This window comes from Piliocolobus tephrosceles, chromosome 1 (genome assembly GCF_002776525.5).
Source record: "Piliocolobus tephrosceles isolate RC106 chromosome 1, ASM277652v3, whole genome shotgun sequence".
In the NCBI taxonomy this organism is placed as follows: domain Eukaryota; kingdom Metazoa; phylum Chordata; class Mammalia; order Primates; family Cercopithecidae; genus Piliocolobus; species Piliocolobus tephrosceles.
The window spans coordinates 19,633,534-19,705,622 of NC_045434.1; the positions used below are offsets into that span (position 1 = coordinate 19,633,534).

Sequence of the window (72,089 nt, forward strand, 5' to 3'; positions counted from 1 at the left end):
CTTGTGCTTCCTGGAGTAGGTTACCTATACTCTGCGTGCCTCCATTTCTTCAGCAAAAATAGGAGTAATAACAGTACTTGTCTCTTAGACACTCATTTCTAGTAACTGTCCTGCCTTCACCAAATGCTATTATATAGCACTGCATGTTTCAATCAGTCAATAACTTCTATTGCTTCCAACAACTCAAAATATCTTGTTTTAATCTGTCATCGTTGGTTCTCTCTAACTGATCCCCTTGCCTGGTTACTAGAATCTACCTTTGTATCTATGTTACATGAACTGACACTTTGGCTCTGTTCTTTGGTTTTGGAGATTGTGATTAAAATAGGGATGCCAGATAGAATACAGAACTTTAAAATCTAAATAAAGACAGGTAATATATAGAGAAAATACAAAGTAAAAACCTTTGAACTTCAGACAGACAACCAATAATTTTTTAGTATACCTATATCCCAAATATTGCATGGCAACCCTAGATTGGAGGGCACCTCTCGAGTCACCCTCAAGTTCAGGATTCAGCACCTCTCAGCTCATCCCATGCCACGTTCTCACCCTTCCCTAGAGCAGCCCTGGGTCTTGAGTACAAATTCAACAACTCAGTTCTTCTTGGAGGGATGTTTAAGTAATTACTGCCCCTGGGAAGAAAGTGATCACTTCCCCTCGCTTGAGCCTTGACATAGATCTACAACACCACGATATCTATGCTAAGGCTCAAGTGAGGGGAAATGATCACAATACCATAGATATCCTGGTTCTCAATATTGGATGTGTAGTAATAGCAGAATAAACTGTATGAAAGCCAGTGGCGCGATTCAGATTTAATGGTCACCTTTTGCTCTCTGAGGATCTATCAGAATAGCATCTTTGATGTCCTGAGGGAGAAGCTTCCTCTCCCATCTCTGGTCCAAAATATGGGCTCTGTTTGCTTTGTAAATATATGAAAAAAAGGGCCAGTCTTCCAGTTTCAGGTCTGATAAGGACTGTTGAAATCTGAAAGGCCTTGGCCAGGTTAATGAGGTGGAATTCTGAAGACACTCCCTAGAATCTTATCAAATTCAAAGTTAACTATAAATTGTTATTACTTTCTAAAATCCAAGTACAAGCCTAAGTACCTTTGAGGGAGAATGGGTCTGTTCACCTGGAGGAGAATGGAGGTAGATGCGGCCATGCACCCCACAAATCCAGTGGGACCGTTCCTGACTGACATATGGGAACTCATTGTTTTAATCTTCATTAGCCATAGAAATCTGCCCTAATTGACTGCATAAAGGCGATTGAGCTGGTTAGCAAATTCAAATTCAATAAGGCATCTGGGGAAGATACTTTCTGCCACTCAAAGTTGTTTTTGAAGTTGTGGGCTCTCATTCTTGCCATCTTATTTATCACTGTTAACTGCAGGAATAATTTTACAAGTCTTATTTCAAAATGTAGTCCATCCTTAATTTTTAAGGGTAATCCGTTACTTCCTCCTCCCTGACCCTCTCAGTTACAGACTCCTTCTCTGTGTTTACTTTCTGAATGTTAATAGGAGTTGGATTGTTGAGGCCAATATTCTGGCGTCTGTGGCCATGAAGATAACTGGTCCTTCTACACCGAGACATTGTTATGACCTCTGTCACATAATAATGTGATTAGTCCAAAAGCCCATCTCCCCTCCCTCCACCTGCCCCACCCACAAACACTGTGACCAGAGCCAAAATCCCTACATTCTTTGGATAAGCTGAATGCACGCCTTCTATGCGCTTTTTTTTTTTTTTTTTTTTTTTAATTCTAGACAGAGTTTTGCTCTTGTTGCCCAGGCTGGAGTGCAATGGCGTGATCTCGGCTCACTACAACCACCACCTCCCGGGTTCAAGTGATTCTCCTTCCTCAGCCTCCCGAGTAGCTGGGATTACAGGCATGCACCACTATGCCTGGTGAATTTCCCATGGAAATGATCTGCCCATCACGGCCTCCCAAAGTGCTGGGATTATAGGTGTGAACCACTGTACCCAGCCTAGTCTGAGTTTCATAATGTATTTGTACTTTCCTCACTTATTCTCATTTTTACCTCTTCACTTGTTTTTGATGTTCTCTTCTTATCCTGCTTCTCATTTTATTTACCCCTCTTTAGCATATAACTGCAGCTGTAATAATCTAGAGGAAAAGGCATACATTTTAGAGTCAAATAGATCTCATTTTAAAGTCCTGCTCTTTCACTTATAATCTGTGTCACTATAGATGAAGTTTTTAAAGTCTGCAGCCTCTGTTTTCTGGTCTCTTAAACATGCCCAGGAATATCTTTCTTATCAGGTGTGGTGCTGTTTAGGTGAGAGGTCCGGGGGGCCCTCAGCAGGACACAGAGCAGGACTGAACAAATCTCAGTTTATTCCCCTCCTCTTCCCTATGCAAAGAATTCTTAGAGTGATCTTCACGCTTCATTGACAATCAGTTCCAGTGCTGGGGACGGCCACTCTCCAGACCAAGGAGACAAGCCCAAGCCCCTCTCCATAGCTGGGATGAGTGAGAGCTCAGTGGAGGGTCCTTCCCATCCCTATGACCATGGACTGAACGACACACACATCAGCCCCAGAGTCATCTCCCCCAGCGCTTCAAGGTCAAACAGCATTTACTGTGTGCCCTTCAGAAATATAAACTCCCATTCCTGAGGATCTGGACTCAAAGGCTTGACCACTCCTCATCTTCCTGGAGTCCATGTGTGCAAACCCAAGTCATTCCTTTCTCTCTCTCTCTCCCCGCCCTTAGATATCTCTTTCCTTCTCTCTTCCTTTTTTATCCATTTCTGCATTTTCTCACTCTCCATGTCTGCTGGTTATTTTGTTTCTCACATCTCTCTTTTCCTCCACCTACAGGGTGTTTGGCCCTATTCTGTTGCAACCTCTCTGTTTCAGTTCCTGTCATTCTTTCTCCCCAAATTTTGACTGTTCCCTAACTGCATGTATTCCTGCATCTTTCTCCCCATCTCTGTCCCCCCAGTCCCCTGCCCCTGACTCTCCCTGTCACAATCCCCTTCCTGAACTATGGCTCCTTCCACTTACTAAGTCCCTTCCCTGTCACATTGCTCTTTTTCCCTCCTGGCACCAGGTCTTTCTGCCTTTCACGGTCCCAGTTCTTTTATTCCCCTCACTCTGTATCTCCCTTTTTCACACCACTTCTGCTACCACTGGTCAAGGTACCTGCTCCCTGCTTTGCTCAGCCTCATCTCTGGTGAGCCCTTTGCAATCCGCATCCTCTTCTCCTGCGTCTCCTGCTGGTTCACCCTTTTTCTCTACTGTTTCTCTAAGTCCATCTCCTCTGTCCTCTGATTTGTATCTCATTCTTCTCCCTCCCAGACTTTCTAGCTGTCCCTCAGTCTGTTGATTTCTGTCCCCGACCCAGCCCCGTGAACATTCACAGATACGGGGGGAAAGAGGCCACTGCCTGGGAGAACAGTTCCAGTGGTGCTGGGAAGGCAAACGCACTGCAGCCAGCCCAGCCAGGGGAAGCGATCTGTGCAAAAGAAACACCGAGGTCACGAAACAGGTGCAGGTCATCTCCTCCAGCACGAGGGTTGGGGAGCCCCCCAAGGCAGTGTGGGGAGAACTGGGGAGGAGTACGGGTTGACCTGGGAGGTCACGAGGAGCGGGGAGTCTCAAAAGATGGCGCGGTCCCCAGAATTCCAGGGTCAGGATGAAGACGCAGCATCCGGGGCTGCACTGGGTTGGAGGAGGTGGAGGGAGCGCAAAACACTTGAACCCGCCGCCGACTTTATCACACGCAGTTATGTGAGGTGATGGAGGGGGACGGGAGTCACCCAAAAGGAAAACCACGCGGCAGGCGGTGTCTACCTGGACCTCCCTCAGACAGGCTGAGGGAACAGACCGGCTCAGAGCGATTTTAACCCAAAATAAAACGCAGACAGGAGGGGCGACCGGGCCTGGGAAAACCTCATGGCCACGCAGGACTTCCCGCGGGCCGGGTGAGCCGGCCAAGATACTTCAACACACGCGCTGGCTCCTAAACCCCAACTGCGATGGATCAGGGGCCTGAGGGGTCGCAAAGCACAGACTTGAACCAGAAAGACGGGGCCTTACCCACTGGACTCTGCCCTTGCTCCGCTTGACATCTGCCCAGTTCATCCTGAGCCTCTTGCCAACAGCGGCAAAAATAAATCTTTAATTCTTTATCCCCAAGCCCCCGGTGGAATCTGTAACATAGTAAGGCCTCAGCAGGAAATAAAGCCACCTCCCTGAGCCCTTTTCCCCGAGGACAGGCACACCCACTCAGAGTTTGCAGACTCTGAACACTTGGAGCCCAGGCACCTTTACCTACAAGCTGATGGCTCCATTTGCATGCCGTCTCCAGGATAATTTCCATACAGTGCTTTCCAAAAGCAGCTTTTACACATCCTGATCGTGTTCCTGAAATACCCCTGTTATTGCTTCTGCCCACCATTGTCAGTGGATCCTTTGAAGCAAAATCTGCTTAAAATCAAATTACTCTGTATCTTAGGAAATAAAAATGTAGACAGAAATGACTAAAGAAAAATGTTATATTCAATAGTCAATGTTAAATTACATGTTTTATGCTTCTGAGATATAAACCCCTATCTCCAAAAAATTTCTAGCACACAGCTAATTTGTGTGAATATTATTGGGGGTGAGACACCGGGAGGAAAGATGATATAAAAGTTAATATGCTTTGGCAGCAAGTTATAGGATGTTTGTCTCAAGAGAGCTTAAACTATAAAGGATTTTTGTTGGCTCATGAAAGTGGAGACTCAGAAGTTCAGGCTTTTTTATTTCCTCACTCTGTCCTCCATTTGAGAGCTCTAGTCTTACAGAGGCAAGCGGTTGCCAACTGGAACAATATTCTTGACAAGTAGGAGAGAGAGTCTCTTATCTAAGTGTAGAATTAAACTTCCCCCTCCTTCAGTCTGATTGGAATAATTTAGTGAATGTACTTGCTCCTGAACCGAGAACTGTCACCAGGGAAATGCCATGCACTGATTGGCTTAAACCTGTTTCCTAAAATGATTCTTGGCAGAGGAATGGAATTATCACGACTGACTCAGGCTGGATCTGGAGTCAGTGCCCAAAACCACATTGTTCCTACTCTGAAGAGGAAGGATGAAGCTGATGTTCACACACGAGAGAGCTAAAGAGAGGGGTCCAGTCCCTCGTTTGGATCGAATTACGATGAAAGACTGAAGAACATTTACAAGACAAAAACAAAGTCAAAATGGACATTACAGCACAAGTGAGAAGTCCACACCAGAATCCCTGAGGAGGTTTCTGAACTTCCCATAGGATATGAGAAAGGGAGTTGAAGCTGATTTTATCAAAGTCATAAAGCCAAGACAGACTGACCCAACTTTGTCTGTGTAACACCTACAAAATGTGTCTAACAATAAGTAGGCAAGGGGAGGGGGAACAGTGAGGAGGAAACACGGTTGCACAAAAGAAAGTACTAGACTAAAAATGCCAAAATGTGCCAGTGTGGTTGTGTGAGCCTGCAATCCCAGCGACTCAAGAAGCTGAGGTGGGAGGATTGCTTGAAACCAGGAGTTCAAGGCTGTAGTGAGCTTTAGACATACACCTGTGAATAACCACTACACTCCAGCCTGGGCAACACAGTGAGTTCCTGTCTCTAAAAAGAAATCAAATTTTTTTAAAAATGCAAAATATAATAGCATCTGCCATTAGGTGATGAAACTATGATTGTTTTTCTCTCTTTTTCAAGTTTTTCTGCTTTTCTAATAATCTTAAAATGAGAATATATTTTTTATAATTAGAAAGTATTAATATAAGTCGTTAATGGTGGCTTCCAAATGTAACTTCTTCCTGAAATTCCTGTGATTCATTCTTTATTCACCATCCACAAAAGCCACAGGCACAGTAATAATTTTTCCAATATTTGTTAAGCGTCGAATTGTCAAGCTCTTCAGAGGGTTGGCAAGATAAAAGTCCCTAATTAACAAATACTCAAGGACTGACACATCTTTTCCATAATCATGTTGTTGTTTAAATTGTGGAATATTTGTGGTTGGAGGCTATGCTTCATTGTTAAAAAGTTAATTGTTTTTGAGTCAATAAGTGATCACTCTGGCTCCCCAAGAGAGACTAATTAACTTGGAAAATCCCAGTGAGAACCCCAACTCCAAGGGGAAGCACATTTATCTCTAGGTGACTTTCCATATGCGACAGAGAAAGTTCTTGAAGGGCAAGGATTCTGTGCGCTGATTATCACATTGGCATGCACAGATAGGTGCATCACAAATGCTTTTCTTGATAGAGATAACAGCAAACAAACTCACATGGGCCATACCCTCTTTAATTAGCTTCATTGTTTTCTCTATTTTGTACTATGTGAGTCATTTTTCTTTGTAATTTTTACTTTCTTCTTTTTTCTTTTTCACATTAACCAGGTTTTGATTAGTGAAGATTCCACTCCCTGAACTCCTTGTGTGTCAGAAAGCGAGAGATTTTCTGTCTTCCTGGAAAACCCTTTATTTATCAAGGACTCTTCCATCCTCTGAAGCTCCAAAGCTGCCTCTTCCTTCCCCATCTCGGCAGGGACACTGCCGACACGCCTCTGACCACGAGCACGTGACCGGGTCTCCGGATCCATGCCCAGCCCAACTATCTCAGGACACAATTTTCTCTACTTGGAGTTTGGTGAGAACTACGAATTTCTTAACGTCATATTGATTGTGCTTAAAATGAAAAATCCTAAAACTGTGGAGGTCAAGGGTAAAAAGAATTTTAATTATCTTAAAATAATGGTGAAAAAGAACAGTAGAGATTTCATGACTTTAGCTCCTGGTGAGGTTGAAAAAATTAAAGGCCAAAGAAATTAAACTTATCCTGTAAATGTATAGAGCTGGTTAGTGACAAGGACAGGATGATGATCCCGTCTTCCTGGGGCCCTGGTGATACTGGATGGTCCTCTCAGCTCTGTGCCATGCAGCCTGTCCTGGTGTCATTGTGCACATGCTGCCCCACAGCAGTCACTCTCATTTAAATCCCAAATGTGGGCATATTACAAATTGCCTGCAAGAGAAAAGCAAACTGATGTCTCAAAAATGTGGACAGACAGGGCATATCAGAAGAGCGGTATCAGTCAAAATCAGATGGTGCCATATAGCATCCTGTCGCACAACTACCCATGAAAATGCCTTGGTCAGGGAGGGGGCAGTGTGGAGAATAAAACCACCTTCTGTAAACCAATTCTACTGCTTTGGGAGATGACTATGTAATGAATGGTGGAGAGTAGTTTCAGTTCTGTATGGAACACAACTACTGAGAATCATGCTGATAATCATAGCAATTTTAATACATGTTTTTAAAAAGGGCTTCCTATATCCTAGGTGCTATGTTGTTCCAGTTGTCCAAATGAAAGCTGAATTCTGTCCATTCTACAATGTAGGTTTGCCATCTAAAGAAACATCCAACCTCTATCTCAGCCAGCTGCCTCTGCTCATTCAGCAGGGTGCCAATTTTCCTTCACTGGAAGTGTGCACTCTTCCTGTAGAGGAGCAAGATTCAGCAGTTTAGACAACATGTTTTCTCACCCTTTGAATAGTCAGACACTGACTAAAAGAATAAAGGTGACCGATACACCTTTTACCACCAAAAGCCCTGACTTCTAAATCAGTTGTGTTCTCCACATTAACCATGTGGCTGGTGACATGGAGGACTGTCTAACTTTCGGTAGGCTCTCAGCCACACAAGGGCCAACCACAAAAATCATTTAAGTTTGTCACAAAGGCAATAATTACTCATATAATGACTCTGCTTCATTCTCATCCCTTAGGCTGAAATAAGGTAACAAAGGAGGTAAATTGTGTAGATAAATTAATGCATTGCAAATCCACTCCTCAGTTACTGTGTCTGGTTTTAGATCATTAATGCACAATAATAACCTATGTGCAGCCCTCCTAGCTTCATGGTCTGAGATTTTATCTCAGAGTAAACATAGGAACCCAGGAAGAGCCAGGAGAGAGAAGGGACACAGGGGGAAGACACTCAGAGTAGGGAGAAGTTAGGGAGTTCTAGATGACTTTTCTGTATGTTTTTTAACCAATAAAACCTTTGATAAATACGTGAGTCAAGCCAGTCTAACTATTTCAATTGATACGGCTGTGGTTGGTGACATTTTAGATACATCAGTCCTAAGCTCCTATTGAGTATCTCTTACTAGAGATACTTGAGCAGATTCAAAACAGAATTCTGACTCAGTCCGCTGGGTCTGGTATAGTCTAAATCCATGACAAATTGGAGCAAAAAGAGTAGTCAATCTTTCTGATTTTCATGGTAAAATCATTTCTTATATTTACTCCTGAAGCACATGAATTGTTTTTCCAACAGCCACTTACAATACTGATACTTGTCTTAAAGTGAAACCCTGAACCAGCTATTATCCAGCAACTGTCAAAGAGTGACCAGTGAAACTGATATTTCCAAAAGCTTGTGTACTAAGGGATATACTAGAATGTCTAAGTTCTATTTATGCTTTAAGTTTGGACTATAAGAATACACCCAAAACAGCATGCTTGGACTGTAAGAATACATGCCCTTATGGGAATGTTTTCCAAAGTGACAATCAGCATATGCCACATTGATGTTATACCACTTGCTGTTGGATTGAGAGGAAATGCTAGAAGCTGCTATATGGAGAATGTTTCTCCATCTCAGGCAAAGCCAGGTAAAAATGTAAAATATTCACATCAACATGTTTGGTACCCAAATTCAAGGGGAGAAAACCAATTCCCCTCTAGAGCCTCCAGAAAGCAACACAGCCCTGCCAACGTCTTGATTTTAGCCAATGAGACCCATATCAGATTTCTTATCTCCAGACCATAACGTAATAAATCTGTGTTGCTTTAAGCAACTTATAGCAGCCAAAGGAAGCTAATACAATGAGTTAAGTTTGAAGTACCTGTGGGACATTTAGGAGGAAAGCAGCAAGGGGCAATGGGATCTTCCGCTCCAGAATGTCTTCTCTTTTTAAAGATAAATGTTGGGTTCCCAACCACATGCATCTTTCATGTGCACTCTGTGCCTGTTCAAGACTTGGTTTTATTGTTAGTATTGCACATTGTACCAGATAACAGGGGAAACTGTGGTTGGGTGACTCGGGCTGTTAAACGAAGACTAAAAATATAAGAATGTGCCAGTCTGCAGCAAGAGCTTCTTGCATGACAAGAGTCAAGGGATAGCCCAGCACAGGGCTGAGGAACACGGCAGATCTGTGACTTCCACATGATGCCTGGGTCACAATCTTGCCTACTGACTCTCTAAACTACCTTTGTACACCGAATTCACAGCTCCCTGCTTTACCATCTGCAGGATTCACTTGTCAGTTTTCAGAGAGGTGGGCCGCCCCCGACAGTTCCACCAGGTCAGCAGCAGCAGCCGCGGCAGCTTTGTTCCACAGAGCCAGCCTGTGCAACGAGGAGTGTGATCTATATAATGTTGCTCTGATTTTATAAAATTAGTGGAAATGAAAAAAAAGGAATGTGCTATTACCCATTAAAAGTGTAAGCCTCATAAAATTTAATAGAAATGAAGACGGAAATCCTTAGGAATCAATTGTCATCTCAGTGGGATGCCCACAGGGACCCGAGCTCATGGACTGAGGGTCCTGCTGTGAAGGAAATTAAAGGAATCATTGAAAGGGGTCTACTAGGAAGACCATGCAGAGTGAGCATTTACTGAATGCTTACTGTGTACCAGCGCTTTACATCCATAACCTCATTTCATCAGAGGATGAAAGCATCAGCTGATTGGGTAAGTGCCATGCTTATCCACTTGAGAGGTTAGAAAGTTGTTTAGACTCAGAAGGGTTAAAAGGCTAAGGAGCTTAAGGAATCAGAACCAGTAAGAGGCAGAGCCAGAATTCAAGCCCAAACAGCCTGACTCCTCCCCATGTCCCTGGTTGCCACCATCACCTCCCATTATCACCATCTTGACATCATCTCCCTATCTCTCCCTGCACTCCTTTTATCTTGTGACTGGCCTCTGGGACATACCAGATGCCCTTCTGCCTTGGGGCCTTGGAACCTTCTTTCCTTTTAAAACACTTCTCTCCCAGATACTTCTCATTCCTTCACTCTCTTTGAATCCACAGATGCCTCGGTGTAGCACGTGGTCACCTCCTCTACAATGGCTGGATGCTCTGTCCATGTGTCCCAGGAAGGCCCGGCCAGGACAAGGGAGATAGCCTGGGACTGGGTGTGGAGAAACCTCTGAGTCCCTCTGGGCTGGGGTCAGCTGCCCTGTGGAGGCTGGGAAACCAGCGCCTGGGGTGCTTTTGGCACCCCCCAGCCATGTGTGGAATTAGGTGGTACAGTAGTTTTAGTGGCATGCCATGCAGTCTTCCCATTCATTGTGGCTGAACATCCAGTGGGTACTCCTAAAAGTTGTATCGTGGCCTATGCAGAGCCATGTGGAGCAAAGTGAATGGCTCCATCCTTCACAGGATGACCTTGAGGCTGGAGGGTAAAAGCAAGAAACTTCCAGCCCCTCAGAATAGTCGTCTGCCCAGGGTCCCATTTCCCAGAGCCCTCAGTACAAGGGCTGCATCCTCATGGCATGATGAGAAGACGGACTTCAAGAAACTGAAGAAATCACACAGAACACAACAGCACCTCTCAGCACCCTCAGGACCTGGGAACCCTGGTCCTCAGCTCTACGGCTGGTAAGGGCTCACGGTGCCTTTGACTCTAACCTCTTTCAGGTGATTTACAGATCTTGGATGTCTCCTCTGCAGGTTCAGGGTTCAGACAGCCCAGTGAGAAAGGCAGTACTGTTTCCTCAAATGAGGAAACTGAGGCTCAGATCGCTGGCTGTCTCAGCTTCATCCCACACTAGTGCTTCTCTGAGCCCGGACTTTTGGCTCCAAGAATAGTGCTCCTTCCAACACACTGGGACATCAGCACACAATCTGTGAGGAACATGTAGCCAGCGGGTGCTTACTGTCAAGACTGTGGCTCCAGAATTCAGAGAACCCCATGCTGAATGAATTAGCACTTCAAATTGGTTGGAGATGCATTCCCAGAACGCCTCTCAGTGTATGTCACAATGCCTCCCAACTAGTGCTTCTTCAAGATGTGGCTAAACACCTCCAACAAAATTCTTTGATAGAAAAGGCAAGAGCCATTATTTCCATAGGTCAGAATTTATTTCATACCATCTCATTTATAGCATTTTCAAGTACAACATTCTGCTCAACATCATTTACACTTGAAAACAGAAAAGCACAACTTGGTAAGGCACCAGGTTACGACAGTCTGGAGAGAAAGCCTTGCTCCCATTTTGGCTTGTGTAATACCTGGGTAGTTTCTCTTGAGTCTGTCAAGCAGAGAACAAGGTTTATAAAAGGTCCATTTATACATACATGGTAACAAGAGAAAACAAACAGTTTTGAAGTATGCTGTATTCTTAAATTATAAAGGTGGCCCACACTTGTAGTTCAGCCAAAGTGGCATTCTCTAAAGCAAAAGTTTTATAAAATCTTCTCTGCAATACCAAGCTGCAAGTTTAACAATTTTTTTAGCTTTGAAGCAAACCAACTTTATATTTAACTCAAGCACATACTTTAAAAACATTTTCGGCCCCAAACTATGTTCACGAAGAAATAAAAATGGAGGAAAATCTCAAGTATAATCGTACCTTTACTATTCTATAAAATGCAGCAATATATTTTAAAAACTGTTGCATTTAAAGGTCAACCCACTAGATTTTTAACACTAACAGTCCAAGGTGTTATCAACCCCAGTTAAAATTCAACTGTTTGCATAAAGCTTTCAGAACTGGGCCACACAGGTATACTTCACTCAGCACTTTCCACCCGTGGCCTAAAGGCAGCAGGTGCGGAAGGGCCCTCCAGGGAGACCAACTGCAGCCCCATATACTGTCACATGCATAAAACTTCTTTCAAGTGTTGTGTTCTATCTTAAAAATGAATTTGCACTATACTCCATGCTATTTACTTTAATATAAAAATAGTGTTTCAAATCGCTTACCAGTTAAATAACTCATCTTCCCTCCCACACCTCTGGACACCAGACAGGCAGAGCCCAGCCTGGGAAGCCTAGCTTTCCACAGAGAGGTAAGTCAGGCACGGCAAGATGAGACTGTATTCGATTAGGTCTATTTTAAGCTTTTCCACAAATCATTTTATTCCTTCAGGTTGTAACTAAATGCTCCAGGAAACTATGACCGACATCAATTCCAATGTGTTGAATAATCAATAGTTAACAGTCTATGTATTTTAGTGGTTTAAAGATTAATCTTTTGTTAAATAAAGAAATTTGTTAATTTTATTTACTAACGGGAATAAATAGAACCCCTAACCTAAAGTATAACCTGAACTTTTACTTTTTCTATAGAAAAACACAAACTGGATTTCTTTTTAATATAAAAAAGACAACACAAAACCCACAGAAAAACAAAACTCTTCTATCTAACTGGCTTTACAGATTTCCCTCGTTAGTTGTAGAAGTGATTTTGGTGGCTCTGGTTCACCCACCGCAAGCCTGACACTGTAACTCGGTGTTTAGGCTGCCTTGTGGTGTCTCGGAAGCATTCCTACCAGAGTAAAAACTACTCTCCTGAGATGGCACATTTTCTCCAGAAGATTCAGCCCTAAAAGCTGCCACCTTGAAGGATGTATTTCACTGTCACAGGAAGCAGCCAAGCATGGGGGCCAGGGTCCCGGCATGCACCTGGCTGGCCACACGCCCCGCCCCTCAGGAGTCCTCAGAGTCCGCTGGCCTCTGCTGCTACTACCCTGAAAGCCATCTGTGGCTTTAACTGGTTGTTTTAACAGGTTTCAAGAGATGTTCATTTTATTTTTTGTTTAGTTTTAAGATGTCCTCAAAAATGTATATATTAAGATACACTTAAAAACATACTCTGAATATAGTAAGAAAGATGTTGGTTCAAAAAAGTGCCAACAAGAAGACGAAGCCAAGCTTCCCTAACATCTGTGTTTGTGGCCATACTTTTCCCCATTAACTGTGTAAAAGTCTGAATCAACAGCAAATACAGCCATACAGACCTATGTATCTGTGTGCATGAGTGTGCGTGGGTGTGCACATAGAGAAGTACATCTTGGCTGACTTAAGAAAAAGTGATCTGTGTTGTGTCCCACAGACACTTGCTGTTGGCCTTTCAAGAGTATTCACCTCCCTGCCGAAGAGAGAGCTTGAGTATGGAAGTTTAAAAACAATCCAGATAGGTGCTCCCTGTTGCCGTTGTTACCTAGCAGTGAGGCAGCTTGGTGCATGTGTTACAGTACCGAAAGCAAATGTCACTTTCTGATCTCCATAGGAACCTAAAACATGAGAACTACCCTAAAACATGAGAACTACCGACTAACACTTGCTTTCCTCCACGCAGCACTTTGTCTATGTTCATACGTGTCAACACAACTGGTCTAAGAAAGAAAAGTCCCAATCAGCAAGTCTCCTTTTTTGTCTACACAGTGCCATAGAGTCAGTGGGATGTTTTTTGCCCGTTGTTTTTAAATCATAAGCAACGGGTATTAGCAAATGACAAAAGTGACTGGTTTGAGGTTTTGTAGGCAGAGGTCTCTCATCTTTTTCCCAGATTTTTGCTCCTTAAAAAAAAAAAAAGGCATGGTTTGCATGGAGTTTCAAAGCTAAGAACTGTTCTTACCATGGTTGACCTGTGTACATAATGCACTGTGCATGAAGTAGCCCTTAATCGAGAGGGTTAACCATAGCGTTCCTCCCTTTTGCTCTTCTGTACATTATAAGGTAGCAGAGCTTCATTCTTGACATCCAGATTTGAGGTGTCTTCTTCATATTAGATATAAATTAACCAGAGGTCTAGAACTCTTAAATTTCCAGAGATGTGAAAAAATTTTAATTTACTTCAAAAATATCTTGCATAAGTATCTCATCCCTAAGCTCAAACAAACAACAAGAAAATTAAAGGCAAGAAAGAATACATAAAATTGACAGCCCCTCCTATAATACATATACACACACTCTCGATATAGGTTCTACACAGTAAAAGAAGTTGTTTCAGCTAATATAGCTTCTAATATCGATTTCATCTGAAAATAGCCTTTCTGAGTGTCTTGCCAGCATCATACGAAACAGCAGTACTTCTTCCACCAGGACTTGGAGAGGTTTTTCATTTTATCTGGAGTCCTGCTTTTAGACTTCTTTGGCTGTTGCTGAGTGTCCGAGTATTGAATGCCAGCGACGATGGCTGCATCAAAGACCTCTTTGAGGTTTTTTTGAGTCAAGGCTGAACACTCGATGTAGGAGGCGGCTTTGATTTCCTCGGCGCACAGCTTAGCCGCCTCTTCAGGCACTGGCTTTTCTTTGCATTTGTCCAACTCAATGAGGATTTTGACGTCTTCTCTGAGATCCGACTGCGTTCCAACTAGGATGATGGGGGCTTTGGGACAGTGGCATCGAATCTCCGGCACCCATTTCTCACTGACGTTCTGGAAGGATGAGGGGCTCACGACACTAAAGCAGAGGAGGAAGATGTCTGTGTTGGTATAGCAGAGAGGCCTCAGCTTGTCAAATTCATCCTGCAACCAAGCAAAGTACCCAAAAGTTATTTTTTTAATGAATTCTCATCAGTAAGAAGATCATCTTCACATTCTTCATGAAAGGGTCTGGCAGGTGATAGAAGACCCACTGGTTCTAGAAGGAAGAGCCAGCATTCTTGAAACGATCCTACTGTTTACCCAAGTGGGGCTAGCGCATCAGCAAAGCTGTGGCAGCCATCTGCTTTCAGGGCCAGCTATGGTCTGAACACTGCCAAACACATTTACCGTGTTCACTGACACTGAAGACCTACTTGTAGCTTAACATAGAAAAAGGGCTCAAAGCAGGTGGGTTCTAGAAGTAAAATGGACTTCAGCCTTCAGCTGAGTGTAACCCAAACTTATTCTCAATTCTTGGTACTTAGCTACTCTTTCAAGATTCAGACCACACCCTTATTGATCCTCAAGACTCCCACTCAACCCTAGTCTATGAACACAGCTCCTCTCTTTACCAGTCCAGCCCTGCCTTTCCCCACAACAGCTCTGAGTGATGCCGATTTCATCCCATCTGCACTGTGCACACGCTCTGCCCACACCATACACAGCAACGCAGAGTAATGATAATCAGACGCAAGGCCAGACCAGAAATGGGAGTTGAGGACCTTTGTCAGTCCACTGTCATCAGTGACTCAGAAAACTTGTGCTTCTCAATGCCGCATACAGACACTGGTTAATACATCCTCATTCTGGCTGTATCTTCTCTTCCTCCCTCCTTCCTACATTTTCTCCTACTTCCTTTGTCCTTGCCAAAACCCATGGCCTCTGTGTACAGCGCTTTGGACAGATATGAACTGGGGAACAGGCATGCCCACCCTACCCTTAAGGTACAGAGAAGTGGATGGGTTAAGTTCGAGTTGATTACAAATAAACCAACGACTGTGCTGCCAATGCTCTCCCGCAGTCATACATTTAACAGACACACTGAGCATCACCTACAGTGGCAGACGAAGGGGTTTGGTTGTGAACAGAGAGACGTTGGTCTCCAAATTACCATTTCTTTATAGAAAACACCCTATAGTTCCCTATAGCACCATATGCAGCTAACTGAGAACTTTCGCTCAACTCTTTTGCAGAAAATTATTTACTCTTTGCTATTTAAAATGTGTATCTGTTGGTGCCAACCATCCTCAGGTGTACATAATTTCCCAATGACAAGAAAAAGTTCAATGGCACTCATGTTTTTCATTACTCAATTGACACACTCTGATGGTTTAACAAATACTATCTACATCTATATTATTCTCTAACCGTGGCTTTTTTCTCTTGGTATAAAATAAACTTGTAACTTATTTGAATGTACTTTCTTCATTTGAGGATCCATGTTTCAATTACGGGATGACAACTGACCAACTAATCACATTAAAGTCAACCAGCTAAAATGTTCAACAATCAACATGGCATTTCAGAATGTCCCTTGTGAGGCTTCTGGAAGCGAAAGTTGAAAAAGAATGACTTAGTCAAGTGTGGTGGCATGTGCCTATAGTCACAGTTACCTGCGAAGCTGAATCGGGGGATCACTTGAGCCCAGGAGTTTGAGACCAGCCTGGGTGACACAGCAAGACCCCTCTCTCTAAAAAAATTTTTAAAAAGAAAAAGAATGACTTAATGTTTCTTCATGCCAACTTTGTGATGAATAAATAAACACAGAAACACAGCCAGGTAGACTATGGCTCCAGTTCTGAAGATCTTTTAATGGAATGCTCCCTTTGTTCTTAGAGGGCCTCAAAGAAAGAAGTATAAAACTGAGATCAGTATTAAGGCAGCCCCCTCAGGTAGCTGCACCCTGGCCGTGCCCTGGTATCTGGGGTTGTATTACTGAGAAAAATAAAGGCAAGCACAAGGGCTGGGCCTTCTGAGTGGGCTTTGGAAAGCTATCTCCCCAGATCTCTTGAGATTCTGGCGAAGGGGCTTGAGAAATAAAACAGAAATTAGACCCTCCTGCTCAGCGCCTGACCAGAAACCTTAGATATCTGATGGAATAATGCAATACACACGTGCAATGAGGACAACTGGAATGCACCTTTAAGAAAAGGCATTCTGAGGCCAAGCAATTTGCATGTGCTTGCCAGGTCTGTGGTACAGACACTGCATAGGAGTCTGATCAGGGTGGGCAGGGCAGAGAGACGAGACTGGATTCTACACCCCTCTGGTCTAGCTGCAGCTTGATTTTTTTTTTCCAGTATAAGATTTTTGCAAGTACCTTATGGGTCAAAAGGCTGAAGAATTTTCAGCTTCTACTGGCAATTCTCCAGTGAACTACTCCTATTTCAGCAATACTTTTTTCTCTTCTGCCAAAGGTATGTTTTTTCATGTCTCCAGTCTGTCTCTGATCAATCTGCCCTTGAGTGAGACTGTAAGCCCAGTGTTAAAAACTCCTTTTGACATCTTATAGACTCACCTACCCTCCCTAAAATGACAAGCCAAAGGTACCAGAAGTGATTTCTTCAGCCTGTAGAGCCATCCATACTCTGCTCCCATCAACTTCTTTGGGAAACCCACTCTCCAGCTCCACATCCCCAAATTCCAACCTATCTGTGCTCACATCGATTCTCCAGGCATCTGAAATGGAGGTCAGTGGAGTCACTTAACCCTCAAGGTTCTCATGTCAACTGACTAGAAGAGGTATGTGTTCCTTCCTCCATAACAAAACATGGCAGGTATCACAGCGAGTCCCCTAAAATGTATTTTATCAGGTCAGGACTAGGGAGAGTAGAAAAGAACTACCATTTTGACCAGCTTGGCCAGTAGTCTCAATAAAGACTAATTTATAAATGGGGGATCAGGAAAACAAAAACAAAACCACAAATACCTGACTTATCTTACCAGCAGTGAATTTTTCATAGTTTTCGAAGTTGGTTTTCTACAAATTTTTCAATGGTGGTCTTATTCATTATTTAATTGGATATACTCTTCTAACCAGTACACAAAGGTTAAGAAATACAATAAATCTCATTGAAAATATTGCTGAGAGGCCAGAAGAATAATTTCCAAATAAACTGAAACTTACAAATGTAGTACCAAAACCTTCGTTTTTCCTTAATTATAACTTTTTTTGTGTAAAAATACTTCTAAAGGGATGCTTGTGCTTTCCTGATTTTTAAACAGATTATACTAAGGAACAATTTAACATTTAACTCTTCCTTGATGATTCAGAGTCATTTTTGCAAAGTTTTTCTGGTAAAATTCCTATTTGTCTTTCAAAACCCTGCTCAGAGGTTTCCCAGCCAGGCCCAACCAGCCTGCACCTCTAGCCTGAGCCTCTTTTCTTCCCTTCGCTTGCTCCTTCACAAGCTTCCATAAACTAGTTTGTCTTTCCTCCACACTGTAAGTCTATTAAGGAGCAGGTCCACAGCTTATGTTTGCACCCCCACCACCTGGTCTTCCTCTGGTTCATCCATTCTAAAACCAGGAGATAAAGCCGTGCTATCACTCTGCTGGGCACTGGGCATAAAACCCCAGCTCCAGAAGCTGCATCCTGCTTGAAGAGTCAACACTTATGGGGAGTCCAGTGGACAGTGATATTTGAGTGACATCCTGGGGCAGGTAGGTGCACTGAGCTTCTGCTCCACCCTGTAAGGCTCCCTGCTAACTGTGCCTTTGGACTTCCTGTGTTTTCCTGACTTCCGTCTTATCCTCAGGGTCTGACTTCAGTAGGTCAGATGGCTATGTTTACTGACATGTTCCTCCGCCCGTGTTTTATTTTTTTTTTTTGAGACAATCTCACTCTGTCACCCAGGCTGCAGTGCAGTGACGCGATCTTGGCTTACTGCCACCTCCGCCTCCCGAGTTCAAGCAACTCTGCCTCAGGCTCCTGAGTAGCTGGGATTACAGGCGCCCGCCACCACACCCAGCTAATTTTTGTATTTTTAGTAGAGACGGGGTTTCACCATCTTGGCCAGGCTGGTCTTGAACTCCTGACCTCGTGATCCACTCGTCTCAGCCTCTCAAAGTGCTGGGATTACAGGCATGAGCCACCGCAACCGGCCCTCCGTGTTCTAAGGCTCAGAAAACCTGACCTCCCTCATTCTCACTTCATACAAGAAAATGAGTTTGAATTATAAATACCACCATGGCATTCAGAAAGATTTCAGTACTAGAAGTGACGGTATTCTTTTTCTTTTTTTTTTTTCCAAGAGACAGGATCTTGCTTGCTCTGTCACCAGGCTGGAGTGCAGTGGCACCATCATAGCTCACTACAGTACAGCCTCAAACTCCTGGGTTCAAGCAATCCTCTCACCTCAGCCTCCTGAGTGGCTGGTGGCTGGGACTACAGGCAGTGCCACCACAACAGGCTAATTTTTTTATTTTGTAGAGATGATGTCTTGCTATGCTACCCAGGCTGCTCTCAAATTCCTGGCCTCATGCAATCTTCCCACCTCAGTCTCCCAAAGAGCATGAGCCACCACACCCAGCCTGATTTTTGTTTTCTACAGATGATAGAATACAGACAGTGCTTAGTTTTTCCAAGCTGAGGTACTCCCAAGCTATGGCCTCCACCAGCCTGGTGTTCCTTGGAGATAGAGGCTCCCCGGTCTTATGTCATCTTGAGGTTTAAAAAATAAGATCTGTCCTCAGCTCTGAATCTGCTGTCCCAGAGTAGGTGAGCAACTTGGAAGCTCTGGCTTAGATGAGGCTCTGGGGGGCAGTGGAAAGCCAATGCCTCCATAAACATAGATAGTCATGTGATGGCACCTCAGAAAGTGAAGGGGGCACTTTCACCTGCCTACAAAGTACCCCCGGAACTTTGCTGAACTCTAGAACATACCAGAGAGACAAGTTCATTAACTATCACTTTGCCAAAATCAAGTACCCCTGGGTGTTCACAAGGCACAGCCTGACTTCAATGACTCGAGTACCCACCAAGGGGGGCGGGGGTTCTTCTGGGGAACACAGTGAGGGAATCCTATACTCCCTGGCTATTTCCTCCGAGTGCCCAACCCTTGAGACAAAGCGTTCACAATTTGGATAGAATAAGCCCAGTTAGTTCATCCCTCCAGCTTAGGACTGCTCTGACAAATGTATCTGTGCTTCAAGGGATGGGGCTGGTCCTAGCGAGTCAAACCATAGCTCAGGAAGGGAAATATTAACCCTTACTGATGTAAATTCCATCTTTTTCTTGAGCAAATTTCTTAAATATCTGACTCACTGGACTTTAATAAAACGATTATAAGATATCACTAACTCAGTTTGGGAAATGACGACAAAGCATCACTGAAACTTTTTCATAAAAACCAGGGAGTAAATAATAGAAACTCCTATAAGATAAGAGCTGTTCCTGACGGTGCTTCCTCCCTTGCCTGGCTATGCAGAGCTGAGCCAAATCCTGCTTTATTAGCTTGGAGGTATCTTCCTTTGCTTCCTGCCCGCCAACCCCTGGCCCCTGCCCACCCTCAGAGAGGGGCCAACAGCAGGGGTGGGTCCACTTCATGAGGCTTTAGAATGACCTAGTTACTGACTGGGGGAATCAAAGGTTATTTGGAAATCTTTAAAAGGCTGTTTCCTTTCCCAGCACTGAGCTGTAACATGATACTGACCTGTCCGGCAGTGTCACAGAGTTGGAGTCTCACGGGCCGCCCATCCACAGACACCACCGCTTAAAAACAAAACCAAAATGACAATCAGGAGGTGTCTTTTAACCCCTTTTGGAATACTAATAGTTTTAGCTTTCACCATCATTCTCACTCCAAACACCTCTGCTCCTATTCTAGGTCCTCTAATGAATTAAAGACTAGCCTAAAACAAGGAGGCCCTGTGGAGGCATTTCTGTATACAAACCCAGGGCTGGCCAGTCACTCCACCACCATGAACCAGGCAGCAAATGCTTGAACCCTTTGATGGTGCCCCCAGAAAGGCCTATGCTTTTCTCCCAGTCCTGGAAGATTTATTTTCCTGTCACACTTGTTTCAAAGGACCTAAAAACAACACTGGGGGTAAATGGGAAGTAACCCTGCAGTTTTAAATCAGTGGAAAACCTCACAAATAATTCTGTTTTCCCTTGGGAAAGCTTCCCCAACTTCAGGGTTTATCATAAAATTCCAGTTTGTTTTGAGAACATGTGCAAACACAGGCTGCCTGCATTGTCCTGTTTAAAAATGAGGGCACTCTTTATCTCTCTGTCAGGCCGAAAGAAGAATTAAAAAAGAAAAAAGAAAGCCATGCCCACCTTTCCACTGGGATTCGGGGACTCGGGGAGTGTGGAGAGGCCTGCAGCAGGACACGTTGTGGAGGTTTCTATTTTAATTAAGCAGTCAGTTTTGTCTCTTTCTACACAACTTTCTAATTGTTTCTAAATGTTTATACTAGTCAGCAGCAGGGGTGGGGTGGGGTGGGGGAGGGGAAGAAACAATACTCGGTGGTGGGAACCCACCAGTACAGCACCCATTTCTCTAGGGTACCTTTGGGATGAAAGGAAGGTCAGAGAAGCAACTTTTTCTCTTAAGAAGCGAAACAGTTAAATGTTTCATACTAGCTTCTCTGAATTTCAACTTTTTCTTCAATTTCAAAAAGACCTGAATATCGAGATAGAGAATTCCTTTATCTTTGTATCTACCAAGGGAAATGACATTGCACCCGGTACATAAGAGCTTTAAGTAGCTTAAAGGGATCCTGAAAGGATACCAACAATCGGAATCTAAGCCCAAGTGGGCAGGGAAGGTGGTGGGGCTCAGAAGAAAGAAATGGTGTTTACTTTCCAGGTTTCATCCAAACCTAAGCCTTCACGAGGGCCGCTCGCGCTATTTTCACTAAATCAAGTGTTTCCCCGGCGTCTCCGCGGCTCTTTAATTTGGAGACGCCCCTTGTGAGCTGAGCTGCCTAAAAGGAAAGGAGCGAAGCTCAGGTAAAGGCACCTGCGCGTCACCTTCTGATTGAAACTGCAGCGGCGCCAGCGACGTCGCCCTCAGGAAACTTTGCTCTACGCAGCAAACTGATCCGGCAGCCAGAACTCAACCTGTTTCACTCCTGCTTATCTGTTGCTTAAACTGTTAGTTGTTTTTTTGGCAACGGCTCTTACTGCCGCTCCGCCCTCCTCTCTCCAAGCTCTGGTTGTAGGGCTCCCCATTCCCCAGTGGTCCTTTCCTGTTAGCTCCGTGCTTGCCCAGTCCCTGACACTTAGGAAACGTCCTACTCGCCTGATTTGTCCGGCTTCCCCGCTGGAGCCGCGCCCGGGGCCCTGCAGCGCCCTTGGGAGCCCCGCGACCCTCGCGCCACCCTCCTTCCCCTGGACCGACCGCGGCCACGCGCCCCCGGCCCCGGCTCCGGCCCCGGCCCCCGGGCCCGCTCACCGGAGAAGTTGTCGAAGGCAGTGGGGATGTACTCTGTGGGGTAGCCGTTGGTGGTGTAGCTCACCACCAGGCTCGTTTTGCCCACCGCACCGTCGCCGACCAGCACGCACTTGACGCCGCGCCCCTCGGCACCCCCCGCGCGCCCTCGGCCCCCCGGCTCCCCAGGCCCGCGTCCCCCGCGTCCCCCGCGCTCCCGACGCGGCGGCACCGGAGGCGCCTCGCAGCGGTCGGGGAACGCGGGGTCCCCCTGCTGCGGGGGCATCGATCCGCGAGCGCGGGCTTGCGGGCGCGGGCGAGCAGGGCCGGGCCCGACCGCCCCTTCGCCCCGGAGGGTGGCGGTAGGGAGGAGCTGTCACCGACAGCTGCGGGCGCGTCCCCGGCCCCGGAGAGTGGCGGTTCCGGGCTGCAAGGCTAGCAAACAAAGGCGGCCGGGGAGGGTCGTGGCTCCGCGCTCCGGCGGCGCCAGCCGCTCTGCCCCACGCGATTGGAGGACAGTGGTCCGAGCGCCGAGCGCCGTGGATCCCAAGCGCTCTGTCTCCGCCCGGCTTCCCGGCGACACGACGCGTGGGGGGCGGGCGGGCGGGGAGGGAAAAGAGGCGGGTCCGGCCGGGCGGCTCGGTCCCCGCGCCAAGACCACAGCGCCCCCAGCCTGCGCTTCGCGCGCCTGCACCCGCGCCCGAGGCGGCGCCGCGACCCGGCAGGCGGGGACTGCTAACACGGGCGCGGGAGGACCCGGAACAGACGCTCCAGAGGACGCCTTGCACCCGGTCAGGGGAGCGGCGCCCGAAGGAGCCGGGCCACCCTCGACAGCCTCCTCCCCAGCTCTCGAGAGGGTGACCACCGCGCGACTGGTCCGGGCGGTTCCGCTTTCTGGCGCCCACACGAGCCGGGAAGCCTGAGCTGCCTCCTATTCCTCTCCATGGAGCCCCCGGCTGGCAAGGGCTCCACCCAGGGGGGAAAATGAAGTGTCCTGGAGGCCTGTCCTGTGAATGAGATTGAATTAACAGACAGCTTTTTTCCTTAAGTCTTAACTGCAGCTGATCGTGTGATTTTTCTCATTTTGAAGCAAAAGGATGCCAACTCCATTGTGAATGCTCCTTTTACTTTCTCTTTCGGCATGCCGTGAACCTTATACATGTATGCTCCAGCAATTTTTTTATAGCCCCAATTCCTTCATTTGCTTAAAGGTAATCCGTTTCCCTTTGATTCCTTTCTCTCTCTGCCTTCCTTCTACATGTGGTCAACAGTCCATTCAGAAAAAGGACTGCTCTTCTGAGCCAAATCAGAATACAAACAGTCCTGGGGGTGTACAGTGTGCTGTGAGAAGAGCCACATATTATTAATACACATATTGGTGCTAGTGGTAGTAAAAATAACAATAATAAATACTGAGCTTTCATAATGTGTCAGATACTGTTATAAGCACTCTTCATGAATTAATTATTTTAATCTTAACATTACTTACAGCCATTTTACGGATAAGAACACCTGAGGCACAGAGCTATTAGGTAACGTTTTGGGATTCCACAAGCTAGTAAGTGGCAGTGCGAGGATCCAAACCCAAACAGTCTAGCCCCAGAACCTGAGCTTCTAACTAAAATCCTGGAGGCAAAAAGAAGAGTGTATGATAAACATAGTCTTGAACGTATAGCCATTGTCAGAATGCAGGTGATGGATTTATCAAGAAGTTAGAAGCTTGAATCCAGGACTCCTGACTTGCAAAGGACACTTTTACATTGCTGGGAGATCTAGCAATGTGCACACATGGTAATATGTTTCTGCAAATTTTGAAAAACAAAATTATTTTAATCACCACCAGTTAAGTTTACTGTCTTTTTTAGCTCTAACTTACCCTTATATTGAGTGATTTTGAAGAAGCCAGGTTGTTTGGTGTAATGGGATACAGAATCAGGATGAAGATGAGATAAGGGGGATGTCAAGGATGCAAAATTTATGACAAATTGAGCATCCAGAGGCAATATCAAAAAATAAAAAAATTAGAGGGCCCTTACTCTTAGGGTCAGGCAAGTGCCAATGTTGTTTTGAGCCTCAGGTACCTGGCTTGCCTCTCCCTAGCCCTGGCCATGATGACAGGATGTATTTGTGTGGTTTACAGTTCTATGTAGATGTGTTGTTGCTAGCCATCCAGGTATAGAAATGGCTACCACTGACATACCTATGACCCTCTGTGAGAGTCACGTTGGTGTCCTCAAGTATCTTACTTTCCCCAACACTAGAACGGTTCCAGTAGCAAAAGAGTAGCAGAGCTTGAGATGGGCAGAGCTGGAAGCTAGTCTGGCAATTCTTTCCATCATAAAACACCTAATATCGGCTGGTGCAGTGGCTCATGCCTGTAATCCCAACACTTTGGGAGCCTGAAGGAGTCAGAACGGTTGAGGCCACGAGTTTGAGGCCAGCCTGGCCAACATGGCGAAACCCTGTCTCTACCAAAAATAAAAAAAATCAGCCGGCTGTGGTGGCTCACACCTGTAATCCAGATACTCCAGAGGCTGAGGTGGGAGGATCACTTGAGCCTGGGAAGTCGAGGCTCCAGTGAGCCCTTGATCAGCCACTGTACTCTAGCCTGGACGAGGGTGAGACACTGTCTCAAAACGAAACAAATAGAAAAAAGCACAATATTGTTAGAGAAGGTTTGACTCTCTCTACTATAACTGATCAAAACGGAAGTTCTCTCTTGTCAGAAAGGTACCTGTACTCTAAGTGCAGCAGATACGCTTATAAATGCACCATACATCTTTGGAGAAAAATCACATGAAATGAATGATCTGAATTCCCATGTTTGTAAGAACACGAGGCTGTAGTAGTACAACAAAAAGCAAGTTCACCTGTGTGTGAAGTAACTTCCTATTGTTCCTATAGAAAATATCTTACAAAACTGAGTAAGTCATCAAAGGGTATGCAACTGAAACATGTAAATAGTGTCATAGCAGTGTGTCAAGTAGTTTATTAAGATATCATGTCTTATGTATTTTGTTGAAGTTTATGGTGTTTGTTAGCCTTTTAAAATTTGTAACTTATTGTGATGCATTTCTCACTTTAAACATTTGTTTTTGTATCTAATTTTCTATTCTTAATTTTATATTTTTTTTTTCCTAATGAAGTCTCACAAATGTGATGCGCCTCAGGCCCTACAAAACTTGGCTCTGCCCCTCCATGTGGCCAGCTGTCAGTTTTTGTGTCCTGTGCCTCCCCCTCTTCCTTTTCCCCCGTCTCATGCTGAATATCATCCCATGCCCACTCATCTGGGCCCGTTTTTCTGGAAACAACTTAATCAGCTCCCTGCATCCTTATCTAAAATACTGGAAACTAATGTTTGCCCTATTCATGAGACTCTTCTGTAGACAACATAGGAAATCAGACCCCACGCCAAACAGTTCGGTATTTCATCCAAGTCCAAGAGCAGAAAGATGACAGAATGCCTACCACCGTCGGGGGCTACAAGAAGCCCTTCAAGGTGTGTGGGCTCAAGTCGTATGATATATTTGTTTGTTTATTTGCTTATTATCTGTCTCCTCTTACAAGCTCCATGAAATAAGAAACTTTATGTTGCTCATTCCTGTATCCCACACTTAGAAGCACGTGGGGCAAGTAGTAGGTGCTTAATAAATACTTAAGCAGTGGTAAATATGTAAGTGAAAGTAAAACATGTTTTGAACTTGACAGTTCTGTAAAAAAAAAAAAAAGAAAGAAGAAGAATGTAAAACATGGACTCTCAAAACATGGACAGTTGTATTTTTATGCTTTCATAAAATGTTTTTAGAAAGAATGAAGGAAATTTGACCACTTCTTGCAGCTATTAATATAAAACCATGTCTTTGCTCAGTTTCAAGACAAAAAATGCGTTACACCTCATGTATTCCCATTTGATTTTTCACCAAGGCGGTGCAATGCCTTCCTTCACTGTGCCATGGGCCTAGAAAATTCTGAAAACTGGGTGCAGATTTTCCGTTCTTAAGATCTGGCCTCTCTGAGGCCCTCCAGCCCAGCTGTGAGCATTCATCCCCCTACCTACCCCCAACACCTCCTCCAGGACTTCCAGCAACCCAGCCCTGGGCCCCCAACAATACGTCAGAGAAGGTGTCCTCCTCGAACTACAGGTCTGTAACCCCTTCCTCCTCCCGTGAACTTGCTCTTTCTCTGCTTAGGTGTCACCTCCTCCAAGAATGTTTATTTTTGTGCCTAATTTTCTGTACTTACTTTTGTGTTCTTTTTCTTAATGAAGTCCTCAAAATGTGATAAGCTTCAGGCCCTACAAAACTTGGTTTTGCTTCTCCATCTGGCCATCTGTCCGTTTTTGTGTTCCATAGCCTCACTCTCTTGCTTTACCCCTTTTTATGTTGAACTGCCCCACACCCACTCATTTGGGCCCATCTTTCTGGGCTCGACTTAATCAGCCCCCCACAGCCTTATCTAAAATGCTTGGAACTAACGCTTGCCATATTCATTAAGAATCTTCTACAGGCAACGTAGGAAAGCAGACTCCCACACCAAACAGATTGGTGTTTCATCCAAGTCCAGAAATGTTCCCTGACCCCTTATGTGGCTATATTTGTGCTTGTCCCTATCACAGCCCTTATCTAGTGAAATCATCTACTGATTATACAGCACCTACCCTTGCTCATAATCCCCTAAAAGGGAGGATCCCCAGTTCACAAAACTCTTCCCCCCAGCACAGTATTAATATGTTTTCTAGGATTTTTTCCATCGAGTTATTTTAACTGTTCCACTAGCAAATAATTAATAGTGAATTTGTAGTTTTTTACTAAAATGGTAAAAAAAAAAAAAAGGTCCTAATAGACTTTCCACTGTGTACCTGTCACTGTTGTATCTTTTGATATATTTAAGAAATAAATAAATTTGTATCTGCTCAACATATTCCTTGCCAGGTGTCATTGTCATCATCATATTAAACATAAAGCTATTTTTCCTGCTATTGATAACATTTCACCGTTTACTGAGTACCAAATCAGAACAGCACGGTTTTTTTGGATCTTTCATTTTAGCAGGTCATATAACTCTGTGTGTTCATTCACTCTTTAAATGGTAACCCTTTGCCTTGGACACATTAATCTGATTTCTTTCCTTCAGCAGTGCCCTAGTTTTTTTAAATACTCTATAAGAGGACATCAGAAGAATACTTCTCTAAAACTGGAGATTCTAAGCTGGGTTGTCTATTGCCAACATGGCTGTCTGCTCCCAGAATTCCCTTCTTTGTATGGTTCTGGGCTAAAGTTGTCCAGATACATGATTCTCAGAACTGAGAAGACTGAAGGCAAGTGGAGGAGGGTCATATGGTCAAACATGCCAGTGGATGGACACAGCACGCCCTCACTAGCCTCCCGCTTTGCAGTGATATCATCTCACTGCTGGCTCTGCTGACCCACAGCAGCCCTCAGTTCTTACCCAGCCCCTGGGCCCCAAAAAGGCTGCAGTCCCTACACCTCATGCCTCAAGCTTCCCTTCCACAGCCTCCTAGGGGCCACATCTGCATAACTTACTATTGGCTTTTCTCCAAGTTCCCATCAGTAAGTACTCCGCACAAGGGTTTCAGCTGGACAAGGTTAGGCACTGTTTCCCTCTGAACTTCCCCAGCAGTTCCCGAACTCATGAAAGCTCTCCTTCCTTAACCCTGTACCTTGGAGCGGCTCTGATTTCCTGACTGGGCCCTGACCAATAGTTTCTTTATTTCCACTGGGGATGTCATCCTAGGAAAAAAAAAATGACAAGGAAAATGTCTTGACATGTTTCACTAGAGAAGGTGGGGAAATCACATAAATGTCACCAAAGCACCAAATGGGCCACCAGTGGCTCCTTTCAGGAATCACAAACATCAGCTAGTGTCACAATAAGGGCTCAGACCACACGGTTGGATGTGCTGATACTAGTTTTCCCTGCCTCCAGAAGTCCTTTTATCACCTGCCATCACCTTGCTGATAACTAGAATGGATAAATTAAGCTGTCCCATTGGTGTCATGGAAGTTTAAGATGTAAAAATCAATCCTTAATTTTGATTGTAAAAATTATTTCTCAGACTGTTTATGTTGTTTTATACTAGTCAGATTAGGCTGTGCTATGCTGCAGTAATAAGTGAACTCAAAATTTCAATGTCTAGAAACATAGGAGTTAATTTTTTGGTCATGCAAAATTCACAGCAGATTTAGTAGCTCTCCAAGGCAGCTCCCTTTCAAGTGAAGACTCAAGAATGCAGTCGTCTTGCATCTTGTAACTATGCCACCTGTGACCCTCATTTCTGTGTGTGCGTACCTTGCATTTCTATACATGAACGTGTGCATTCTTGTCTGTATATGTATCTATGCATTTCTATGAGTGAACACATGGATTTCTGTGGGTGAACAAATGCGTATAATGGCAATTTTATAAGAGCTCAAAACTAAAAACCATATAAATGTCTAAAACAGTAAAATGGATGAGTTAGTTTGGAAATTCATGATATACTACTATTCAGTCAAGAAAATGAGTGAACATACAAGAGTAAATCGCATCAACTAAATGAGAAGTGAAAGAAGCCAGACACAAAAGAGTATAAACTATCTTATTTGATTTATATAAAGTTTAGAAATGGCCAAAACTTGACCGCACGTGGTGGCTCACACCTGTAATCCCAGCACTTTGAGAGGCCCAGGCGAGTGGATCACGAGGTCAGGAGCTCCAGAACAGCCTGGCCAATATGATGAAACTCCGACTCTACTAAAAATACAAAAATTAGCCCAGCATGGTGGTGCACGCCTGTAGCCCCAGCTACTTGGGCGACTGAGGCAGAAGAATCGCTTGAACCTGGGAGGCGGAGTTTGCAGTGAGGCAAGATTGCGTCACTGCACTCCAGCCTGGGCCACAGAGTAAGACTCCATCTCAAAAAAAAAAAAAAGAAAGAAAAGAAAAGAAAAGAAATTGACAAAACTCATCAGTCATCAGTGCTAGATGTCAGAGAAATTGAGGGCAATTGGTACATTCAGGAAGGAAAGGGGTCATGGGAAGCTTCTATTTCTTGATCTGAGTGATGATTTTATAGGTGTGCACTGTACAGTAATTATTGGCCATATATTCGTTTCATTCACTTTTGTGAATCGTGTTATATTTTAAAGTTTTAAAGATTAAACAAATTCAAACATGTAAATCATATTAAATAGAACTCATGGTTATTTGCATTCCAAAGAACTGTTTGCTTTAGCCTAGAACAGTGCTGATTACATATTGTACACTTTTTGAATTAAATAACACTCTTATAAAATTTAAATGTGATTTGAGTACCAAAATCCTATTTATATAAAGCTTTTCCAGGAACATGAGTACTGCACATCATTTACATCTCTAATATTTATTTTTAATGGGAATATCATCTTCCACCAGGGCTATTTATGTGTTTTAATATTTTAACTAACTGAACTGGTTCTGCAGAATTATCACAAGAAATAAATGGCAATTTATATGCATAAGTTCTGGAAGAAAAATGAAAGCAACACGGAGGGCCCTTAGAGGGATGGCAGGTAAATTTGCCTAGAGGAGAAAGGCTAGACTCGCTGCTAACGTGGAAAACAGACGCTATTCTAGGTAGGCTGAGCTACACTGGTGGCACCTTTCCCGCATTAGTCTTGGTTTATTTTCCTCTGTTAAATCCCCTTCTTTGGGTCTTCTCAGCTGTTGCAACCCTGCCATTCCTCCTTGATGAGAAAGGCTATCTCCATTCCCTGGGACCTGGAGCTGCTATAGCAATCCCAATTGGTCTTCCCAGCTGTCTGACCCTCCCTTTGGATAGAAAAGCCTCCTTCCCAGACCTTCAGAGAAACTGGTATGTTTCCAACTTCCCTCCCCAAACACATATCACAGAAACTCCCCAAGCCAAACGTTCCCCAGCTGCCCAAATTCTCAAAGATGATAAGAACTCATTAGAAACCCCTCTTAGCTATTGCAAAACTGTGATCTCCCCTAATTGTTCAGTCACCCTGAAGATAAGAACTAGCCATGTAATCATTTCTCCACCACCATAATCACCCTGGTCAGCAATTCTAGAATCATGAGACTGTCCTACTTCCCTCCAGAAACTGCAGCCGTCTCCCTTTTCTAGCTCTTCCAGGCTGAGCACATGAGCACTCCCACAGTCCTACAATGGGAAGAAGAAAGGTATTTTCATATATTCTGGTAGTTGTCAAAATTCATCGCTGGATTTGCAATAACAATATGACATTCCAAATGTCATATAAATCTACTTGTCAGTCTGAGAAGAAACGAACCTGAGCAACATGGTAAAACCTCGTCTCTACAAAAAAAAATACAAAAAGTAGCTGGACATGGGATCATGTACCTGTGGCCCCAGCTACTCAGGAGGCTGAGGTGGGAGGATTACCTTAGCTCAGGAGACAGAGAGGTTGCAGTGAGCCGAGACCGTGCCACTGTACTTCAGCCTGGGCAACAGAGCAAAACACTGTCACAGAAAAAAAAAAAAAAAGTGACAGAGAGAGAGAAGAAATGAGCGTCTACTGTATCAAGAAGCCTGTTTTCTCTATCATATGCATCCTAGAAGAATGTATTGAAAGGTAAATACTTATTCTACCGTTGAAATCTTTAAAGGAATTTGATTTTAGAAGAGCAGAGGTGTAGTCATCAGCTACATTATTTAATGGACCCATCTGACTCATGAACTTAGTGTGAACAATAGTGACCAACACAGACATGCTTAGAGTGTCAAGGAGTTGACAATTCTAGTAAAAAAGAAGATACCTGTAAAATATCTATAATGCAAGACAGTGTATGGTGAGGGCAATGGGATGTGCAAAGTGCAATAGAAAGTCAGAAGATGGCCTAAGCAGAGTTCTGGATGGGGACGCAATCAACCCTACTCCGACCCAGGTGAGAAGACTTTAGCACAATCTTGGATCCAAAAAGACCCTCCTCCCCCTCATCTTCCAGATGATCACAAATCTACAACAAATTATAACCACATTGATTGTACATGCATTGTCATATTTAATCCTCACGAAATCTAAACATGTGCTATTATTTCCCAAATTTTGGATTAGAAGATGGCATCTCAGAGAAATTAAGTTTCCTAACAGAATCAGGACTCAATCTCTAGGGCAGAGATTTTTTTTTGGAGACGGAGTGTCACTCTCTTGGTCAGGCTGGATTGCAGTAGCGCGATCTCAGCTCACTGCAACCTCTGGCTCCCAAGTTCAAGCGATTCTCCTGCCTCAGCCTCCTGAGTAGCTGCGACTACAGGCACATGCCACCATGCCTGGCTAATTTTTGTATTTTTAGTAGAGACAGGGTTTCACCATGTTGATCATGGCTGAGTCTTGAACTCCTGACCTCGTGATCCACCCGCCTTGGCCTCCCAAAGTGCTGGGATTATAGACTTGAGCCACTGTGCCCGGCCTTAGAGCAGAGATTTTTACCATACCCTATAACCATTCCATCAAACCATTAGCCTTACACAAGACAACAGAGCAATGACGTTGTTTTAATAAGTTTGTACTGATAACCTTTAGCAGCATGGTCACTGGCATGGTCACTGGACAGAACAACAGCGTAGCACCCTTGATCACTAATTCAGTCTGAGGTACACAATACACACGTGTACGTACGGACCAGTAGTGAAAGACAAAGGAAACACTCCAAGGTCTTCCAGTGTCTATTAGGAGTGTGTATATTAGGAGTGTGCATAAATAATAAAACGTAAGGAGGAAGGAGAAAACAAGAGAGAGGAAACCCAGGATAATTCGGAAGTTTTTAAAAGTTTTTAAAACTCTTCCTATTACCTATTATTTATATTTATTACGATAGTAAGAAGATTGTAAAGGGACCTTAAGTAGTTAAGAAGTAGAATATCATACCCCATTGAAACATCATTTTTATGCATGTGCCTGCTGATTTGAAATCAATTTTTATTTACTCACTAAAGTAATTCTGTGAACATTGATTGAGTCCCTTTATTAACTCCAAGATTCGTTAAACAATCAACTACTTTATGTTTAAAATTTGTTTTCTCCAATTCTAAAATTTTATTAATTCAGATGGCTTTCTAATTGGTCAAAATTTGAAAGTCTTAAATTGCATTAAAAATATTTTATAGCTGTGGCTGTCTATAGTCATGGATGGCAGCATCCTTTGGATTCATTAGGCAAAGACCATGGAAAGGCCTGTCTAGATCTAAAGGTGCTGCCATCGTTCTGCCCACGGTGCTCAGCCCCTGGGGAAGTGCTCTGCTCTTTGGCGCTCTCACAGCCTTTGGATGGCGTCCCTTGTTGCTGCTCTCATGGGCTCTGTGGGCCACAGAGGCTCAAGGGAGATGCTCAGGGTTGCTCATCACTAGTCCCATTGAGAGGCTGCAGAAGCCCAGTGGGAGGGGGCTGTGGCCAGAGCCACCGGGACTGCAGCATCCACACAATCATCTGTGTTTTGGAACTGAATCCCAGACCTCTGTACTTCTAAAGGATAGCAGAGAATGAGCTTTGGGAACCACTGAGTAAAAAATTCCTCTGGGCTATTCCTTCCTAGGAATATAGGGGAAGCCCAAATGTTCTTGGGCTGAAGTTCCTGTATGTAAATTTTGAAACTTTGCCCTTTGGGACTCTAGGGTGCAGAGTGAATTCCTGCAGCATATTCCAAGAGGACACCTTCAAATTAATTAATCTGAAATAACTCAGAAGATGAGTATGAACAACAGGAAGGATTTTGTTGAATAAAAAATACCAATTTTCTTTTCCTTTTGTTCCTATTACTGTAGTCTTGAGAGAAAAATAAAATAAAATAAATAAATGTCAGAGAAAGACTGCCAGGCAAGAAAGAAGTCAAGGACAAATAAGTGACTTTGTTCTGTTCTGGGAAAGAAAATGAAGCAGATCAATTTGTGTGGAAGGCCTTCTGTGTATCAGTGGGTATCTTTACTGCCTGTAAGGGTGGAGACCCGCATAACGAAAGAGCACCCATACCACACCTTTTCAGCGAAAGGAAAACATTCACCTGACTATAGGCCAGAACTTCAAAAGCAACACTTACCAGATAGAATGTTTTCAGGGTACAAAATTTCAATTAGGCAAGAAGAATAAGTTTTAGAGATCCATCATACAGCTTGGTGACTATAGTTAATAATCATGTATTGTATACTTGAAAATGGCTAAAAAGTAGCTCCTAAATGTTCTCACCTTGCTGGGCCTGGTGACTCATGCCTGTAATTCCAGCACTTTGGGAGGCTGAGGTGGGAGGATCACTTGAGCCCATAAGTTGGGGACTAGCCAAGGCAACATAGCAAGACTCCATCTCTACAAAAAAAAAAAAATTCTTACCAAAAAGAAAGATAAGTATGTGAGGTGATGAACATGTTAATTAGCTTGACAATAATGATTGTGGTAATCATGTCATTTGTAAACATATATCAAGACATCACATTGTATATTATAAATAGAATTTTTTATTTATCAGTTATACCTTAATAAACCTGGGGGGAACACAATAACTTTTTTAAGCCACTATGGGTTTACCCTTTCTTCTCAGACAGTAGGACTTTTCCATCTAAATAAGATAGATTGTGTAGCAGGAATTGCATTAATTTGCTCATTCAGCAAATATTTATTAAGCACCCACTACATGTGAGGCCGAGAGTAGCTGGGGATACATCAACAAGCACACAGACACTCCATGAAACTGATGTTTCAGTGCAACATTCAAAATAAGTAAATGATGTAACATATTCCAGGATGACTGTCATACAGATGAAAAAAAACAGGCAGGAAGGTGCTCATGGAAGGCCTCATGCAGGTCATATTTGAGCAAACACTTTGGAAGAAGCAAGAGAGCAAGTCCCGTGGGTGTCTAAGAAAGAGCATTCCAGGCAAATGGAACATCGAAGGCAAAAACAGCAATTGACTGCGTGTTGGCGAAGCAGCAAGGAGCCTAGTGAACCTAACGAGGCAGGAGGTGAGGCCATAGAAGAAAAGAAAAAAGGCAAAAATGTGTGTAGGTCAAGGTAAAGATGGTGTAAGTTCTGCAGAAGCCTGGGAGCCGTTGGAATGTGTGGTAGGAGTTATTCAGAAATTATTTTAGGCAGATAGAGAGGAAAAGTTTTCATTTCTTGTAAAGCAGCTCCAAAAACGTTTCTCGTAAAGGCCCCACTTGTAAAGGCCCGGCTATTAGGGCCTGATGGCAACCTTTGATATGCAAAAGCAGGCCATTATAAACTGGATCCACCCAAACATGGCGATTCCCACAGCCTCCTTGGCCTTGCTCCATATGTGCCTGGCAGCATGGCCACTCCCACATATCCTCACGTGTGTAGAAGTTCGTGGTGTCCAGCATTTGCATATTAAAAGGCTAGGGTAGGAGGGCCAGCTTTTCCAGGGGCTACGTGAATGACATGCTGGGTCAAACCAACTCTGAGTCCTATGCAAATTAGACACTGCTTCCTCCAGCCTCTATATATTCATGGCTGGTTTCCACCCCACTTAGGGTCTCCTCTCCTGGCTTTGGAGCCCCCTCCCTCTGTCTCTGTACTTCTTCCTTCTGTCTTCTTTCTTTCTTGCCTACTAAACTCTCCACTCCTTAAAACCACTCCACGAGTGTCCGTGTCATTTTATCTAAATTGACATGAGGACCAAGAACCCTGGTGTTCCTCCCGTCATCGTAGCGGTATCAAATAGAGCTGAGTAGCATCATCTAACTCAGGCTGCCAGATAGAAAGAGATAACTAGGGAAGGGGAATGGAGAGAGGGGCTGGGACCAGGAGTAGCAGAGGTGGTGGTGCAAAGAGGTTGGGTTTTGAACATGCCTTAAAGGTAGACGCAGCATGATATACCTGGAGCATTGGGTCTTGAGTTTACCTGTACAAGAGAAGGCCAGGGGCTGGGCCTGCTGTCTCATGCCTGTAATCCCAGCACTTTGGGAGGCCGAGGTGGGCAGATCACGAAGTCAGGAGATCGAGACCATCCTGGCCAACATGGTGAAACCCTGTCTCTACTAAAAACAGAAAAATTAGCCGGGAGTGGTGGCACATGCCTGTAGTCCCAGCTACTCGGGAGGCTGAGGCAGAAGAATTGCTTGAACCCGGAAGGCAGAGGTTGTGGTGAGCTGAGATCGCACCACTGTACTCCAGCCTGCTGACAGAGCAAGACTCCATCTCAAAAAAAAAAAAAAAAAAAAGAGATCAGGATAACTCCATGGATGGCCTGACAGACCAAACTCATCATTGACTGAGAAAAGGAAAATTCCAGCAAATGGCAGGTTTGGGGAGAAAGAGTAGGAATTCAGTTTGTACATAAGAAGTTTGAGTTGCCTAGGAGATGTCCAAGAGGAAATATTGGGCCGACAATTGAGCATACGACTCTGGAGTTCCAAGGGAGGTGCTGGTGAGAGGTGTAAGTTCAGAGTTTCATCAGCATATGGATGAAGGATGACAGAGCCTAGGAGTGGGTAAAGACCAAGGAAAGAAGAGGCCCAAGGACTGAGCTCTGAGGACTCCTTTGTTAAAGGAAAATAACAGACATTTTAAGAGCTGGAAAGTATTAAGTAAGGCCGAATATCAGACACTGGGAAGGAAGAAATGGAAAAGCTAGCTGCCAAAAACTCTGCCTGTAGGAATAAAAGCTTATCTACTCAGGTACCTAGCACCTTACCACAGTTAGTCATTTAGCCCATCTGAACTTAAAACAATTCTTGTTTCCTTTGTTTACAGTGTGGCCAGTAATAAATCTGACACAGCACTGTAGCCACCCTATTGTAAGGGCACCAGGCTCTGCCTATTTGCCAACAAATTGTTTTGTTGTTTTCTAGTGCTGAGTTGGATTTCAGTGAAAGAAGTCGAAACTATGGTGGAAAACAAAGGCTGGGCGTGGTGGCTCATACCTGTAATCCCAGCACTTTGGGAGGCTGAGGCAGGTGGGTCACCTGAGGTCAGGAGTTCGAGGCCAACCTGGCCAACATGGCGAAGCCATTTTTGTACTAAAAATACAATACTATTTTACTAAAAATACTAAAAATACAAAAATAGTGCATGCCTGTAATCCCCGCTACTTAGGAGGCTGAGGGAGGAGAATCTCTTGAACCCGGGTGGCAGAGGTTGCAGTGAGCTGAGATCGCGCCGTTGCACTCCAGCTTGGGCAACCAGAGAGAAACTCCATCTCAAAACAAAACAAAACAAAACAAAAGTCTAAGTAGTCATGGGGTTGTGCCCTCAGGATACAGCCCTGAACCAAACAGTCCGGTTTTCTTTGTCCAGCACACCCACTGGATCTGGTTGTGTCGGTAAACAGACTTGTCCGGAATTAGTTTTGCCTGATAAGGCGCACGTGTTTTCCAAGCTTATTAGAACCAAAGGGACAAGGGCTCGGCTTTGACTAATAATGAAACTGTAGTCATCTATTTCCTTTTAAAAAGTATTAAAATATCTTGCTTCTTCTTTAGAAAGAAAAATATTATCTTGAGTCCTCTAAATCATGAGTGAAGCTCTTATAGTTACTGTTTCAAAAGACAAGGTGACAAATTCTATTTTTTATTTTATTTTATTTTATTTTGTGATGGAGTCTCTGTTGTCCAGGCTGGAATGCAGTGGCACCATCTTGGCTCACTGCAACCTTCACCTCCCAGGTTCAAGTGATTCTCCTGCCTCAGCCTCCCGAGTAGCTGGGATTATAGGCACCTGCCACCATGCCAGGTTAATTTTTGTATTTTTAGTAGAGACGGGGTTTCACCATGTTGGCCAGGCTGATCTCAAACTCCTGACCTCAAGTGATCCATCCACCTCGGCCTCCCAAAGTGCTGGGATTACAGGCTGAGTCACCATGCTGTCCCCAAGGCGATAAATTCTAAGCCAACAGTGGGAGTTCAGAGGCCAGACATCACCAGGGAGGCAACTGCTGTGCAAACCTGGGAAGGCTGTGGAGATTTCCTTAGAGGAAAGCACTGGTTAATATTTATTATTTCCCTGGGACCAGAGGTGGGAGATGACTTCGTGGTCAGAGGAGCCTACATGTGATCCTGATAGTGCCACCTGCCTGTGCAAGTCATTTTATTTATCTGACCTCAAATCCCCTCATCTGTAAAATTAGTTTGCTAGGGCCACTGTAACAAAGCACTGTAGATTGGGTGGTTTTTAAACCACAGAAATTTATTATCGCACAGTTTTAGAGACCAGAATTCTGAGATCAGTATTTCGGCAGGGCTGGTTTCTCCTGAGGCCTCTCTCCTTGTCTCCATCTCCTTCTCATGTCTTCACAGCGTCCTTCCTTTGTGTGTATCTGTGTGCTAGTTTCCTCTTCTCATGAGGACACCAGTCTTATTGGATCAGGGTCCACCCTAATGACCGTTTTAACTGCCTCTTTAAAAACCCTGTTTCCAAATGAAGTCACATTCTGAGGTACTGGGGGTTAGGACTTCAACATATGAATTTTGGGGAGACAAAATTTATATATTTTGGATATATTAATTCAAAATTCAGCTCATAACCACATGGATAATCCTACTTGTACGTCTTCTATACTTATGCTATGAGAGTATGTATTATGTATATATAACAATATATATTATATAGTGAGAATTACATCTGATAATCAATTTTCTGTTGTTTTAAAATGTTTGTTGGCTGGGCGCGGTGGCTCAAGCCTGTAATCCCAGCACTTTGGGAGGCCGAGACGGGCGGATCACGAGGTCAGGAGATCGAGACCATCCTGGCTAACACGGTGAAACCCCGTCTCTACTAAAAAATACAAAAAAATTAGCCGGGCGAGGTGGCGGGCGCCTCTAGTCCCAGCTACTTGGGAGGCTGAGGCAGGAGAATGGTGTAAACCCGGGAGGCGGAGCTTGCAGTGAGCTGAGATCCAGCCACTGCAGTCCAGCCTGGGAGACAGAGCGAGACTCCGTCTCAAAAAAAAAAAAAATAAAATAAAATAAAATAAAATAAAATGTTTGTTGTTCGTACACACACAAAAAAACTGTGCTGAAGTGCCCATAATCTAATAGGAGTCCTTTTTTTCTTTTAATTTTCCGTAGAGATGGGGTCTCGCTATGCTGCCCAGGCTGGTCTCAAACTCCTGGCCTCAAGTTATTCTCCTGTTTCAGCCTCCAAAGTTGCTAGGATTATGGACATGAGCCACCTTGCCTGGCTTCCAATAGGAATTCTTATGATTATATTGTGAGACCAAATATAAATGTTCATAAAAGGGTGCTGATGTCTTACTTTTTAAAAAGATATCTTACTCTTTAAAAAGATATGGTGATATTTTAATGTAATTTTCTTGGATTATTTTAGATCTGCTTGGGAGCAATGATAGTATTCTCAAAAGAAGCAATAACCAGTGCAGGTCAGGAGAGAAAACTACTGAATTAAGAAAAGATAAATTATTTAAAGATAAATCAAAAGGACTGGCCAACCTGCATTCAGTTGCAGTTTTATCATTTTTGTTATTGTTGTTATTTGCTTGTATGTTTTTTGTTTTATTTTAAGACCGAGTTATGTTCTGTCGCCCAGGCTGGAGTGCAGTGGTGCGATCTCAGCTCACTGTAAACTCCACCCCCTGGGTTCAAGTGATCCTCCCTCCTCAGCCTCCCTGGTAGCTGGGATTACAAGTGTGCACCACCATGCTTGGCTAATTTTTGTGGTTTTAGTAGAGATGGGGTTTCACCATGTTGGCCAGGATGGTGTCGAAGTCCAGACCTCAAGTGATTCACCAACCTCAGCCTTCCAAAGTGCTGGGACTACAGGTGTGAGCCACCACACCCAGCCCAATTATTAATTGTTTGATTTTTGAGCCTCAGTAAATATTAGTTCCCTTTCCCTTGATTAGTGCAATAACATACTCCAGAAAGAGAATATTGTGCTAATGACTTTTGGAAAACACACGATTTTGTAAATTGAAAATCCAACAGTTTTTGTTGTTTCTTTAGAGAATTAAGGCACAAAGTAAACGATCAATAAACATTGGATGAATGCATGGATTGATGAATACATGGATTGATCAGTCAATGGATAGATAGGAAAGCAAAATGATACAAGGATGTTTTTCTAAGTCTCACTTGATCTGAACTCTAACCAAATATCGACATGGCTGGTGAAGCCATCAGGATACTCCACTCCTCCTCCTTCTACTCTCATATACCCACTCCAATGTAGGTGCTGTAGAATAGATGCCATTTATGTGGCTTTATAAAATTAAACCTCAAACCTTTTAGACGGTATATTTCTGTTTTAAAGCCATACTTCCTTTTGATCTCTCAATTATGGCTGATTTGGGTTGGCGCTGACACCAGATTTAGTTCACTCCCTCTCAAAACCTACTTCCCTGCCTAGTAAGAGATGCACTCCCTCCTGCAGTGAGCATCCAGGGTCACCTGCAGTGGACATACCCAGTTCATGTTCTGGTGGAAGTGTTTATAGCGGTCTACAACCAACCTGGTCTTCCTGGTTCACACCTTAGACTCTAGGCTTCTGGATGAGAAAGACAGTTTTCTAACTTCTTTCACATGGTCTGTATCTGAGCTTTAAGCCACCTTGAACTTATTCTGCATATGTTTCCCTCCTTTCAGAAAGTTCCCTAAGACTCTGGGCCTCTACTTGTCTAATACTTGTTCCAACCCATTTCTTTATCCAGTTGATAAAGGCAGTTTTGATGCTTAATGAAGCTCAGCTTTTACTACACTCTTCTAGGCTGGCAATGGGCATATCTAAGACAGCCCCAATAATCCTGCGTCCTGGAATTCATACGTTTGGGTCGTCCCCACCCACACTGAGCAGGTATGACCCATGTAAAGAACGGGATATTACAGAAATCACAGAATGTGACTTCTTACTCTGTCTTAGGAAGCCAACTACCATGATAAGAGGACACTCAATCAGACCTGTGGAGAGGCCTACATGGCAAGGAACTGAGGCTTCTTGCCAACAGCCATACGAGTGAGCCATCTTCAAGTCAAACCTTCAGAAGGCTGCTGCTCCAGCTGGCATCTTGACTGCAGTCTCATGAGTCAGAATCACCCAGTTAAACTGCTCCCTAATTCCTAACTCACATAAACTTGTTGTTTTGTGTGAGCCATTACATTCTGGGCTAATTTGTTAGCTGGCAATAGATAACTAATGTACTTCCCAAGCTCTCCAAACCTTAATGGTAGATTCCATCTGTCCTTGAAACATATTTGCATCATCCTACCATCTTCCCAGCATGGCTACAAGCAAACTTCTTGACTCTCCCTGTTTCAAAGCTGTTCTTTCTCCTAAGCCTATTCACTGGCAACCAATGGATGCATCTTTTTTGCCGGGTGTGGGGGAACTCAGGATATCACACTTCCTCTCACCTCCACGGGTTCTCATTATGGTCTCTAATTTAAGTGTCCCCAAGGAAATGGTTTTCTGGAATCCTATTTTTAAGTACTGAGTTATCTATCTTTCCTATGTAGAGTAAGAACAGACATAATGTTCTCAAAGGAAGTCAGCCCAGATGAAATGATTGTTACATATGCCCTATCCTTTATATTCAGACATGACACTACCCTGCTGGTCCAATGTACTAATGGGGGACATGGAATTACCCCTATTTTTAATCGTATCCAGTTCTTCTGATCTTAAATGAACTTTTTAAATGACTGGCTGGATTCATGGGAGCTGTCAATGGAACAGTTTCTGTGTCCAGAAACACATAACTGGATTAGATTGAGGAGGGAGTAGGGTGCTACTCTCAATTTACTCATTAACTGAAATGACTGGTCACCAATAAGGTATCTGTTTACGGTAAAATCATTCCACTAAAGCCAAGTCTTAACTTTTTCCTACATCAAGATGCCAGAGAGCATGCCTCCAGCATAACTCAGTAACAGTAGCTCACCTTGGCATTGATGTTTTGTAATGATGAGGTAAGTTGGAGTGGTAAGTGATCAATATGGCTTTCTCCTCCCAGTCCTACCTATCCCCCTCCAGAGCAGAACTAAACATATTCTAAGGAAGTGTGTGTAGATCACAAATTACTTAGATATTCTCCCTAACATTTGAGAATTTCTACACTAAAGTGATACTAACATACCATAGGGCCCAAGAGGACGAGAGGTCATTTCAGTTCTAGAGAATCTGTTGCTTATGAATAGTTTGTGTTCTAGGACTTTCTGGCTCTATCCTTGTAAAATACTTTGTACATCTTGGTAGCCAGGAGATTGACGCACGATGTTATTATAGAAGCAAACAGAGCATCCATTCAAAGTAGAGTTCCAGGCATCCATTCAAAGTAGATATATCAAATAGGCATTTTGGACAGTTTAAAAGATCTCAAATTCTTTGTTCTTCCAAAAAGCCTTCCAGTTAAAGGAAATGTTTTTGTTTCAGTGGCCTGAAAAGAGAAACTCTTGACTTCAGTTCCTTCCAGCCCTGTCATCCGCACTGATAGCAAGCTCTCACCACAGCCTTCCTAATGGACAGAAGCCAGTGTCATTTCTGGATGCCCACAAGAGTGCCAACTGGTTCCAGACTTTCTAATCCCTGCAGAGCAAAATAAAAATGAACTCTCTTTGTCAAAGGTGAAAATGAGAACTGGAATTTTTCCTGAATAGAAAATGAAGCACTCTCTATTTCTCAGTGACAGCTCCTCATGATGGATTTCAGACTGTGACTGGGTGAGAAAAAATTCACAGTCAAACTGAAAAAAACATATTTTTTGATGTGTGGTTGTGACCAGTTTCCACACACACACACACACATAGAATACATAAAATCAAATAATAAATAGAGACAGATGTAGATTCATTTAATATATACTTACTGAATGTCAACTATGTTACAATCACTGTAATAAGTGCTGGGATTTGAACAGTACACAAAACAAACACCATCCATTTTCCCATGAAGCTTATAGATGATAAGCAGACATATTAAACTATAATGTGTGTAAAATGTTAGGAAAGGACAATAAATGGTGATGGTGAGCTGCCTGAGGGAAGTCTCTTGCTTTATTTTCACAACTTCTTCCTCAGTACTTGGAATCATGCCTGGCACATCATAAGAAATTAACGTATATAGAATGACTTAATGAATGTATATATTCATTATGAGAAAGATGAGATAGAGACAACTTGAGTTGTGGGAAGCCACAGTGGACCCCAGTGGGAAAGATAAGTAGGAATTATCCACAGGAAAGGGGCAAGGTGTGGAGAAGCATTCCAGAGAGAAAGTAAAATGGACTTTTTAAAAAAACGTCCACTAGGAGTGGTGGCTCGCGCCTGTAATCCCAACACTTTGGAAGACCAGTGCAGGAGGATTGCTTGAACCTAGGAGTTCAAGACCAGCCTGAGCAACATAGCAAGGCCCCCATATTTACAAAAAAGATTTTTGTTAATGAACCGAGTGTGGTGGCACACACCTGTAGTCCCAGCTACTTGGGATTCTGCTATGGGAAGATTGCTTGAGCCCAAGATGTTGACTGCAGTGAATCATGATCATGCCACTGCACTCCAGACTGAGTGACAGAGTGAGACCTTGTCTCAAAAAAAAAAAAAAAAAAAATTCATACTTTTTAAAAGTCACAAATCACAATGCAGCTATTTGTATCATGAATCACATCAAATAATGCAAAAAAAAAAAAATCCACCACACTTATAAAATAATAATCACAAGAGATGCCAAGAAACAGATAAAAACACGTTACTAATGGGAGATTTTAGCACACCACTGGGAATAAGGCAGAGCTAGTGGACTAAAATGAAGATATAGAAGAACTAAACAATATAATCAATAAGGTATATCTTAAGAATGTATGTGAAAGTTTTCAGCCCAACAATAGAAAATACAATTTCTTCTCAGGGTACAAGGATCATTCTCAAAATTGATTATATATCAGGTCACAAAGAAAATATTAGTAAGTTCCATAAAGTAGAAATATTACCAAATATTCTACCAATATTACCGAATATTCCGTCAAAACAAGTATTTGTTCACAGTGTAATAAAACTAGAAATTATTGACAACAAAAGCAAGCGAAAAAAACCCTTTTTACCTGAAAATGTAAAAGCTTTCTCTGAGGACTCTTGGATGAAAAGAGAAATATAAAATGAAATTACAAAATTTCTAAAGCATATTGATAATTAAAACACAATGTATCAGAATATACGAGGTATTTAAAATAAAATTATTTAAAGCCATAACCATAGGAAAATTCATAGCCTTAATCACATTTATCAATAAAAATAAAAGATTTTAAATAAGTGAATTAAATTCCCAGCTCAGAAAGTCAGAAAAAAAAAAAAAGAAAGAAAACCCAACAAAAGAAAAATTGAAGTTAAAAGAAATTAGTGTGACAGGGAAAAAAAATAGATCTAGTTAGATCTATTTCAAATCAAATTCCTCGTGTTTAAAGTTACTTGGTCAGGCACGGTGGCTCACGCCTGTAATCCCAGCACTCTGGGAGGCCAAGGCAGGCGAATCACGAAGTCAGGAGTTTGAGATCAGCTTGGTCAACATAGTGAAATCCCGTGTCTACTAAAAATACCAAAATTAGCCGGGCATGGTGGCATGTGCCTGTAGTCTCAGCTACTCTGGAGGCTGAGGCAGGAGAATCGCTTGAACCCGGGAGGCAGAGGTTGCAGTGAGCCGAGATCATGCCATTGCACTTCAGCCCGGGTGACAGAGTGAGACTCCGTCTCAAAAAAAAAAAAAAAAAAAATAGATAATTAACAAAATAAATAAGCCATTAGCTAACTTAAGAAGAAAAGAAGGAATGCAAAAATATAAAATAAGAAATAAGGAGAAATAACTATTGAAACAAGAAAAAATAAATAAATAAATCACAAGAGTCTATTTTGAAAACTCTGTGCAAATAAATTTGAAAAATTAAGTGAAATAGATAACGTCCTAAGGAAATACAGTTAGCCAAAATTGACTTGTTGAGATTTACATAACTTAAACAGATTAGTATCTATACAATATGTGGAGGAAGTTATCAAGGAACTATCCTCCAAAATGCACGAGACCTAGATCATTTCAGAGGGAAATTCTACCAAAACGTCAAAGACACGGGAATCTCTACATTGTTTCAGAGCAAATGAAGGATACTTTCCTAATTCTTTTTGTGAAGCTAGTATAATATTGATACCTGAACTTGTTACAGAGCAGAAAAAAAACTTACAAACCATTATTGTGTATGAAAATTGAGGCAAAATTTTAAAATAAACTATTTATAAACAGAATTCAACACCACATTAAGAAAATAATACACCTTGGCCAATGGCAATTATTCCAGCAATTCAAAGTTGATTCAATATTAGGAAACCCACTAATGTAATTAATACACCGTATAAGTCAATCTGAGAAGAAAAATCATACGATTGCCCCCATAGAGGCTATAAAACCTTTTATAATATTTAACATCTTCTGAGAGTACAAAAAACTCAAACTGGTCTTCTACACTCATACTACAATCAACACAGAAGACTTCCATGAGCAAATGTGTGGGGATTTCTCCACACAGCAAGCAAGCAATCAAATCTTCAGCAGACACAAGCTGAGTATCCTTCAATTCAGTTCTGACAGCATCTACCTGGAGATAGGGTCAGATCCCACAGTTGGGTCAGTCCTATAAAACTGTTCCCACTTCCAATGCCAGTAGCGAGCCCTGGGTTGTTTTGTCTGTGCTTCTGACTGACTGGCTATAGCACAGGGATCCTACGATCTCTCCTTGAGTTTGATTAATTTGCTAGAGTGGCTTATAGAACTTACTTATGTTTTTCCAGTTTATTTTAAAGAATATTACAGGCTGGGCATGGTGGCTCACACCTGTAAATCCCAGCACCTTGGGAGACCGAGGTGGGAGGATTGCTCAAGGCCAACAGTTTGAGATCAGCCTAGGCAACATAGTGAGACCCCCTACCTCTACAAAAAATAGAAATAAAAAAATTAGCTGAGCGTGGTGGTACATGTCAAAAACAAAAAAACAAGCAAAAAAGGATAGTACAAAGAATTACAGAATGGCAAGGGGAGCGGAGCTTCCATGCCTTCCCTGGGCATAGAAACCGCCACATGTTCAGCCATCCACAAGCTATCTGAACCCAGTCCCTTTGGAGTTTTATGGAGGCTTTATTACATAGGCATGGTTGATTAAACCATTGGCCATTGGTGATTGACTTAACCTTCATCATCTTCCCTCCCTGGAGATTGGGCAGTGGAGCTGAAAATCTCAACTCTCTAATTCTGCATTGATCTTTTTGGTGACCAGCCCCCACCTGAGGCTACCTAGGAGTTGCCTGCCATAGTCAAACCAATAGCACAAAAAAGACACATCACTTTGGAAATTCTAAGTTTAGAAGTTGTATGCCAGGAAATGGGTCAAACTCCAAATATGTACTCTAAAATATCACAACATTCATCACTCATTCCTGGTTAAAAAAAAAAAGAAAAAGAAAGAAAGGAAGAAAACAGAAATTAATCGATACCTTTATATATATATAGTTAGACTCAGATATCTGACTAAGTCAGGCAGACACTGGCAGTAAATGGCAATACTGCAGGAGGTGCAAACTCCAGCTTTGGGGATTTTATACACACACACACTATATATATATATAGTAAATATATATACATTTTTTGCAAATATATATATATGTCCTAAAGATCCAAAAGCCAGCATCTTGCTTAATGGAAAAACACTAAAGCTCTAGAAGCATTTCTAATAGGATTAGAAACAAGGCAAAGATGCCCATTATCACCACCACGTTCAACAGCATACTGGAGATATTAATTAACGATGTAATAGAAATAAATAAGGCCGGGCGCGGTGGCTCAAGCCTGTAATCCCAGCACTTTGGGAGACCGAGACGGGCGGATCACGAGGTCAGGAGATCGAGACCATCCTGGCTAACACGGTGAAACCCCGTCTCTACTAAAAAATACAAAAAACTAGCCGGGCGAGGTGGCAGGCGCCTGTAGTCCCAGCTACTCGGGAGGCTGAGGCAGGAGAATGGCGTAAACCCGGGAGGCGGAGCTTGCAGTGAGCTGAGATCCGGCCACTGCACTCCAGCTTGGGCGACAGAGCTAGACTCCGTCTCAAAATAAATAAATAAATAAATAAATAAATAAATAAATAAATAAATAAATAAATAAATAACAGAGTGTACAGATAAGAATTGCAAAGAAGCTAAACCATTTCTATTTGCAGATGATTTGATCATGTGCCAGTAAAATTCTTGATAGTCAATGATAAAACTAACTCAAACAATAAAATAGTTCAGTAAAGTAATAGGCTATAATGCTAACATATAGAAATTATTAGCTTTCATATAAACAAACAATAACTAGTTAGCTAATAAGATGATAGAGAAAATCCATTTACAATAGCAACAAGAAGGATAATAAAATACCTAGAAATGAATTAAACCAAAAAACATGTAAAATATTGCAAAATTAAGTACAGCCTAAAGCTGCCTCCTTGTAAGTTTGGCCTAAAGGTTTCTCCATACTTAATGAACTGTAACCTAATGGGATGTGGCTATGTAAACAAACTGTAACCTACTCTTGTACCAGTCACTGAGTTCCAGCCAATCATAGGTAGGTAGCTGTTCAAATAAGGCAGATGCCAAGCTGTAATCAATCTAGCTGTTTCTGCATCTCACCCATTTTCTGTACATCACTTTCCTTTTTCTGTCCATAAATCCTCACCGACCACAAAGCAGTGCCAGAGTCCCTCTGAAACTCTTCTGGTTCAGGGGACAACTGAATTCATGAATCATTATTTGCTCAATTAAATTCTATTAAATTTAATATCTCTACAGTATTTCTTTAACAGACGGGGTCAGAAGTGGAATCTGAAGTAGAGATTCCAGTGACCAACAAGAGCATCAAGTGACCAAGTAAAGTACCCCTTGACCATTGCACCCATTGCTCTCTCACAGCAGCTGGGGATCATGGGTGAGTTCTCTCTCAGATTCTGAAGTTCCACAGATTTGTGTTTTGAGTTATCTGAGTTTGAACAAAAAAAAAAATTTTTTTTTTTTTGAAACAGAGTTTTGCTCTTGTCGTCCAGGCGTCCAGGCTGGAGTGCAATGGCGAAATCTCGACTCACTGCAACCTCTGCTTCCTGGGTTCAAGCAATTCTCTTGCCTCAGCCTCCTGAGTAGCTGGGATTACAGGCATGTGCCATCATGCCTGGCTAATTTTTTGTATTTTTAGTAGAGACAGAGTTTCACTATGTTGGCCAGGCTGGTCTTGAACTCCCGACCTCAGGTGATCCGCCCGTCTTGGCCTCCCAAAGTGCTGGGATTATAGGCGTGAGCCACTGCACCCGGCCCTTGAGCAAATTTTTTATCCAAACTGGGTTTAGAAGCCATGACAGAAACTGGACTGGGTCTAGGATCAGATTGGATCCAATAATTAACTGACTTGGATCCAGTTAGAGGCCTCAGATGTCTGACTGGGTCAGGCAGAAACTGGCAGTAAATGGCAATACTGCAGGGAGTGTGAACTCCAGCATTGAGGAATTTGCAGGGACTTTTGCATTTTAGCCCCTTTGTTTATTTTTCTTGCATACCTAGGCAGGGGGAAAAAATCATTAGCTAAGTCAATCAAGGGGATCTGAAAGCCGAAGGCATTCAGTGTAAAAATGAGATGCTTAATGTCTGAAGAATTGAATACACCACTTCTTGGCTACACCTACACTTACATTTGTAAGAATTAGGCCCTGAAGAGCCCCCAAAGCAGCAAATGCTTACGGAAATGGCAAAATCTTACTAAAGGTAATTTAAAATTAGAGTGGAACATTCCAAATAAAGAATACTGTATTTTTAAAAGTGTGTTATTGTAGCAGATTTCACACACACACAAAGTGCATTTTAAAATGAGAGCTCCTAAAGAAGGCTCTTCCAGGGATGCCTGCTGATGTGCAGAAACTTCTAAAAAGATTTCAATACTTTTATTCCCTCATTAAAAAAGAAAAAAAAAATCTTGGCCAGGTGTGATGGCTCATACCTATAATGCGCGCGCAGATCACTTGAGGTCAGGAGTTCAAGACCAGCCTGGCCAACATGGTGAAACCCCGTCTCTAGTAAAAACACAAAAAATTAGGCGGACATGGTGGCGTGTGCCTGCAGTCTCAGCTATTTGGGAGGCTGAGGCAGGAGAATCACTCGAACCTAGGAGGCGAAGGTTGCAGTGAGCTGAGATCGCTCCACTGCACTCCAGTCTGGGGAACAGAGTGAGACTCCATCTCAAAGCAAACAAACAAACAAACAAAAAATTCTTTATAAAAGGCAAATAAAAAGCTTAAGTGACTGACCAGAAACGGTGGCTCACCCCTGTTATCCCAGCACTGTGGGAGGCCAAGGCAAGTGGTAACCTGAGGTCTAGTTCGAGATGAGCCTGGCCAATATGGGACACCCCATCGCTACTAAAAAAAAAAAAAAAAATAGCTGAGTGTGGTGGTGCGCACCTATAATCCCAGCTACTTGGGAGGCCGAGGCAGGAGGATCGCTTGAACCCAGGAGACAGAGGTTGCAGTGAGCCAAGATGGTGCCACTGCACTCGCACTTCAGCCTGGGTGACAGGGCAAGACTCTATTTTAAAAACAAAACAAAACAAAACAAAAAAAAAAACAAAAGAAACTTAAGTGACTAATTGGTAAGAGAGTTTACCAACATTTTGGCTTAGTTACTATTTATGAACCTGTGAACCCCAAATATCTGAGGCAAGTCTCAATCAATTTAGAGAGTTTATTTTGCCAAGATTAAGAGCGTGACCATGCCACAGCCTCAGGGGGTCCTGACATGTGCCCAAGGTGGTCGGGGTACAGCTTGCTTTTGTACATTTTAGGGAGACATGAGACATCAGTCAATATGCGTAAGATGTACATTGGTTTGGTCTGGTAAGGGGGGACAACTTGAGGTGGGGGCTTCCAGGTTATAAAAAAAAAAAAAGGTTGCATTCTTTTGAGTCCTTGATGAGCCTTCCACTGAATACACAACATAGTCTGGCTCAGTGAATCTTCATTTTTACATAACCAATAGGGCAGAGGAAGCAATCAGATACGCATTTGTCTCAAGTGAGCCTCAGAAGGAGACTCGGAGTCCTGTCTTTCCTTTGTCCACGGGGAATTTCCTTGTGGGCAAATTGTAAGGGAGGTATGTCACTTTTTATCTTTGTAGCTATCTTATTGAAGAATGAAATGGGAGGCAGGGGCGCCTGACATAGGTCCCAGCTTGATATTTCCCTTGGCTCAGTGATTGGGGGTCCTAAGATTTGTTTTCCTTACACATATCCCACCCAAAGGCAAAAAGAAAGCTATCCTGGATAGGTTTATAAAAGGTGTTTATAAAAGGTAGGCCCTCAGGTTAAGTGGCCTTGATTCTTTTTCAAAACTATCCATGCTGAGTCCAGGTATAGAGAATGCTTTAATTGCCCTGTTTCTTAATGAGCTCCATCCTGCACTCAGTAATTTTAGCTAAGAAAAAGTAGCTAAGTTAAGAAGACCACCTATTAAACTAAAACAGTCTCTAAAATACACCTTTCTGGCATTTAGCTGGCTACCTACTAAAACACTTTTATAGAAGAAATTTATACCTCTCAAAGAAATTTGCATTTGAAAGGGTGTCTGAGAGGGAGGACTGGGTCACTAGGAACTCTTACTGTTGTTTTAAATTTACATAACATGTCTTGCCTTTGTCTAAGGTACTTTTCCTGGCCATGTTGCCTTAACCGGGTCTTTATGTACAATCTTTTCCCTTGGTTTGAGCAACTGATAGTACAATATTTAAGCCTATAATCTCAGCTCTGTGCTTTTGAGAATTTTCTACCTTGTTTTACCTAAGAGTCATCCCTTTAGAAGGCAGATGGTGGAGCAGCTAAAAACTACTTAGACAAATAAAACAGGTAGTTCTAAGACTGATAGTATGAATGGGGAAAAGAAAAACCATTTGAAAGCTCACAAATGAGAATTCTTCATGGAAGCTATAAGACCTGTTTGTGTCTGTATGTCTGTATGTGTATGTGATACCATTTGGTGAAGAAAGCTAGTTTTTAAATTGTTGGTAAAATAAAATAAAAAATGACTTCAGAATTGTTACTTAAATATAATATAAACGTTTATGCCTGAGTCTACTGGTCAGACAGGTTTATGCTATCTCTGCTTCAAGCTTTAAGGTCATAAAACTTCTGCTTCTGTTATATTTTTGACATTTGCTTGATTTGACTGTGAGCTTATGTTTTTTTCCTCCGAGCCTCTGGATTCTGGGGTGCAGACAGGTGATCTTAGTAACATCTGGGGACATGTCCTCAGCGTCTATATCACCACCTACAAGGCACAGTCAAGCTCAAAATGACCCCCTTCTCCCTGGCCCAGCTTTGCCTCCTGGCCATTCTGTGAAGGGTTGAATGTTTCAAACATCATCTTCATAGCTGTCTTCTGTCCTGAATTCTATACCTAGTATGTAAATTTAAGACCCAGATGGGACCTCCCCTTAGAGCCATCCTAGGTGTCATGTGGCTACTTGAGACCCAGGATGACTGAGAAAAGCATTAGAGAGAGTACCTGTCTCATAGTATTAATATTCTTTCCAGTAATTTAAAATCTTAAAGTCATATTATTTGAAATTAAGTGCCAGATAATCATAAAATGTCTGAGTATGTTACAAGTATGGTAAAATACTAAAACATTAATTATTAAACATAAGTTTAAGTTTATATACTTTGGCATCTTATTTTTCTGTGATATAAAAAACCTAATATATGCAGATCTGTTAATGAACAAAAATTTGAGCAAACATATCTTCGTAAAAATTATAAAATGGTTTTCATCTGTAAATACTGATACAAAACAGTTCAGAATTACTTTTCAGACTTCTACTGAAAATTAGGGTGACTAAGAGTTAAAATTATAGTTAACATGTGTAATTAAAACTATATATATAAGAGAATTCTATATACAAAGTGTACTAACAAAAAAGCTATGCTTTGATGAAAAAAGCTGTAAAAGAATACAAATACATAGCTGTTGAGAAAAAATTATTTTGTCCAGTTTAGAAGTTACTTAAAGGCTGGGCACGGTGGCTCATGCCTGTAATCCCAGCACTTTGGGAGGCCGAGACAAGCGGATCCCGAGGTCAGGAGATCGAGACCATCCTGGCTAACATGGTGAAACCCCGTCTCTACTAAAAATACAAAAAATTAGCCGGGCGAGGTGGCCGGCGCCTGTGGTCCCAGCTACTCGGGAGGCTGAGGCAGGAGAATGGCGTGAACCCGGGAGGCGGAGGTTGCAGTGAGCTGAGATCCAGCCACTGCACTCCAGCCTGGGCGACAGAGCAAGACTCCATCTCAAAAAAAAAAAAAAAAAAAAAAAGAAGTTACTTAAATATTATTTTACAGTAAAAGAATTTTAAAAGATATACATAAAACTAAATAACATAAAAAGTCAGGAAGAAAAACAATTTTTAAAATTTTTCAAGAGATTATAAAACATTTATGAAATCTCTGCATAGTCAAAAGCTGACTGAGATTAGTTTGTTTATAAGGTTTTACATTGATAATTTATTAATACAAAAGTGAACTTTGGTTTTCTCTTTTAAGGAAGATTTTTGTAAAGTAATAATAAGAGATAATAAAAGATTTTTGTTCACTTTTAGGGACAACTCAAAAAAATGAGACAGCAAGAGGAGAAAAGGAGAGACAGATTCTGTCTAATGCTGTCTTTATTGGATATTTTAATCTTTTGGAAGTCTGGGTCTCTTCTTTATCAAAGAGTAAAAGTTTTTGCTTTTTAAAACCTTTTAATTATCACTAACAAATGGCTATTATTTTACAATGACCTGTGGTCATACTTTGATTAAATGTTTTAAACCTTTGACATATTTGACAGCCTTCCCAAAATCAAATTTAAAATTCAAAATTAACTCTCTTTAAACTTCAAACTAAATTCAGGATGCTACAGAGGGCCCATACAGCAAGCAAAAGACAAATAAACAAGCTTACTTAATTTATTTTAATTTTTTTTGAAATAGGCTCTCACTCTGTTGCCCAGGCTAGAGTGCAGTGGCACAGTTACAGCTCACTGCAGCCTCAACTTCCCAGGCTCATGCAATCCTCCTACCTCAGCCTCCCAGGTAGTTGGGACTACAGGTGCACACCACCCTACCTGGCTAATTTTTTTGTGTTTGTTTGTAAAGGTGGGGTCCTGCTTTGTTGCCCAGGCTGATCTTGAACTCCTGGGCTCAAGCAATCCACTGGCCTCAGTTTCCCAAAGTGCTAGGATTACAGGCATAAGCCACCATGCCCAGCCTAATATGTTAGATTATACAAAAAGCATTGTCAAATAAGAAATGATTTTCAGTTAACTTTCTTTGAGTTATATTTTTATGAATATATTATTATATGTTTGAAAATTGTATAATATTCCTAAAATTCTCATATGTCTTGATATATTTTGTCTGTCACAATTATGGTTATTATGTCCTTAGAAATAACTAAATTTTCTTGTCAATTGCAACCTTAATCGTGTTCACAGTTAATGGCTGAATTCTGATAGGGTTTCTAAAAGCTCTTTTCAAGCAAATAAACTCCTAAAATACTGTGCTTTCAAGGAAGTTCATGAAAAAGATAAAAAGGACTCTGACAAAAATTATTGAATACAGAGTTGTCATGACTAGAAACATGTCATTTAGACTGGGAAAGAAATTCTCAGAACTCTAACGAAGGGGTTGACTGGTTTATGAAACTGCTAACACAAACAAGACAAAAATTAATTGAAACCAAGAAAATACTTTGCCAGATTTTCATGCTAAATCAGCCAGTACTAAAATTGTTTAGCTATGCAATGTAAATGAACTCCATAGTTCAAGTCAAATTACCTATGATAACCTATCTAATAAACAGTGCTTTGCACCTAAATTACAGAAACAAAATTGGTAGTTAAGAGGATATAGATCAAATGTTAAGCATAGACTCATGGAGAACCTGGATGGCTACCTGATTCTTCCAGAGTCCTTAAAACTTCTATTATATAAAGCTCTATATCTATGACTCATTATAAAAAAAAGATAAAACTATCCAAATTATATACATAACTATCGTGACTGTTGTAGATTACTAAAATGGTTTTAAGACCAATGTTTGGTTTGTTAAACCTATAATTCTAGAAAGATAATAAAAACTTTAGGTATATTCTGCTATCTGATAGGCCAACTAAACATTTATAGAGATATTTCACTGAACTGTCATTTTCAATGCCTGTTTTCTGGTTGCATGGAAGCTTTCCCATGCAAGAAAACTGATGCTATAACAGTAACTAAAAGGTTATTAGGAAATGTTTTTTCCTCATGGCACATTCCTAGAAAAATCTCCACCAATAAAAGTACGTGTTTCACTAAACATATTACAAAACAGTTAAATAAGGCACTACAATTGCATTAGCCAAAGCTAACTGAATTGACTGGATTGCCTTGATCAAAGGTTTTATAGATTAATGACAAGCAGATCCTCTTCTCATGGAAAGCATAAGTTGGCCTCTTATGAAATAATCACTTGAAGGCCTATGCGTCTAATAACAGAATCTCATGTATCTTCTGCTCCTAAACTCTAATATGACTAAATACTGCAGACTTTTTGTTTTGTTTTGTTTTTTTGAGACAGGGTCTCTCTCAGTCACCCAGGCTAGAGTGCAGTGGTGGAATCATGGCTCACTGCAGTCTCAATCTCCTGGGCTTGAGTGATCCTCCCACCTCAGCCTCCCAAGAAGACCACAGGCACACACCACCACCCCTGACTAATTTTTTTTATTAGTTTTTAATTAGTTTTTATTAGACGTAGAAATTGCATCTCACCCTTGTTGCCCAGGTTGATCGTGAACTCCTGGCCTCAAGCAATCCTCCCATCTCAGCCTCCTGCCTCAACTTCCCAAAGTGCTGAGGTTACAGGTGTGAGCCACCATACCCAGCCCAGTAAGGCTTTAATACATTATGCCAAAGTATATGTTCACCAGATTAAAAAAAAAAAAATCTTTTCATAGTCCATTGACTGAGGATAATCAAACTCTTCCTGATCTACAACCCTGAGATTGGGTCTTCTGGAAAACATATTCAGAGAAAGACTACTTTTGCCACCCACACTGCAACAAAACTTTTCTACTATCATGACACTCTTAACTCTTAATTTTTTCCTTACTTATGCCTCTATAAAACAAGAAAGGGGGTCTTGTATACACTCATGTGGTATACCTTTACTTGTGAAAGATTTTACAGTCAACTTTATACATGAACAACTTTATGCCTTAATAAAGAAAAGATAAAGGGTTGATGTGGGGGGAAAAATTTAATGATACTTTTATTACTTCATGATCAGACAAAAACAAAACTTTGGTCCACTCCTCTTAACCTTCTTCTAAGAGAACATTGCCAGGAGGCCTTCACTCTTCTGGATGGGTGTGATTTGTTAGGTCTTTTCTTCCATGGCTTAGAGTAAATGAGATAAAAGTTAGAAATATATCCCTCATAAATTTCTACAAGGCTCTATAATAGATTCTTCAGCGAAGACTATGGTTATGCAACAGACTTCTTTAAATTCTCATACTAAAATGGTGGTGAATAATAGAATTGCTCTAGATTACTTGCTGGCTAAACAGAAAAGTGTACAGTTACTGACACTTCTGGTTACATATAGATAACTACACCAGGTATTATAGAGATGTAGTTCTAAAGTATTAACAAACAGACTGCTTGGTTGAAACAAATAGACTTTGTATTTAGCTCATTCTTTCATCTATTTAATTTTAGTTGGTTTTGTTCATGGGATCTTGGCTAAGGAATATACTTCAAACTCTTGGTATCACCTTCCTAATAATCATAATAGTAGTCTCTCTGGTACACTGTGTTCTCTCAAAAGTTTTCAATGTTTTCATACAACTATTCATAAAATGTCAAATGGTCTCCCTTTGACTAGAAAGACAAAAACTCAAAGAAATGCATGATCTGTAAAACTGTACACTTAAAAATGTTACAATAGTCAGTTTATGTTATGCATGTTTTACCAAATAATAAAGAAAACAAACCACCCACAGAATGTCTGACATTACAATTAATCATGGTTTCAATCTCCTAAGTTTTGAGATGACAGATAACTGAAACAAAACTTAAATGATGGCTGTTAAATAGATCAAGCATAGGCTGTCCACCTATTTCATTCCTAAGGATACAGTGACAAAGTAGTCACGCCAAAAATCTTGTGGTACAAAACACTCAGATTACTACTTAGTTCTAACTACCCATGAAAATCATTTGGCCACCTTGCCTTTGGTGGGTTTACCATCCCCGGGATTTCATTGTCCTCTAAAATCAGGGAGTACGTTTCATTGGCAACATCTTCCGCCAACACCAGGCCCGAGAACAGTGACTACAGAGCTCTTCAAGGATGTGGGTCTTCCCTCGTCGGTGCATTTCTCAGCATCTTAGAGAAGGGGATGCCCTCTGGATTTGGGGACGAGGAGGCTGCCGGTCAGCGTGATAAACCTATTTCAGCATTTTAATCTCTCTGTCCTTTAAATTCGTTTCTCTGCACTGCCCTAGAGAAGTCCTGGCAACTTAGCCTTACTAATTTGTGGCCAACACTGTTGGTCAACCAAGCAAGCAGCTGCTGAAAATGCTCCCTAAAAATCCAAACCACACATCACATCTGAATCCTGTGCTGGCTCCAGGCCAAGCTTTCCTCTGGGTCTCTATGCCTGTCCTTTGCAGAAAAGAAAACAAAAGGAACGAATATTAAGGGCTTTTGTGCCTTGCACAAGATAAAATTTCATTACAGGATATGCAACTTGCCATTCCTGGGGGAGCCCTGAATCCTGAAGTGAATATGCAAGTGTTGACACATCTCTGTGTTTCAAGCAGTTGCCATGTCTCTTGAAAGACAAGAACACAGCATATTCAGCATGCAGAAGGCTGTCAAAATGTTTATTTTTATTACATCTAACTGTCCTGTGTTTTCAGTAATACTGGTGACCTGGCAATGTGATCCTGAGCCAGCTAGGATCATCAAACTATCTAGTCAGATCTGGTGGGAGCACTGACACCAGGAATAGGTAGACCTCAGAATTCAAACTTCAGGGGGACTTTTACTCTTTCATGTCTTAAGGTTTATTATTTCCTATATGCCAACTTTCTTTACTCATTAATCTCATCAACAATGTCAGTCATTGCTTTTGGCATACTGTGGGAATGATCAAAGATATATCTATGGCCTGGCATGGTGGCTCAGGCCTGTAATCCCAGTACTTTGGCAGGTCAAGGTGGGTGGATCTGTTGAGCCTAGGAGTTCGAGACCAGCCTGAGCACACAGTGAAACTCCACCTCTACAAAATACACAAAAATTAGCCAGCCATGATGGTGCATGCCTGCCTGTAGTCCCAGCTACTCAGGAGGCTGAGATGGGAGGATCGCTTGAGCCCTGGGAGGTCCAGGCTGCACTGAGCCGTGATAGCACCACTGCACTCCAGCCTGGGTGACAGAGCAAGACTCTGTCTCAAAAAACAAAAAGAGATATCTAAAAGCACTTGGTTAGACAATAAACTAATAAAAGGAGAAATAAATAATTTCTTAGACATAAACAAATAATACCTTACAAAGCACCTTCCTTCCAAGGAGACAAAAAAAGCAATAGAAATTTTATCAGTTATCTCAACCATCACGATTCAACTGTTCTGCTAATGAATAAGAAACGGAAAAAACCCTCAAGATTTAATATTTGGAAATCTCTACTGAGTTTGAGTAAATTTCTTCTACTTCTCCTTGGATGTAAAGCAGCCTCAGACTAAATGTTTCTGAGAGACTTTTTTTTTTTTAATTATATAGCTTTCATATACATAAAATAATGCAGAAAAAATAGGAGGGAAAGAGAAAAGCAGGGAAAACATTTATCCAAATTCTAACAAAACTACTATTAGTTTGTTCAAAACAGGCTTTCTTTACTCTCTATTTTCCTAAATTTCAAATTGTGATACTGTTAAATATTAACATATATTTGGTTTATATGCCATCTCTTGGCATATAATTCCTAAAATCCTTAGAATCTCCAAAGTGATGTGTCTTTTTATGCTAATGAGTTGACTGATGGCTGGCAGCCCCTAGGTAGCTTCAGGACTGGTCACCTGAAAGATCAAGGCAGGATTAGAGGGTTGGTACTCTCGGCCCCATCCCCCAGTCTCCAGGGAGGGAAGAGGGGCTGAAGGTTGAGGTGGTCATCATTGGCCAAGGGTTTAATCAATCACGCCCACATAATGAATCCTCCATAAAAACCCAAAGGACTGGGTTCAGAGAGTTCCCAGATAGCTGAACAAATACATGGATGGTGACTCACCCTGGAAGTGCATGAAAGCTCTGCCCCTTCCCTCATACCTGTAACCCCTTCACACCCTTTCATTTGTATCCTTTGTAATATTCTTTATAATGAACCTGTAAACTGAGTTCTGTGAGCCACGCTAGCAAATTAACCAAACTCAAGGAGGAAGTGGTGGGACCCCAAGTCATAGAAACACAGGTGAAACAACTGGGACTTGTGGTTGACATTGAAAGTGGGGGGCAGTCTTGTGTGACTGAGCCCTCAATCTGAGGTTGAGGGATTTGATGCTATCTCCAGGTAGTACCAGAATTCAACTGGAGGATACCCAGACTGTGTCCACTGCAGAATCGATTGTTTGCTGGTATATGGGAGATGGGTCACAGAGGTCTTCTGTGTTGATTGTTGTGGAATGAGATCAGAGAAAAAAACAGTTTGTGTTTTTTCTAGGCACAAATGCTTACTCTTACCTGGGCACAGTGGCTCACATCTGTAATCCCAGAACTTTGAGAAGCTGAGGTAGGTGGATCACTTGAGCTCAGGAGTTTGAGACCAGCCTGGGCAACATAGCAAAACCCCGTCTCTACCAAAAATACAAAAATTAGTCAGGTGTTGTAGTACATGCCTGTGGTTTCAGCTACAAGGGGGGTTGACGTGGGAGGATCACATGAGCCTGGGAGGCGGAGGTTGCAGAGAGCAGAGATCCCACCACTGCACTCCAGTCTGGATGATAAAGTGATACCTTGTCTCAAAACAAATAAATACATAAATAAAGCCTATTCATTACCATTTATATTCCTCCTATTGTTTTTATACATGATGTTGAAACTGAGGTGTAAAATAATTATCACAATGTTGTACTTAATAAGTAAGACACCTAGAGGCAGAAATACCATTTGACCTAGCAATCCCATTACTAGATATATACCTAAAAGAATATAAATCAAAAGACAAATGCATGCATATATTCACTGCAGCGCTGTCCACAATAGTAAAGACATGGAATCACCCTAACTGCCCATCAGTGATAGACTGGATAAAGAAAATGTGGTACATATATACTGTAGAATACTATGCAGCCATAACAAGGAATGAGATCATGTCCTTTGCAGGGATGTGAATGGAGTTGGAAGCCATTACACTCAGCAAACTAATGCAGGAACAGAAAACCAAACACTGCATGTTCTCACTTATAAGTGGGAGCTGAATGATGAGAACACATGGACTCGTGTAGGGGAACAACACAAGCTGGGCTTATTGAGGGGAGGGGAGGGGAGGGAGAGTATCAGGAAGAATAGCGAATGGATTCAGGGCAAAATACCTAAGTGATGGGATGATCTGTGCAGCAAACCACCATGGCACATGTTTACCCATGTAACAAACCTGCATATCCTGCACATGTACCTCAGAACTGCAAATACAAGTTAAAGAAAAAAGTAAGCAAGGCAAAAAACAGGCCACTTTTCTAACCGTAACACAGATTAGAAATAAAATGATCTCTGTATCTGCATATTATGTCTGGAAGTCTTGGTTTCATTATTAAATGTAACTGTATCCACTCCAATTGCAGAAAAACAATGTGTACAAGTCACCTAGCTACAAAGAAATAATAATATTGCTCTGAGCTGTAACGATAGCTGATTAAATACTTTATGGAAATAAATTTCTGTCCTGGGCAATTCAAATGGGTATGGAGTGATGGAAAAAAAACACTGAACTGCAAAGTTTGAGATCTGGTTCTGGCACTGTCTAGAATTAAGATCTTATTTAAGCCAATTTGTAGAACATGGACAATTTCTATAAAAGTCAAATCTTTGATAGAAAAGTTTGTTCCTTCTAGCTCTAAAATATTATTCTGATGCTTTAATTTCATTCATCACCTGTTATTGGGGAAGAAAAAGAATACTTGGTAACAGTTGATATTAACTTTAAAAATCATCTTCTTTTAGTTTCACAGTTGCCAGTTAGCTTAAAATTATTAACACAAGGTGCTAGGCACAGTGGCTCATGCCTGTAATCCCAGCACTTTGGGAGGCCAAGACGGGCGGATCATGAGGTCAGGAGTTGGAGACCAGCCTGGCCAATATGTTGAAACCCCGTCTCTACTAAAAATACAGAAAATGAGCCGGCCGTGGTGGTGCATGCCTATAGTCCCAGCTACTCAGGAGACTGAGGCAGAAGAATGGCTTGAACCCAGGAGGCGGAGGTTGCAGTGAGCTGAGATTGCGCCACTGCACTCCAGCCTGGGCAACAGAGGGAGACTCCATGTCAAAAAAATATATTAACATAAGGTAATGATGGGACTTCTATATTTCAGCTGGGTATCAATGTCTTTTTCCTTGAATGTGTGTTAATATCTTCCTTTACCACACTTCAAATAGTTTGAATCCTATCTGAGGATCAAAGATAAAACTTTGAAGTGCTTTATCAGCCTGGAAACCCATTGTGAGGGCACATAGGCAGCAGTCAGGTCACACTGTAACTCTGCTATGTCACCTCAAGTGGCTGGAATCAGGTGTCAGCGACACAAATTGCAAGTAAGAAACACCTTTCCTTGTACCTATTTTCACAATGTTTATTCTTATTGAAAAGCCTTTATTTATTGTTTTCTTTCTCTTTTTAAGGAATAGGTTAATAACCCATAGGATTATTACTGAAGAGAATACTTGTTTATCTTGTTAAACTTTCCCTTTGAAAAGGCCCTTGTTGTACCCTTCTTACTGAAAACCAAGACTCACACTAGCAGTTTTGGGGCATCTGCTCAGTGTGTATGGTGAGTGTCCCTGCAAAGCAATATATAAATCTTATTTTCATAAATGTAATTATATATAATAATATACTGGGGAGCTTGATAGTTTAAAGAAGGTCTTTAGTAACAACTTTATCAACAACTATTTTGGACCTGGTGGCTCACATCTGTAATCCCAACACTTTGGGAGGCTAAGGTAGGAGGATGGCTTGAGTCCAGGAATTCAAGACCAGCCTAGGTAACATAGCAAGATCCTGTCTTAATTTTAAATTTTTTTTTTTTTAAAAATTGAAATCACCAGAAAAGAAAAACAAAACAAAAGAACAGAAAAGTAGCATCTGAAACACAAGAAAGTAAAGTCCATTGATGTCTAATCTCTGTGGCCAAGTAAGTTCTTCACTCAGCACAGAACAGGAACAAGTGGGTGGCAAGTGTCAAGGCAGAGGGTCTTCTGTGATATTTTCATGGCAATACAGTTGGGCCAGGGTATGGTAGCAAATAAGAATAATATGAAGAAAACTAGAAAATAAAAGATTTCATAAAGTCTTTGGGCAGTTTTAAAATGTTTAACCTGTAATAATCATCATTAAAAGATGATATTTTAAAAGAATGTATACATTTCGTTAAAACACACATTGGATTTTCTTCTCCAAGTATCTGTTGGCTCTAATTCTACTCATCTACCAGTCTTGGGTTTTCAGTGCTCATCTGTCACCAGGATCTGAATTTAAAATATCTTGGGCACCACCTTGTGGTTCAATTGTTCTACCCTTTGCAAAAGTGCTTATGCAAGCTGCTTGCTCGTTAATTCATACAGAATTACAACCTAAAGTATTTATGGCTAAAAGCAACCACTGCATTTTTGAAGGTCTCATGCAGTCAAAGAGGAAGTTCATGATTGCATTTAGTCTGTACTTAAAGGATACTCTTAGTCTAATCATTCCCAAGTACAATAAACTTTGGATGATATGATTAAATACTTCCACTAAGATTCTTTCAACCTTCATATTGACTTCGCTAACATTTGAAATGGTTACCTTGGTGAGAGGGGATAGCAGAAACCAGATTTATAGCTGTACTGCTTGGGTCAAATTTTACCCCCTGTTCTTAGATACTGAGGATTAAGGATGAAAAATTATAGCCTGCAAAACTTATGTCCACACAAAATCTGTACATAGATAATCATAGAAGCTTTATTCATAATTGCCAAAACTTGGAAATAACTAAGATGTCCTTCAGTAGGTGAATAGAAAGTAAACTGTGGTACACCCAGAATATCATTCATCACTAAAAGGAAATAAGCTATCGAGCCTCTAAAAGACATGAAGAACCTTAAATGCATGAAAGAAGCCAATCTGAAAAGGCCACACACTATAACATTCCAATTAGGTGCTATTCTGAAAAAGACAAAACTGTGGAAACAATAAAAAGATCAGTGGTTGCCAGGAGTCGGAGGGAGGGAGGCAGGGATGAACAAGTGGAGCACAGAGGACTTTCAGGCCAGTGAAACTCCTCTGTGTGATACTGTAGTGGTGGAAACATGTCCTCACACAGTTGTCAAAACCCTTAAAGTGTACAACACTAAGAGTGAACCTCAATGTAAACCACAAACTGGTGATAATGATGTGTCAATATAGATTTATTGAATGTAACAAATGTACCACTCTGTAGGAAACGCTGATAGTGAGGGAGGCCTGGAGATGGAGGATATGGGAACTCTCTGCACTTTCTGTTCAATTTTCTGGGAATCTAAAAAGGTTCTGAAAAATAAAGTCTATTAAAAAACATTATAAGCTGAATCCTCACAGTTAATTTAGCTTCCTTTCAAAACCAAACTTTTACAAGCAACTGAGTTAAGTCGTTTCCTCCCTAATTTGAAGGCACTATTAAATGACAACATAAAAGCACAAAACATAGTACTTAAGCACTATGTGATACACTCTTTTAAAACTAATCTTCTGCCGTGCGCGGTGGCTCACGCCTGTAATTCCAACACTTTGGGAGGCCGAGGAGGTCAGATCATGAGGTCAAGTGTTCGAGACCAGCCTGGCCAACATGGTGAAACCCTGTCTCTACTAAATAAAAATCAGTCTGATCAAAAAAAATTACACCAAGTAGTACAGAGAGGTAGCTCTTTAATGCTTAGTAAAAGGCTTAAGTGTATTGTTTGGGGGAAAGAACACATTGAAACAGCATTAAGAGTTGATTCTGCATGCTCCAATTACAATTTTTTAAAATTCTGATTTTATGCACACTGGAAAGGGTGGGAAGAGAAAGTTCTTGCTGAAATCTTGATTAAATTTCCAGTTTCAGGAGACTGACCCAACCATTTCATGGTTCACAGATGGCTTATAACAGCAGTTCCCAGCACTTTTGGTGGCAGGGATCAGTTTCGTGGAAGACAATTTTTCCACGAGCTAGAGGTGGTAGGGATGGTTTCGGTATGAAACTGTTCCATCTGAGATCATCAGGCATTAGTTAGATTATCATTAGGAGCCAGCAACCTAGATCCCTCACATGCACAGTTCACAACAGGGTTCGAGCTCCTATAAGACTAATAACACCGCTCGTCTGACAGGAGGCGGAGCTTGGGTGGTAATGCTCACCCACTGCTCACCTCCAGCTAATGCTCACCCGCTGCTCACCTCCAGCTATGTAGCCTGGTTCCTAACAGACCACAGACCAGCACCTGTCTGCAGCCCAGGAGTTGGGGACCCCTGGCTTATAACAAAGTAGTCAAGTGATTGCATATTCATTTGTAGCCCTGAAATGACAACAAAATAGAGCAGCACTGCAGTCAGAAGACAGTTTCCACAGGGACCAACAGGCAGATTCAGCTTGATTACAGCTACTGATGCCATCGAAGTGTCATTGTCCCAGTTATGTTTCTCACAGCAAATGCTCATTACACCTTTTGCTGGGCCCTATCTGGATCCAGAGGTTCCAGTGGCCTTTGGATTTACCCTTTCACATTGTCTGGTTTCTACTACAGATCACATATGACCTCTTTTGTTTGACTCTTCGGCTTCTTCGAGGGTTTGGTCTGAGAAACTCAGGGTCCTTTGCCTCTCATGTTGGAATAAGATGGAAACAACCTACAAAAGCTAGAAGATAGTGGGAACAGAAGCTCCAAATGTGTGGATTACTCAGGGATGAGGGAGAGAGAAGTGAGGGAAAAGCAGTTTCTGAAGGGCCAAATCAGGCAGAGAAGGAAGAGAGGTCAACGGCGCCTCTTCCCAAAGTCACTTTAAAGTTACTGTCTACTCTGTCTCCCTAGAGCCTCTTCAAAGTGCCACCTTTACTGCTGCCAATCTCATCTCATGCACCCATATGTAGCTTTATAGCTGTTTCTCTTTCTGTTTGAAAATCAGAAGGGAGGCTGAGGTCTTTGGACACACTCGGCTAAACTGACAATCCAGTTGACCCGCAAGGACCACAGTGACACTGAGAGAATTCTACCTGCTCTGGTGACCTGTTCATTCTGTTTGACCAGTGAAGCAGAGAAAATGACCATTTTGGACAAATATTGAAAGGCAGTATCAATCCTGGGACTTCTTGGTGTTTTGTAAATAACTTTGGGTATCAGCACACACAGCACTTTACAACTGGCTATGGCCAGGCTCAGCAGAACTAATTCATGAGCCTGGGCCAGAACACAAATCAGCAGAAAGGTTTGCAGGAAAGACAGGATTCCCCACACTGGGTGGACTCCCTTGCTTAAGTGACAGCAGGCAGACATGAGAGGAATGGAAGGAGGGGTTAAATAATGGAGCACGACGCTAAGGAGGTCAAAATGGGAAATTTGCAACCCAAATGGCCTGGAAATCTGCTCCATTGTGTGGCTGAAGTCCACATTTCTCAGCCCATAGGCTGCCAACTCACAAATGTCTGCTGTTCTTCACACGTGAAAGAGGCAGTGGAAGGATTCGGGAGAAACCTGTGTCAGCTACAGAGAAAAAGTTCATGTTCATGTTCCTTAGACAGCAGCTTAACAACATGGCCTTCTTCAAAAGACAGTGGGAGGCATAAGTGGAGAGCTATAACAGGTTAGGGTTGGTTCCAGCTACAGTTCCAGAAAACCCCAAGTCACAATAGCTCATCTTCATGGAGCATGTACTGTTAACCAGGCACTGTTCTAGACATCTGGGGCCCATCCGTGAACAACAGACAAACAGAATCCTTGCTCTTGTACAGCTCACATTTTGTGGGTGAGGGTGGGGCGGAAACAATACTCAAATGAAAGGAAGGAAGGAAGGAAGGAAGGAAGGAAGGAAGGAAGGAAGGAAGGAAGGAAGGAAAAGAAGGGAGGGAAGGAGGAGACAGAGCAGAGGAGGGAGGGGAGGGGAACAATGTGTTAGAAGGGGTTAACTCTTGGGAACTGGGGAATAGAGAGAAGGGTATGGAGGGGAGGGACCATCACACTGAGGTGGGTGAGCGCTTCCGCAAGTCTGGGTGGAGGCAGTACTGGTGAGTGGAGTGGGTCAAGTGAAGCCCGCAGGTGCTTTCAGAGGAGTAAACAATGGTTCACTCAAATAGTGGAAATTGAGTTTTTTGCACTCTGTCCCCTACTAGTCAGTTCACTATAATTTCTTACTTAAATTCTCCCTTGCAGGCCAGGCACGGTGGCTCATGCATGTAATCCTAGCACTTTGGGAGGCTGAGAAGCATGGATCACCTGAGGTCAGGAGCTCGAGACCAGCCTGGCCAACATGGTGAAATCCCCTCTCTACTAAAAATACAAAAATCAGCTAGGTGTGGTGGTACACACCTGTAATCCCAGCTAATGGGAGGCTGAGACAGGAGAATCACTTGAACCCTGGAAGCAGAGGTTGCAGTGAGCCAAGATCATGCCACTGCACTCCAGCCTGAGTGGCAGAACAAGACTCCCTCTCAAAAAAAAATTCTCCCTTGGTTTTTGGTTGGGATTATCATGGCTTTAAAAGTTAGGAATTTAACACTTTAAGAGCTGACTCTGTTGCCAGATCTTTAAAAAGCCACTGCTTTTCATGGCAAAAACCGTAATGACTTTTGTACCTACCCAATACTAAAACAGGGCAAGTGCTTGCACTAAATATCAGTTGTCTCATGGTGTAGGAGAGTATTCCTCTGGATTTCTGAAACTGAAATTCAGAAATATGTTGTTAAACATAATAGGTTTTAAACTGCAAATATGTAATTATTGTATTTTATATATTTTTATTGTTTTTATTGACATTTTAGCAATTTTAAGCATACAATTAATTATATTCATAATATTGTACAACTATCACTATTTCCAAAATATTTCACCACCCCAAACAGAAACTCTTTATTATAATAATATTAGTTAATAAAACGCATTAAATAACTGCAAAGTACTAATCACTATATAGCTATGGTTTCATTTTAATATCATTGAAACCTCATGAGTTAGTTATTTTTATTTTATTCATGAAGAAGTTGAAGATAAGGGAGATTTAACAAATTTCTCTAAATTTAATAAGTAGCAAAATTATAACTAAAACTCAAATATAACACAACCCTATAAGCAAGTGATATTTTGAATTCAGTGGACTAATATAAAAGTCTGATCACTAACTTACATTGTGTTTCCTCTTAATGGTTTTATTTCATCTTCCTATAATAAGATGTCAAAGTGTAAAACTCTGATCTTGTACACTCTGATCAGAATAAAATTACTAAGATTGTTGGCTTTAAAAATGCTTCCATTTACAGATTCTTTCAGTAATAGCTCCAGGGATAATTAAGGGTTGCACTAAACTAACTGTTGAAGAGAAAGGAGTCGGTAGACAAAAAGTTCTGAGTGTCAAATGCTACTGATTAAGGGTTTCACAAAAGGAGAACAAAGTGGTTTTTCAATTAGAATGTAAGTCAATGAGAAGATTAATTTTGATTAACAGAAATACATTTAACCTATATATAATTATAACAGGAAGATAGATATTCACATACAGTCATTTCATGAGTCTCTGAATACTTTAGTTATCTTCTAAAACTCTCAAATTCCCCAGTAAACTCTCAGAGCAGTATCCTATCATTCTTTAGCTCCAAATGCTCAATAGATCTCCATTTTAATTTTTCACAGAAGTCGATCATCCAGAGAATGGGGCTCCATTTGGTTCCAGTTTTGTTTCTCCTAATTTCCCTTTGTGGTCTTTTCTCGTTACAGAATTTGCTCTCTTTCTAGTCTCTCACTCTTAGTTTCAGTTACCAAGTATTTGTTAAAACTCATTCCCAAATTCGTACTGTCAGAGGCATTGGAACCAGAGCAACTCCATCTTAACAGGGGCTGGGTGAAATAAGGCTGAGGCCTACTGGGCTGCATTCCCAGACACTTAAGGCATTCTAAGTCACAGGATGAGATAAGAAGTCTGCACAAGATGCAGGTCATAAAGACCTTGCTGATAGAACAGACTGCAGTAAAGAAGCCGGCCAAAACCCACCAAAACCAAGATGGCAATGAGAGTGACCTCTGGTTGTCCTCGCTGCCACGCTCCCACCAGCACCACGACAGTTTACAAATGTCATGGCAATGTCAGGAAGTTACCCTATATAGCCTAAAAACAGGAGGCATAAATAATCCACCCCTTGTTTAGAGTATCATCAAAAAATAACCATAGAAATAGGCAACCAGCAGCCCTCGGAGTAACTGGTCTGCTCTGTCTATGGAGTAGCCATTCTTTTATTCCTCCACTTTCCTAACAAACTTGCTTTCACTTTACAAACTCGTCCTGAATTATTTCTTACATGAGATCAAGAATCCTCTCTTAGGGTCTGGATTGGGACCCTTTCCTGTAACAGCAGCACCACCTTCCCTTTTGGTCTGCAAGCCAGAAACTGAAAGTCATCCTTGCGGCTCCTTCTCCCTCACCCTCGCAACTACTCTGTTACCAGAGCCTGTGTGTTTTTTCCTGCCTTATGGGGGTGGCTGCAAAATCTAGCACCCAAACAGGAATATTTCTGAGAGTAAAAAGGACTAATGTTAACAGTTATGTTGGCAGGGCGCAGTAGATCATGCCTGTAATCCCAATACTTAGGCCGAGACACGTGGATTGCTTGAGCCCAGGAGTTCAAAACTAGCCTGGCTAACATGGCAAAACACCATGTCTACAAAAAACACAAAAATTAGCTGGGCATGGTGGTGCACACCTGTAGTCCCAGCTACCCAGGAGGCTGCGGTGGGAGGATCACTTGAACCCGGGAGGTGGAGGTTGCAGTGTGCCAGATCTTGCCACTGTACTCCAGCTTGGATAACACATGAGACCCAGTCTCAAAAAACAAACAAACTGGCCAGGTGCAATGGCTCACATGGGTAATCTCAGCATATCCAGAGACTGAGGCAAGAGGATCACCTGAGGTCAGGAGTTTGAGACCCACCTGGTCATCATGGTGAAACCCTATCTCTACTAAAAATACAAAAATTAGACCATCGTGGGGGCGCATACCTTTAATCCCAGCTATCGGGAGGCTGAGGCAGGAGAATTGCTGGAACCTGGGAGGTGGAGGTTGCAGTGAGCCGAGATCATGCCACTGCACTCTAGCCTGGGCGACAAAGCAAGACTCCGTCTCAAAAAGAAAGAAACAAACAAAAACCAGCCTGCAACCACAGGCATACGCTGGGATTGTATGACCTCCTAGTCCATAGATCCTCAGTTTTCTCCATGTCCATAGTTTCTGGTCCATCATTCCAGTTGTCTTCTAAGGATCTGGTTCTCATGGAGGCACACCTACCTTGATCCCTCTCCCTCCCATGATGCACAGGCAGCCAGATACGGGCATCTTTTCAAAATGTCAACCTGGGGAAATCCGTCTTGCCCACCCCCACCGCACAGTTTCTCAGGACCTCCTGAGACCGTGCAACTCCGGCCATTCATTAAATCGAGAATTCAAAAACATTTTCCTCTATCATCTTAGTATATTTCCCAAATGGAAAATTTGTTGTTCCAACATCACTGATTGGATAATTTATTCCACATGTATCATATGTAAAATTTCAGTATCTACCTGATCCCATCTCCTAAGTAAGCTCCATTGACGTATTTGGCGATTCCTACAATAACACCACCCAATATATTTCGTATTTCTCCTTCTCCCTTTCCAGAATGCAAACAGGATGCTAGGGGTGAAATGCCTCTCTCGTGACCAGAAGACAATAGTGCGGAAGACAGGTGGACCAGTTGCCTCTGTGGCTATCAGAGAATGCCTCCCTCAAACCATGATTAGTTCAATGGCTGCCTATGGGGTTTTTGGTGACTCAGAACCGAGTTAAAATCTTAACTGATACAAGGTCCTTCAGATGTAGTCGGCTCCAGCCCAGATCCCAAGGGTAGCAATTTCTTCTGGGCATTCAACTCAACAAGGATTGATTCACTTGCTGAAATTAGTGGTTGAGAAACAGTAACATCCTCTCCTAATGAGCTTAATCAGAAGATGTACAGTATGGGGCTCTTTACTCAACCTTTTCCCCTTTGATTCACTTTTCTTGCTAGAGTATGTCATCTAGAAATTATCTGGGGATTTGGGGGAGAGCAGTCTGTGGATATTACACTCCGTCCTTGAACATTTGAAAGTGTCTTTTTGTTTTCATTCTGTCACTTGAATAACACTTTCATTAGATATTTGAAAAATTATAGAATTCTAAGTCCAGATTACTTCCAGTTAAAATTTTGAAAAATTTGATCCCGGTGGGGCACGGTGGCTCACGCCTGTAATCCCAGCACTTTGGGAGGCCGAGGCGGACGGATCACAAGGTCAGGAGATCGAGACCACGGTGAAACCCCGTATCTACTAAAAATACAAAAAACTAGCCGGGCGCGGTGGCAGGCGCCTGTAGTCCCAGCTACTCAGGAGGCTGAGGCAAGAGAATGGTGTGAACCCAGGAGGCGGAGCTTGCAGTGAGCCAAGATCGCACCACTGCACTCCAGCCAGGGGGACAGAGCTAGACTCCGTCTCAAAAAAAAAAAAAAAAAAATTGATCCCATTTTCTGGTTTCTAGTGTTGCTGTTAAGAAGTCTTATTTCCATCTTATTCTTCAGCCTTTATAGTTAGCATGCTGTTTCTCTCCGGAATATTTTAAGGTGTTCTCTTTGATGGTGGTGTTCCAAACTTCCCCTTGCTATGCAGAAGTGTCAGTGTACACGGTGACCCAGAAGAGTGGTCATTCATGGAGTTTCCCTTCAGACACCTGGTAGGGTTTCTCAGCCCATTACCTATTCATAGAGGATTATATGGGGGTCTGACGGTTAGTTTTCAGTATCTTTTTTCCAGGCTGGTAGCCCCTTTAGTAGTGAAGCTCTCTCAACATGTGGCTTTTATCAATTTGATTTTAGCCAGTGACCTGCGCCAATAGTCACACTCTGATACATAGCCTTCTAAGATGGCCCTCATGATCCCACGTATTCACACTTGCATGGGTTTGCTAGGGTTACCATAACAAAATACCACAGGCTGAGTGGCTTAAACAGCAGAAATTCATTTTGTCACAGTTTCGAAATCTACATCAAGGGGGCAGTGGCTAGGCAAATCCAAGATCAAAGTGTTGGCAGGGTTGGTTTCTTCCACAGCCTCTCTCCTTGGCTTGCAGATGGCTACCTTCTCTCTTTGTCTTCACGTGGTCTTTACTCTGTGCACATACATCCCTGGTGTCTGCATGTCCAAATTTTCTCTTAGAAGGACACCAGTCCAGGTGAATTAGATCCCACCAGATAGTCCTAGGGCTCCTTATACATTTTATTCTACTTGAAGTTAGGTATTTTAATTGTGAGATAAAGTCACCTCATTAAAATCGCAACATTTCTGAGACATGATTTCATATTTATGTGATGGGAAGTTGACTCCCCATCTACCCCCAAAAAACTCCATCAGTCCAGAACTACAGGAAGACAGCTCACAACCGCTGCTAACATGTGCTGCCCAAGCACAGAGTGGGCCTGAAAACGAAGAGCAATGGGGTTAAACTTCTGAAACAACAAGCAACTTCTTACTTTCTATATTATGAGAATATAGAAGAAAAGCATCATTTTCCTTTTAGTCCTTTTATTTATGTGTTTTTGCCTCCACCCAAGTTGCTGCGCACCAAGCAGCTACGTAACTGCTCAGTGAGTTCATCTTGCTTGCTGCCCTGATAGAGTTCATTTATCAGGGGAAGTGGGGAATCACGATAGAGAAAGAACTTCACACATGTAGAGCTGGCTAAATGAGAGACCGGACTTTTATTACTTAAATCAGTCTCCCAGATAATTTGGAGGCTAGGGTTTCTCAAAGACAGTTTGGGGGAAAGGGGTGGTGGCTATGAAATGGATGCTGTTGATTGGCTGGGGATGCAATCAATAGGGTGTGGGAAATGGTCCTCATGCCTGCTGAGTTGTTTCTGGATGCGGCCAACAGGAGCAGCTGGCGGGTCCAGGTGGAACCATCGGTCATCAGACCTGCAAAACAACCAAAAAGACACCTTAAAAGGTCAATGTTAGGTTCTATAATAGTGATGTGATCTGCAGGAGTAATTGGGGAATTTACATATCTCATGACCTGGGTTTATGTCTATGCTTTAGCAGAATTCAGGCTCCTCTCATCCTCCTAGACTGGTGGCCTCTCATTAGCTTTACAAAGGCAGGTGATTTGGGGGGAAGGGTTATTATCGTTTAAACTATAAACCAAAAGTCTCCTAAAGTTAATCTGGCCCAGGCCCAGGGATGATTAGGGGCAGTTTGGAGGTTAAAGGCAAGATAAGGGTTGGTTAGATCAGATCTCTTTCACTGCCATAATTTTCTCACTGTTATAATTTTCACAAGGCAGTTTTGTCAGAGGTGTTGGAACCAGGGTAACTCCATCTTGAATAGGGGCTGGGTAAAATGAGGATGAGACCTGCTGGGCTGCATTCCCAGGTTAGGCATTCTTAGTCATAAGATGAGATAGGAGGTGGGCAGGACTGATATCACAAGATACAGGTCATAAATATCCTGCTGATAAAACAGGATGTGGTAAAGAAGCTACCAAAACCCACCAAAATCAAGATGGCAATGAAAGTGACCCCTAGGAAAGGGACCGTACCCAGGAGATCTCACATACTATAACACCACACTTATAATTGCTGAAAGCTCAGAGGTTTGGAGAAGAAAACACAGTAGGGATGATCTAAGAAAACTGGAAGCCCTATGTGGGGGGTTTTCAGAATCTATCCTTTCCTCTTCATCGGAAGTCCCGATGGGAAGAGCAAGCTCTATGTAACTACCTTGACACATGGTACTGTAATGTAAAAAATAACACATAGGCCTTCCCAAACATGCCCCCTCATGGAATTCCAAACCCCTGTATGATGCTTGCTAATAGTAGTGGCCTACAAATCTGTGGGCAAACAGGAGACATGTGGATCGACAGCCTCTGCTGCAAGGATTATCTGAGATATTGGCCAGGACTTATTGTGACCCTGATCTTTCAAAACCCCATTTGTCAGGTGGACCCTTCTCATTTAGCATGTAAAATTCCAAACAGCATTGTGGGTGGCTATCCTGAGTATAGATAATCCTATCCCAAAGATGCTTCTATTATATGTAAGAAGGGAAGGCTCCTAAGATATGAGAAAGACCTGCTTGTGTCTCTCACAAGCCACAACTTAGAAATACATGCCAGGTGCAGTGGCTCATGCCTGTCATCCCAGCACTTTGGGAGGCTGAGGCAGAGGGATCACCTGAGGTCAGAAGTTTCAGACCAGCCTGACTAACATGGTGAAACCCTTTCTCTACTAAAAATACAAAAATTAGCCAGGTATGGGCAGCCCACACTTATAAACCCAGCTACTCAGGAGGCTGAGGCAGGAGAATCACTTGAACCCGGGAAGCAGAGTTTGCAGAGAGCTGAGATCACACCATTGCAATCTAGCTTGGGTGACAAGAGTGGACCTCCACCTCAAAAAAAAAAAAAACTATCCCTTCAAGGGACAGGACTGTATTCCCTTTGTGGCTCCTGGCTACACTTAATCCTCCCCAGGCACTGGAAGGGAACCTGCACCGTAGTGGCAGTGGCCCCTGACCTATTATTTTTAAATTCCACTGACCTGGCAGCATCATCTGGGAACATCCCTAACCTAGTGTGTTTTCTAGAGAGTGCACTATCTTGGATAAACCAAACAAAGAGATCTATCATTTCCATGCCCTCATATGGAGATTTAACTGAAAGAGGATTGGGGAGGAAATGCACA

General features: G+C 42.3%; 1 protein-coding gene across 1 annotated transcript; it reads right to left on the minus strand.

The window, feature by feature from the left end:
• Window positions 1-11,141: 11,141 nt before the first annotated feature.
• RHOU (ras homolog family member U) lies at window positions 11,142-22,785 on the minus strand. Its single transcript, XM_023191785.2, has 3 exons — window positions 21,858-22,785; window positions 20,109-20,167; window positions 11,142-14,556 (listed from the first exon to the last, which is right to left on the minus strand). Exons 1-3 carry the CDS (start codon window positions 22,117-22,119, stop codon window positions 14,101-14,103), a joined length of 777 nt encoding a protein of 258 aa, XP_023047553.1. The 5' UTR covers window positions 22,120-22,785; the 3' UTR covers window positions 11,142-14,100.
• Window positions 22,786-72,089: the final 49,304 nt, after the last annotated feature.

Excerpts from the sequence above, each read along its gene's own strand:
- RHOU (XM_023191785.2), bottom strand. The coding sequence starts at position 22,119 with ATGCCCCCGCAGCAGGGGGACCCCGCGTTCCCCGACCGCTGCGAGGCG. Across the intron at positions 20,168-21,857 it reads TGCCTTCGACAACTTCTCCG|CGGTGGTGTCTGTGGATGGG; the intron begins GTGAGCGGGCCC and ends TTTGTTTTTAAG. Across the intron at positions 14,557-20,108 it reads TCTGTGACACTGCCGGACAG|GATGAATTTGACAAGCTGAG; the intron begins GTCAGTATCATG and ends GCTTGGTTGCAG.